Genomic DNA, 72,089 nt, shown 5'->3' with positions numbered 1-72,089 from the left:
TCACTTTTATTCAAAAACATTTTAATTAAACTATATTTTTATTTAAAAAAAAACATATTCAAATAGATTTTTTATCATCTTACAATCTTGACTTTTCTAGTCTTTTAAGTATCAGATATTATTATTCACCAAAAGTTGTTCTTTTAATTTTAAACTAAACTATAATAACCAAAACCTTTTAAATAAGTCACACAATAAGAACTACCTTTATACTACATTGAGTAATTAGGAGAGATATACGAGTTTGTTCTGTTTGTATTATCAATTTAAAATTTATGTTTTTTGTATAAGAAAAAAAATAAATGATTGCTAAAAACATATTTTTGAAGAACACTAAAATAATAATATCATATTTTTTAGGTTTTAAACAAGTATAAGACTTGTAACTGTGTATATATATATGTATATAATACTAAAACAAAGTTGTAGTTAGAACTCATTTCATCAGTTGCCTTAAATTTTTAAAAGTTAGTAAAACATAAATGTATTTTTAAGCAATGTAAGTCATTATTTTGCTTTCAAATAAATTGAAGTGTTTGAAATTTAAACAACAGAGATTTTAAAATACGTTTATAAGTTGTTTACATCATAAATAAAGTCCATTAGTTCTCATAAATATATGTTGTAGTATAAAACTTATACTTTAATACTCATTATCCTACTGTTGTCTCTCAAATAAACTGTTTTACATTAGTTACAAAAGTTATTAACTTTCAAAAGATATACCAAGTTGGCTTAAACTTGTTTTAATCTAAAAAATGGTATTTTGTTGCAGACAAAAATTAAAAACTAATTGGAAGTTTGCTAAAGTATAGAAACAATTTATTTAATTTAGACTATGCATAAAAATTCTCTGCTAACCTGTTTTATTTTTAAATCGCAATTTTTAAATTAAAAAGGATTTTTTTTTCGATTTAAAAATTAAGGGCATCATTTTATAATCATCATTTATAAATAAAAAGTATTTAGTTAAAAGTTGTTTGATATTTTTGTCATTATCCTTTCGTTATCTAGTTAGTGCGCTTATTTTTATGGGATGTGAGATGTTTTTGTCTTACTACAAAATATTTCTAGACAGAATATTAATCTTATTTAAGCATCATTTTTAACAGGCGAAAATCAAATGTTATTATTAAAAAAAATTTTAACTATTTATTACCTTACAATACAGATACTGTTCAATAAAACATTATATTTACAGCTAAATAGTAATATACATACTTTTCAACTGTTGTTTGAAACAAATGATTAACATTTACAGTTTATTTGACAAAAAAATCACTTCTACTTAGATCTAAATAAAACAGAAGAGTTACCGATAAACAAAACAAAAGCTGTTTACCTTTTCTAAACAAAGAAATAAACACTTATAAAAGTTTATTAGAATATATACAAATTAGGCATTAAGTTTTTCTTTTAAATTTAATGCTTTAGTTTTTACAAACATTAATTTAAACTCATTTTTAGTCTAATGACTTTTGTTGTAACAAATTTCTGTGCATATTTTGCAATTGCTGTTTTTCTCCTTGTCGACTAAAATATTACATCGTTATTAAATAGTTATAAAGAAGTAAAGGGGTTATATTATTTTTTTAATTTTTTATGAAATATATATTCTTAAACTTTTTTTATTCTTACGTTACAATTTATTTTTAGTTGACGAAAAGTTTTACACATTTTAGTTGACGAAAAGTTTTACACTTTTAATTTTTACTATAAAGTTTTATAACGTTTTGTTAACCAAACAATACTTTTCTTTCATTTTATATATTATTTTACTTCTCAAAGTAAAAATATGTTACATAAATAGATTTTAATTTATTTACAGCTCTATAAATTTGAGAAAAATGTGGTGTACGACTCAATAACCGAAAGGTTTTTTTCGTCAACAAGGTTCTTTAACCCAAGTTTTTTGAGTGCTATTTATCGTTTAATATACAATATATACAACTACTTTTTAAAAGTCTACAACCCTTAAAGTAAACATAATTTTTGAATAATTTTACATATAACAAAAAAATTACCAGTATCTCTTTTTCTGCGATAAGTTAATATATCTGTGTGACAGTATGATCCAATTTTTTTGCAAAATTTTAAAATTCTTCCCTTACAATTCATATTGCGTAATTGATCAACACTCATGTCTTTCAATTGTGTTCTGAAAGTAATTAAACTGTTTAGATGTCTTTAATTATTGAAAAATAGCTATAACACAGCTCTTTTAACTATTTTGATAGAGTTGTAATTGTTTTGTTAATATATAAAGACAATATTTTTCATACTTTTTACAACTTTTAACTTTATTCTTAAAAATATAAAAATAACAATGTACAATTTGTTTTAACTTCCGAACGGTTTATTGGTAAAGAGTTGATCAGACATTCAAACTTTGTCTTATATATATGTAATTTAAAATAAATGTATTTAAGTTATAAACTTAAGTTTTGTGTAAAATGATAATTTATGTAAATATTTTAGCAAACCTTCTAGCTTCAACTTCGTACTTCTGTACAACCAAAAGAATTACTAGAATTGAGCCAATAAAAAACAAAGTAGAAGATTTGCCAGTTTTAAGCATCATAGTATTATGTTAAAACTGCAACTATTTTTTAGATCGAAATTAAAATTTTGTCGATGTAAATTTTTTGATTTTAAATCTCTAAAACTAATAAATTACTTTCGAGGTTTTTTAATTTAAAAATGTTTGTAGCGTTAGATTTTGATTTTTTTGTTTTATTAAACTTATAAAAAAAATTGAACTTGATAACAATTTTTTTTTTCTAAATTCGTTTAATTAAACAAAATTCTTTTTAATTACAACTAGCTTGCAGTTTTAATAATCTTCGTCAAAATTATTGAGTATAATAACACCTCGTTGTCGAATAACTCAAAAACGTCGTTAAAATTTAACTTATAAATATAGTTTTTATTGAATGTGAACTATCTGACATTTGAACATTAAACACATTTAATGCTGTTTTATATACTGTTTTGACAAAGAAAAATAGACAAAAAGTTTTAAACAAAGACAAAGAAAACTTAGGAAAGACTTATTGTTTTTGTTTTACTCTGAAGATAATGATTATTAGATTAAACTTCGGAAAGACTCTTAAACAAAGAAAAATTACAAAACTATTATTTGTTGTGTTACGACCACAACTTTTCTTTGTTTCCTGATAAAATAAAAAAAATAAATAAACCTCTAGTTAATTACTTAATACAAAAAAGATATTAAAACATAGTTATACAATGTACCTTTTGAGTTTAATTTTGAAATTAAAACGGTTTATTGTCCATTTTTAAAATTTATTTACTAGTTTTTGAACTATAAAATTAAGTATTATGCTATATTATGTTATAAAGGGTCAGCAAAAATTTGGTTGTCGCCAACCAAACAATAAAAAAATTAATGTGGGTTGCAGCAGTAGTCTAGTTATTGCTCTATTACTAAACTTCACAACTTTAGAATATCTCGTGTGATTTTCAAATCTCCCTTACATATTATTATTTTTACTCATTGTTTTCTCCGAACCTCAGAATATGTTATGGAAGATATATTTGTTAGTATTTCCTTAAAAATATTAATATTTAGTTAAGTATGAAAATATAGTTAGAATTAATTAAAGTGAAGATATAATATTGTTTATCTTTAATAATAAAAACAAAGAACTATTGTACTGAGAATTGTTATAACGTTTAATGTTTTTGTCAAAACTCAAATAAATCTGCTAGCTAACAGTAGTAAAAAGCAATTAGTATAATTTTATAAACGAATTATGTATACTGAAAACGCGTTTATTAACAAGATTAAAAATAAATTAACATTTTAGTTAACAAATTCAAAACAAATTCCAATACTTTACTCTATAAAATCCTTTAAGGAATAAAATAATTTATAAATAACTTTTGAAGTTTCAAAAATCTGAAGTTAGAAGCTTAATAATGACAAAATTTTAGTTTTATTAAAAAATTATTGCAGTTTGAACATACTAAAAAGATATTATAAAATGTTTGTTTTATGTCTAAAATTAAAAAATCTACTCCTTTGTTTTTTTGTCTAAAATCTGCTTATTCTGTTGGTTGCAAAAAACTTAATGACAAACTGTTACCAAGGCAGATAAATGGTGGTATATTAATAAGCATTTACTTATTTGTTGTGTAATATATATAAAAAAAACTATCATAATCAATTAAACAATACGGTTAAATTATTATAAGTTAGTAAATTTACATTTTTTCAAATAAGTAAAATATATATAATCTATAAATACTATGTTTTTATGGCTTTTAAAACAATTGTTTTATAAAAATACGATTCTTAATAAAATTAGTTTTAGTTTTAAAAATACGTAAATAAAACAATCGAAAATTTTTAGGATTTAGCCTGAGTAAGTAGAAAAAACATGTCAAATTTAAACATTTTTTACCCAATCCTTTACTCTTTACACAAAACTACTTTCATGCAGCTGTAATAGTTTTCGAAGTTGTTAGAATTTCGTTGTAACATACTTATGCTAACTATCGATTTTGTTCTCAAACGTAATTTTTCTTAGAACTTAAAAGTAATTTTATTCTACGGTTTAAATTGTTAACTTCTCAATACAAAAAAGAAGAAAAAGTTCTTTAAAATTACACATTACATAGTTCAATACATAGTATACATGTAACATTGAAAAGTGATCACGATACATGTTAATAGTAGCGGAGGCTTGTCATTTAGAATACTAAAAACCGCTACAATGAAATAAAATATTGGTGTTAGTAGTGCAATTTTGACCAGAAAATGTTATTAAAACAATTCTAAATTGTTTGCATAATGCGTATACGCCTTATTTGTTACAACAATAACTAATTGAAGTTTTGTTTAAGTTTAGATCTAAAAAAGAGTGCAGCAATTGGAGACTATGTCGTTTATATGTAATTAAGTTTAAAGTTAAAAAATAAACTCAAAAGAGTAAACTCAAAATGTTAATGAAAAAACCTAGAGTTTTACTCTAAGCGCTGATCTTCTTTTATAATTACTGGTTTTGTTTACTTTTAATATGTTGAAGTTTTAAACTTTATAAGATAATGCGCTTTCATTTTACCATTTATTGAAAAAAGTAACATGGTTTTAAAGTAAAATATTAAATACGAAAAGTTGTCAAGGCCTTAGTAATAGATAATCGTTAAGTATTAAACAAAGTTGCCAACTGAACACAAAAACCTGAACATTAAAAAACAAAATATGAACGTATTAACGAAATATATTTCAAAAAAAACTTAAAGATATATATTGAAATGTCATTAATCTTACATCTTCAATTTTCGTACAATCTTTTTCCTCGGCACAAAACTAATCATTTTATTTCGTGCATCTTGAAGCATTTTGTCTGCAGGATCCTTTTTGTATTTTTTGCACGTGGTGAGAAGTGAAAACTCACTCAACCTTTTTCTAGCTGATGCCGTGACTTTGATACAAACTTTCCTGTTCAGCAAAGTTGATTTCACCTCATTAGAATCTTCGCTGACTTCCATTTGTTTGTCTTCAGTTATCCTCATCTGGCGAAAGATTTCCAGCATCTCTTCAAAATCTTCTTCGTTATGAGTAAAAAGAGGAAAAGTCTCCATTGGAGTGACTCCGAAACAAACTTCCATTGTATAAATATCAAGTCAAAAAGAAAGAAAACTGAAAAAACAAGGATTTTTAAATATTTTTGCACGTTGTATTTATCTAATTCAAAACAAGCTTTAAAGACGCTAGCAAGTCAAAAGAAAACAACCTTAAAATAAAATGTTTTGTTTAATTTAATTTGTTTAGAGTATTTTTTAAGCTTTTAAGTTATAACTAATGCCTGATTTGCTTTTTAGCAACCATTTTTTTTGAGAACTACTACTCAAAAACCTATCTAAGTATATATTTTAAAAGCATATAGAATTTAATGACCTTATTTACAAGTTTTACTTAAATATAAATTTAAAGCAAAATTTATTGTTGTATACCTAAAGCAATAAGTTTAACAAAAAAGTAGTTAAATCTAAGTTAGAAAATTTTTAATCAAAATACTACCTGTTAGTTTACTAAAATTAAATGAAATGCAATTCTTAGATTTTACTGTAAACAGTTTCATTCTACAAATTTAAAGCAGTCTTCTTTAAATAAACTCAATACCTCAAAATGTAAAGGTAGTAAGAAAATACTATAGAAATATACTGAACTAGTATAGCTTAATAAAACAGAGCTTTAAAAGTATTTTAACTTAAAACTATTTCGAACCTTTAAAAAAAAGTAAATAGTTTGAGCTAGAATTATAATATTAATTAAATATGTTACTATTCATTCAATTCTAAAAAAATACTTTTGAAAGTCTATATTAATAACAACTTTTTAAACAGAAACAAGCTTATATTTAAAAATAAAAATTTGAATCATTTATAAAATGACAGCAAGTTTAAGCATTTAAATAATTTATCTATTTTTATTTAAAGTAAGCTAATATTGAAATATTCATTTGTAAGCTTAGTTGTAATTTCAATAAAAATAAACATTTAACTATTTATCACTATAAGTAATTTTACGAAGGTTTTTTGTTACTTACACTCTGACGAGCAATTTAAAGTTTTTTTAATTACATTTTCTTATTTTACAACAAACCAAAATAAATCAAACTATAAATTAACTTAAAAACTTTTATAGTAAATAGCCTGTTTTACTTTTATAACTCAAAATTAATAATTGACTTGTTTCCCAAAAACATACTGTATAATTTAGTCTATCAAATAGACTTATTAAAAATTAAAATGTTTCAAAAAAGGGATGAAATAATTGTTTGTTAGCTTGTATAAAGTAAGTTTTTAATATATATTTTATATTGAACGATATAAAAAAGCGCTCAAAAAATTTGGTCTAAGGACCTGGTGTACAAAGAAACCTTTCGGTTTTCGAGTCGTACACCACATGCTTAGAAAATTACTTACGATCAAATACACACATTTTTTTTATCATTTAAACATTTTTATTCCTTAGCAATAAAACTATCAAATAACCGAAATAAAAGAAAAGAAAACTAAACGAAATTTAACTGAATTTTGTGCTTATAAAAGTACTATAAATCTTGTTTAGTTAAATAAGAACTCAGAAGTTTAGATTTAGTTACAACCTCTTTATAGAAAATAGTAATAAGCTGAAATATTTTTACGTCAAATGTTATCAGTATTTTGCGCTAAAATAGTAATTTTTGTTTTTTTTAATAATTTAACTTGAACAAAAACTTAATAATGAAAAAAAAAGTTTTACAATTCTTTATAACATATGATTAGTTATCATTGTCATAAAAATATTATTCTGCTTACAAAACAGATGGGTTTTTAATTAACATCTGAGTTTAAGCATTCGATATACAAATAATTTGTAATTTTCTCGTCATCAACAAAACACACTGCTTTTAAATGCTAGAAACGCTAGCAGCGATAAAGAGCTTGTATAGGAAAAAATATGAGATAATAATGTTGAAGAAATAGTAAATCTATAAAAGAAGAGAATCAGAATTAAAAGAAAGTCCAGTATATAAACATTGTCTTTTGTCGAAATTCTAAAAGTTTTATACATTCAGAAATATCGTTTACTCAACCTTTATCAACGTTGAACTTAGTATAAGATTCATGAGTAGAAAACCAAAGCATCGCGTTCCATTTTGATTTTTTTTTTGTCTGTAAAACTTATAAACTGTACATACTTTTCGTAACTAAAACAAGTTTTTATACTTGTTTTTATCATTTAATCAATAAATAAAAACAGCTTCAAAATACTAAATTCATTTTTCACTTATTTTAGTAAATAACTTGTATAAAACAATGTTTGGCGTAATAAATAAGTTTAATCAATTGATAAACACGAATTTATTTTCTTAAATATTTTCAAAGTACTTGGAATTATAATTGATCTTAAAAAGTTAGATAATTTAATTTTAAAATGATCGTCTTTTACCATAAATTGCTTAGTTACTATATGGCAGATTTTGTAAACTAACGTTAATTATAAAATAACGTGTTTTACCAAATATATACACTAATATCTTTATTATAGAAGCTTTATTATTCTATGCTTATGTAAAAAAATATGTACATTTTGACTGAGTATTATAGTTTTATGTAACGGTTTATACATTTTTGAACTTAATAGTTACTTAAAACTTTATTTATAACGTTCTAAAATTTTAACTTAAAGCATACTATTATTCTTTTTAAGGTCAGATTAAAATGAGAAATAAAACACAAGTTAAAAAACGCTTTTAAAAAAGATTTTTAAATGCTAAAAATATAAATTGACGTAAAATTTGGAATCATTTCTGTAAAGTACAAAGTTTTATACCGTAAACTATCAAGAAAATTAACAAAAATTACAATATAAAATACTTGTATATCTTATAAATACCTGTAGACATATCTTTGATTAATGCTTAAAAATTACAACAACCACAAATTTTTTTTTTTTTGAAAAAAAATTTCACTGCGGGTATAAGCCAAAAAACAATGTAACATTGTATTTAACGATTATGCTTCCTTCCAACTGGTAATAACTATTTAGTAATAAAAAATTTAGCTATTCAATTTTACTAGTTTGCATAGAAAACGGTCAATTAAGCAACTCGAAACCAAAGCGCGAACCTGTAAACGTATAAATGAGTTTAAACGGAATATCGAAAACTTTTTCGGTGAAAGTGCAATGAAGTAGCCAAATGCATTTGCAACCGGGGTTTCAATTGTTAGCAAAGTGTTTATATTGTTTGTTAGACGTTATTAAATAATTGATTCGAAAATAATATAACATTTTTCTACATTGAAACTTTGTAAACAGACTAAAATAGTTTTTTCTATATTATTTATCCACATATAAAAAAATTGATCATATTCAAACTCCATTATTGTTTTTAAAAGCAGCCTTCTACTACATAAATTTGTTGTGTTATTCTATAAAACCATTATTTAACAAAAAGGTCCGGAGACGGCTAAGTTTTGTGGAAAAGACAACTTTTTTAAAGTGCCTAAATGCCTTCTATTATTACACAAGTTTTTAAAAAGTTTTTATGTAAATATTTTTTAAATAAGATTTATTTTTTCAAAAGACCTTTACTTTGCCTTTATTTTTACTTTTATTGTACTTTTAATATTTTAATTCTTCATTATTCCAACTTTATACTTTAAGTCGATCGTTGATAAAATTATTAAAGTTTAGTGGTTTAGCAAGTAAGTAGTATTTCTAATTATGTAAAATTAAAACGAAAAAGTTTAATTATTTTTTTCTTAAGTCTTACAAAGTTTTCAAGTTATTAAGTCTTAAAATAGTAAATATTAATAAAGTTAGCATAATGAAGTATCAAATAAAAAAAATTAAAGTATTTTTTACTATAGTTTGCTAATTATTTCAATAGTTGCAAATAAAAATATTTTTAAACTCAGTTTTAAAGATTTAAATAATTTTTGTTGTGGTTTGGCTTTTACAATTATTTTTTTTTATATAAATATTTCACTTTAAAGTCAAAGATCGGTTGATTAACTAAAATATTCTCTTTTCAAATACAAAAGTTCAATCAAGTTTTAGTTGGAAGAAGTATATAACTTGTTAACACGAGTTTGCCTAATGTTTATTAACCTTGCTAAATTTCAAAACTAAAATAACAAAAATATGTTTTTTCTTTTTATTTTCTTCTAATTTCGAGCAATTTCCCATATTTTAATGTGTTGTTCAAATAAAAATCCAAAACACTAAAGTCAAATGAGCTAACAAATGATTTACGAATAAAAAAATATAAAGTAATATGTCATTAAGAAAAAATGTTTGAAAGAGATCATTTAAAATATTTTAATACGTTTAAAACCTTAAACATTTTTATGTAGTAATTAGCTTTTGCTTAACTTCCATTAAGTTTCGAAACAATTTAAGTTAATAAAAATAAGTTTGTTAGCAACCCAATTTTTATCGAGAAAAATTGATTTTTTTTATACATAATTGTTAATTTTTGACTACTTTTAAATAGTTTGTAGAATACTTTATTACACTTGTAATTTTATTTTATTTTCAAACTATGAATAATTAAATCTTAGAAGGGCTTCAAAAATCAATTTGTTTAATAAATTTATTAAGTAGTACTACTTCTGAAAATTTTATGTATTTTAAACTGCAAAAAAATCAGATTAAATTTTAAATAAATTGTTTATAACTAGTTTTACACAACACTTAGTCTTTTTTTTAAGTACAATAAATTCTCTAAGCTTTTACTAAAGGTTTTTGGTATTTTAAAAATGATAATCTTAAACACCTCAATAACCGTTTTTATCGTTCTTATAATAAAAATTTTATGCGGACACTAAATTTTTAAAATAATTGTTTTAGATTCCTATAAAGCAAATATTACTGTTATGCATAAAACTACTATAAACGCATTGTTATTAATAAATTAATACTTATCAGTTTTTTGAATATTTATTCATTACTTATTTGTAGCTAAATTTTATATGACAATAACTTTATCATTCGAGTTCTACGAACAAAACAAAAGCAAAATTAGTTAAATTTAAATCTAAATTAAGTTATGACTGTCTATAGTATTACAAAAAAAAAGTTTAATATCTTAACTTATTTTATATTTTAAGTAGACAACAAGTTATATTATACAAAAAATTTTTATCGATTTTAAACAACATGCTTGTCTCGTTTGAATATTTCGTTTTTTGTAAAACACTAAAATTGTGTTTAAAATATTTTCAATGTAATTAAGATATTGTTTACTTCTAAACTACTTAAGTTGTGAAATGCTAAGTACTTAATTACAATCAACTGACTTAAACCTTGTGACTTTTAACGCTAGATAAAGAAAATATTTTTATTCGGTTTAACTATTTAAGCTTAGTTTTGACATACCTAGCTTTGTACTAGATAAAACTTTAAAAACTGTATTTTTTAACTTTTTTTTGGGTTAAGTAAAGCAGATCAAAGTTTTAGTAATGTTTTACTTTTCTCATTTTTAAGTTGCCAGTTTAAAATAGAGGAAAGCTTCCTAAAGTTTGAGAATATCAACAGAAACTACTACAGCACAGACTTGTACGTAAAAAGTTTTCATATGTGTTTAGCATTGTTTAAAAATGTATAGCTATGTTTCATCATTTTAAATTATTAGTACTATATATTGAAGATATATTCAAAACCAAGTTATAAAAATATCGCAAAAAATATTAGCACAATGAACTTAACAAAAAATATTTATGTCATTAACAAACATATGGAAGTTAATATTAAATAATATCATTATAATTTGTTTATAAAATTATTTAATTGTTAATTTAACTTTGTAACTTCATATTTTCTAGTAAATAGTAATGATTATTTTTATGAAAAATCAATTGTTTATTTTCATAGCAATAAAGTACTTATTTATATGTTTACTTTGCAGTTTCAAAATAGTACTTACCTAAATATAGTGCTACAATATTACAAATGTTAAAAAAGATGAATACTCGAAGATTTGTTGCTTTAACTTTCTGTCTAGTCAGTTTAAAAGTTTCAAATAATTTTTTTCTAAATAAAGGTATAGGTATTTGACTGAAAAGCGTTATAAAATAAGTTTAAATTAAACTTTAAAAAGTGATTGTTTTGTAGTAGTTAGATAATAGTGTTTTGCCGATAAAAGTTTATAATTTTTAAACAAACAGCTATACGTATAATAGCACTTGATGTTTATCTTCAAGTGTTTATACATTATCCAGAAAAATTATTATACTTCAAACATGGCTTACACTTTAGTACATTTGTAAAGTTTAGATTAATAAACAAAGTTATCGTCCACAACTTATTCAGACTAATTTTTTAAATATTATGTTAAAACAGTTGTAATAATTACTTTTTCTATTCATCTAGATACTGATAACTTGAAATTTACTAATACCTTTCTTATTTATTAATCATGAAATAAATCTCGAAAAGTTACAAACTTACTAACTAGTTTTTTATCTAACTACGATTAATTTTTTTAAGTTGTCTCAAATAGAGTTTCAAAGCATATTTAATGACGTAGTGTAATATTTAGTTACCATAAGATTAATAACAGTTTGACTCAAATATACTAAAAAAATTCTTAAACCTTAACATATTTGTAATTTACATGTTGAAAACGTACACCAACTTAATATTTCCTTCAGTCTTATTGTTCAACTCAATATTTTTGTTACAGTTTGTGTTATTTTTTTCAGGTTCTCTGCATTAATGCATACGAAGGTAAGTAAATTTGTTAGTGGAAAATTGTATGTATTCATTTGAAAACTGTAAGACTATTTGATTTTATTAAATGAAAAAAATAATACTTTTTATGAAATTTATATTTATCCTAATATTATATAGTTTTTGTTTTAACAGCTATGATATCACAGAACATACTCATTTCTAAAAGTAAGTGATGTTTTTATTAATTTAACAAATTTTTTATTGATTATTTTAAACACTTAAACTAAATAAAGTTTTTTTTTTTTAGAAACGTTACCCAGTAACCCGAGTTACTTTTACTTTATAATAAAGTAATAGTATAAAACAAAGTTTAATTAGTTACTAAAACTGTTAACATTAATTTAAAGATAATTATTCTACTAAATAATTTTTAAAGAAAAATTATACATTTATAATTTTTTTTGTAACGGTTTTTTGTCAAACAATATAAATATTTGTTTATTAAAAGTTTAAAACATTAATTTGTTTATTTAGTTTTTTTTACTATCTGATTACTAAACAAAATATTACTGAATGATGAATAAAATCAAAAACTAAAAAGACTCTTGACTCAGTTCTTAAATACAAAGCATGTTTTTTAAAACTAAAAATACATATGTTGAACGGTTAACTACTTTATAAAAATGTAGTCTAAAATTTTTGTAAATATTATTTAATTTTTAAAATACAAATTTTGATTTGATTTTAGCTTGTTTTTGCTTGCTTAGCTTTTTTTGCACATCAACCGTTATTGTTTAAAAAACCGAAACAAATGCTAGGTAAATTGATTTCTCCATCATCAAAGCTTGTGATAAAAAGATGCGCAATTCCAGAGCTCATTTCAAATGGAAAAGTAAGGTACCTGACATCTCGCAGAGTTGGCAGTATTGCACTTTACATTTGCTGGAAGGGATATGAAATCAAAAGAGGTTTTAACGCTAATGGTAAGTGTTTTTTTTTTTATAACTTTTTGTAGCTAGCATTTTTAGGACTTTATAGTGATAAATAAAAATGTTTTAAAAGTGTTTCGTTATATACTATAAATTATAAAATAAAATAAAATTTTATAGTTAAGTTATTTGTACGAATATAAATATATTATGTGATAAATGCATAAAAGTTTAAAGACTATAAAATGTAAAGACATTATTATTTAAGAGCTAAGAGCTAGAAATAGAATGTAAATTGATTATATTTTAACCTAGAAACACGTGATCAAAATATTTTATGCTACTAACTAGAACAGGGGTCGGCAAACTGCGGCCCGCGGGCCAATTTTGGCCCGCGAAGGGTAAATCTGCGGCCCGCGAGCACGTTATTTTTTTGAATGGAATGCGGCCCGCGAAAGAAAATATTGTGGCCCGCGAGCATGTAAAAGTGGCCCGCTGAGCAAAAATATTTTTCAAGTAAAATTTTTTTCAGTAATTCGATTTAATTTGTTTAGTTTGGTTTTATGTCTCTGTATAACATTTGAAAATAATTAAAAGAAGTTACTACTTTAATTTAAAAATGTGAAAAAGACAGATTAGCATTCTAACAGAATATTTTCCTGAGTTTCATAATAACTTCTATTTTACAACAGCAAGTAATTATCTGAAAAAAGAGTGCTTGAATTTAATAAGTTATTTATATTATACCTAATTATCAAATAAACTAAATGCAAATGTTTTCCATTTTGTACAAAAGTAATGCAAAGTAATTAACTAAAGTGTCATTTCTTTATAGCTTAGATATTCTTTCCAATATTTTTTATACCTAAGTTTCTTTTATATAGTTTTTATTTGTAAATGTTATGTTTGTAGTGTAAAAACATTTAAAATAACATAGAAATAAAAAAAAAAGGTTTATTTAAGTTTTGTTTTGACACATTTTAATTTTTTTAAAGTTTTCTTTGCACTTGAACTAATTTATATGCACACCAACTTAAAAAAATGCTTATATTTTAAACAACTATTTATAAAATACTTTAGTTAGTTTAAGTTTAGTTTATGCATAATTTTCTAAGTTTAATTTTTCTACATAAAATATCTAAATCTCTACAGACACAATTAAGACAATATATATGACATAAACTAATATAGTTTTTCTTAGGTAAACATTTTCATTTTCAAACATTGATTTTGTCAAACTAAGTTAACTTTTATGCTTTGCATATCAATACACACATTTGCTGTTTTTTAGAGCTACCTATTTAATATAAACTAGACTTAGGGAAAGTTTATAAACATTGACACACACTCAGACTATAACTATTTGAAGACTTCAAATCTCAGGCCAACTAAGTCATTTTATAAGTTTTTGGCTAGAATAGTTTTTTGTATACAAAAATATCAGGAATGTTTTTATTATTTCAGGCTGGCTTTTTTGCTTAAAAGAGTGTCAAATAAAACTTATGATGTAAGTTTTGCTCAACCCGAAGTGTTAGTTTCAGTTATAATATATGTTTTAATATATCAAGTTTAAGTTTTGAACTTGAAAATTTATGCTTAAAAATTTTGGAAAAAAACTTGAATTTGAGAATTTTTGAAAAAGCCTGGAGTTTCAAACAATTTTTACATGTAAAGTAGTGAAATTTCGATTTGACACAAAAAATTTAGCAAATAAAGATTTCTTTATTAAAAAATATTCTAAAGTAGCTTAACAGTGTTTTTTGATATTGATATACTTTATAAGACACCTTTTAAACTTTAATTAAACTTTATAAGACACCTTTTAAACTTTAATTAAACTTTATACTAAAAATAAAAGAAGGAATTGTACTTCTTTTAACTTTTGGTGCATTGCACCTTTACTTGTAAAATTTCACCGATTGTTGTGCTTCGTGTTTGAACTAAACCAATAAATTATACTTAAGTGCCAAAATTAAAAAAACATCTCTAAAAAAATACTCAGATGAGCAATAGTTTTTCTATCAGTGCTCTCATCTTAACATATTGATTAAAGTCATAATTTGATTTATACGACTTTATAACCCTAATGCATTTCCTAAATAGGACTTTTTGTTGTCATTGAGAAATAAACAAAAGTTTTTCTTTACTGCCAATAAAAATTATTTAAAAAAGTTATTACAGTTTTACTTCTTTCGTCCAAAAAATACAAATACTAAAACTTAAGTCTGTTTACTTCGTTCTCAAATGTATTTATTTACCATTTTATTGAAAAATATCATTTGTATTGCGGTATCTCATTATTAATAATAAATTTTGCTATTTTATAACTTGCCTTAACAACTTTTTTCTGATAATTCTTTAGTTACTGAAGATAATCATGTGCTTTGTTGGAACTGAATTTGGTGATTAGTTTTTTTATCGTTTCTCGCAATTACTCCTAATTAACGTTTTTTTTGTTGCTCGTCTTTTATTTTACAACTAATATTTTTAAATTCTTATTGCAGATAAAGAATTGCTGTAATGCTTAATAAAAAAGAGGTTTTTCTCTTCGCTAATGACTCAATTAAGTTTCATAATTTTGTTAAAAATTTTTAAGAAATTTAATTTTCCATTCCAGCTGACCTATATTTTTTTGGCATGTAATTAGTTTACTGTTAATAAGTTTCGTTATTTCTTTATGTTGTGAACTTTGTTTTAACTGGGTTGCTACACAAACAGGGTATTTTAAAAGCTTGAAAACTCAGATGTGTGTGAAACTTTTATTTCAAACATTTTAAATAAATCTTAGAATTCCCAGAATAGTTTTTATGACTGTAGTGTAGTTTACTAATTGTATTTTTTTCTTGTTTTTTTACACTTTGTGTACTTTTTAATGATGATGATATTTTTACTAGGTACTTAAGCTTGATTTACAACGATTTACTAGCTTTTTAAACTTTTAATGAACTTAGGCTGGTTTGATACAACTCAGACATTTTTGCTTTTTAAGTGACAACCATGTAAAAGACTAGTTACTAATAAGATATTTTATTTAAGTATTCGAGAATAAATTATCTTAAAGAATTTGTTCTAGCTTTCTATAATACAAACAGGTATTAATTTTATTAAAATAACTAATTACTAAATTTTTTAATGAATGTAAACTATTTAAACACGCAAAAACTTTTTATTGAAGTTAATATTCTTAGAAATTTGAAAAAAGCTATTGATAATATAACAAATATTTTAAAGTAACTAGTAAATTGTCTTTCAAGTTCGGTTTTTATAGAGAGTTAAATTGTATGTAAAATTACAAAAGTATTAAATTTAACTTAGTAAGTGCTTATAAAAGTACATAGTTTATTAAGACTAAGTAAATTAGTCATTGTAAATTTTATTCTAATTTTATTTAATTTATTTAAATAGTCATTCTATGTATAGCTAAATGTTATTTAAAATGATAAGGTGAATAAAAGTAAAACTTTTCTTCAGTGTGACTAAAATTAAAACCAAAAGATTATTCAAATGTCACTAAAACTAAAACTGCGGCCCGCGAAGACTTTGAAAACTTGAAATTTGGCCCGCGACCACCAACTGCCTGCCGACCCCTGTAGTAACTAGAACATTGTTTTTAAAGTTTTGATTCTATTTTTTACTACGGTTATAAAATAAAATCTTTGCTTTAACAACTGTACGTCAATCTTAAGTGGTGATCACTACTAAATATAAAAATTTGTAACTTTCCACTGTTAATAGTTTGCATGAAGAATGGTCAGTGGAGCAACGCGGCACCAAATTGCGAAAGGAAAATATAGTATTCCGTCCAAGTTGTTGATTGGTAAGAAAAATTCAATAAAGTACTGACATTCGTTTTTAAGTTAAACAAAAATTAAATACTATTTTTCTGCTATATACTCTATTTAATTTCTATTTCAAAAATTGCAAAAACAGTTTCTGCTGAAGTTGTGCTAACAAACTAAACTATTTTATGAGTTTAATAGTTAATTAAATACAAAAATAAAAAGATGAGCGTTTTTAAACTCCATTGTAGTACTAAAACGTATAGTAGCCTAATACTAAAAAAGTTTGTTATGTTCGTCAACAAAACTATTTTAATAAACAGAAAAATGCCGAAGACGACTAAATATTGTGGAAACGATAAACATTTTTGAATCACCAAAATTCTTCATACATAGCACGACTTTTAACAAGTATTATTTGACAAAAGAAATTTTCAATAAATTTTTATTTTGCTTTTTTTTGTTGTACTTTAATTTTAATGTAGCATTTTAATATAGCATTTTAATTACTTATCATTGTAAATTAATACTTTAAGTTGATCGTTAAATAAAGTTATTTAAGTTCGGTGTTTTGGCAAGTAACAAGTATTTTTAGTTATGTAAAATTTAAGCAAAAAAGTTTAGGTTATTTTTATTGAATCTTAGAAAGTTATGAAGTCTTAAAAGTAGCCAAATTAACGAAGTTAGTATGATGAAGCATCAAATAAAACATACTTAAAATTTATTTCACTATAGTTTGATAATTTATTCAAAAGCCATAAATTAATAAACTTTTTAACATCAGTTAAAAATTAAATAATCTGTAGTACCGTTTAATTTTCACAATTTATCAAACTTTTTTAAACAAAATTTTTACTTTAAAATCAAAGTTGAAACTAGTTCAGTCGATTAATTAAAATACCTTTATTCCAAAACTACATGTTCAAATAAGTTTCAGTTGGAAGAAAATGTAAAACTTGTTAACAACAGACCGCCTAATATTTATTGATTTCACAAAGTTTCTAACCTTAAAACAACATGTTTATTTGTTTTATTTGTTCGGTTTAAGTTCGTTTCTCATTTGTTAATGTTTAAGTATTGTTTAAAAAAAATCAATTACCGAAGTTAAACAGGTTCAAAAAAGTTTTACAAGCCCATATAAAAATAAATTAAATATCATTAATATTAAATTTTGTTTAAAATGATTTACAATTTTCAAATCTTAAGTATGTTTATGAAACAGGTCACATTTAGAATATGATTAAGAATTAAAATATGATCTAGTTATGATGAATTTAGCAGTTTTATTGTTTGTTAAGCATTAACACGTGTATGGCTTATTTATATTTTTAAATCGCAAAACATTTGATGCATAAAACGAGCATTTATTCATTTTAGAAAGTTGCTTATTTTTATTATATTTGAATTTCAAAGCAGTGAAAGCTCATATCACATTTTAAAGGCAAACATATTGCTCATAAGTTTATAAATAATACTTAATTAAAAAAACTGATTCAAGTTTGTTAAACTTATAACACTTGATTTAGATTTAATCACTAAAGATTTTGTAAAAATCTAAGTATATGAACAAATTTGTTTAATTTTGAATTTAAAAAAATTTGTTACCAAAGGTAAGTTTTGAGTTTTTATTGAACTAAAAAAAACGTTTTAATAAAGTCCAGCAAACGAGTGAAACATATTTAATATATCAGTTGAACACTTATAACCACATTTATTGATTTGGTATTTTCCAAAACCGAACAATCGATAATTAAGAATCTCATTTCTATTCAAGTTCAAGATTTTGTAAAAGTTTTAGTTTTCTTATTTAAATTCTTAAATTGTTTTTTTTTTATGAAACTTATGTCTCCTACAAAGTAATATACTTTTTACTAATTTTTATACAATTTTTAGTAAGTTATGGTTTATGACAAAAATATACAAAACCTAAAAAAGATTTTTTTTTAATTGTACTTAAAAAGTTTTAAAGTTTTGTAGGTTAGCTTTTATACGAACTAATTTAAAAACAAAAACTTTATAATTAACTAAAAAAAATTAAATTATAAAGAAAATATTGAGTAAATTTTAAATGCTGTTTAAATTCTAAAAAGATGTTTCGTCTTATTTATAACTTTATATTAATTACTTTTTTATAAATTTACTGAAAGTGTTAGTGTATTAAAAACAAAACTTCTAAGAAAATTAAATATCTATTTTTAATCAGTACGAACGTAAACGTTTTCTTAACGAACTAACTCTTAAATCATTGTGTTGCTGAGCGTATACCCCGAATAGTTTATCACCGAAAATTAAGCCCTGTTTCTTGTAAAGGGGTTTCTTCCTAGAAAAATTACTGTTTTTCAACACAACAAATCAATAACAAAAAGTGGCAATTCGTATATTCAGATTTTTTACATTTTACCAGTATTAATGAAAAAGTATGTGTAATTAAAATGTACAATTAATTAACTTTATTTTTTTTTTAATTTATGTCTTGCTTAAAATAAAGATAATTCATAAGCATTTTTTGGTTATTATTGTATGTATATGCTTTTAAACTATAAACTTTTATAATATTTGCCACTAGTTTTCTTATTAACACAAGCATAGGTAAAACATATATAAACCCTGTTGTTTAAACATTAGTAAACTTATTTTTTGTTATATTGATTTATACGTTTTATCTAAAATATTTCTCATATAAAATATTTTTTATTTCAATTGATAAAAGTTTAACAAGCCTGTTATATACAAATGTTTAACAAAACAAAGGAAACCTGTTTATATATTGTATTTGTTTACAACTTGTGCTTAATTCAGTTGCTAAAAACTTGTTCTTTTAATTTTTAAGTTTATAAACCTAAGTGTAAAGCAAGGGTGAACCTTAATGACCGGTAATAAATTTCAGAGAAATATATGACTACAATATTATATGAACAAAAAAAAAACAGTCTAAGTTACATTAAAAACAAAAAAGTTGATAAAAAAGTTTAAAGCTTGCAGACTTGGCAAAAAGATTCGTCGCTAAATTATTTTCTCCCAACATAATTGCAATTTGTCAAAGCGTATTGTCACAACGCTGATTTAAGAGAAGAGAACTTTTTCGTTTGCAAGCTAAATATACATATGCGATTGAGTAACATTTTATGCAATTTCACTTGTGTTACTGTTAATGAAGTATGCAGTTGATCTTTTTTAAATTTTTAACCCTTTGTATTTTGTTGAATTTATAAATAAGTTTTACTTAATTAAAATTTAGTTCTAGTATTGATAAAAAAGTTAATAATACAGTATAAAAATTAAATTATCAGGAAGAGCAGTTGTAAACATTTTTAGTTTAATTTTATTTTTTAAAGCTTAATATGTTTATTTATGTTTGTGAAAAAAAAATTTTTGAAGAATTCGAAAAACACTCTAAGAATAACTGTGTTGCAACTAAATTAATCAACTAAACGACTATTTACATCGCTAAATGCAGTTTTTTTTTCTTAGTTAGGTTTAGTTGGTAACTTTTTAACGATTTTCTTTCTCCATAAGTGTTTTAATTAAAAACATAATACACTAAGTTTCAGAAGTTTATGTAATTTTCAAAGTTCTATTTAAAGTTATTGGTTTTATTTTAATCTTAAATTTGCACACACTATAGCGTGCAAAGAAATGTGTTGTATAACTTTAAAAGTAGAACTTTAAGCTATGTGAAATTTATTTTGGCCACTAATAAGTGTTTATCTTGTCAAATTAAATTTACCAGCGAATTTTGTGCATACATGTTTATTGACAATTTTTTGGCTTGATGCTTTTAATTTGGTCAGATATTGCATAAGCTATAAACTATATATTTTATTTTAATGTTGTACTGAAAGTTATGTTAACAATGTTTGTATTTAATCTCTATAAGTTTTAAACACTCAAGTTTTTTTCTTGTCTCTGCTACTATCTTTAAAAATTTATTAAAAAAAGAAATTTTATTTATATTGCACCCTTAAATTTTTTCCTTTTAAAAAATTTTCAACTACTTAGTAAAACATTAAACCTAACTTACTTGAATTTTTTTTTTTCAACGAAAGTAAAATTATAAACTTAGGGTTTAATTGTTTTTTTTTAAATTAAGTAATAAAACTTGTCTTAAAGGTAAGCAGTAAGTAAAATTGTAGATTGAAACTAATTAGATTAAACAATTCCAAATTTATTCAAATTAAAGCATGACACAAAGTTTTGTAAAACATTCACAAAAGACCTTTTAATCAGATTAAATTTGTTATCTTTTGTGTTGTCTTACACAACACAAGTAATTTCCTGTACAATGCCTTTTATTCTAAGTTTGCCAAGATTTTTGTTGTGCTACATATTTTTATTTCCTATACTATGTAATAAAAATTGAATTTATAGATAAGCATACTATTTTAAATCACTGGATTTTTTTATTATCTCTGAATTTGTGTACTAAAACTTATAAAAGTACTATTAAAGCAAAATTAATATTTTTGTACAAATTACCTGGCAAATTTTGTATAAAGCTGTAACAACTTATATTTTGTAGTATTTTTAGTTTTTAGTGTTTTTCTTCACTGTAATCTACTAGCCCGGTAAACCATGCGGACTTTAATTTACATTTGATGTTAACATAAAACACTAAAGTAGTCGAAGAAATAAAAACTCATTTGAAACTATTTTATTTTAGTTAAACTAAGAAACTAACTAAAACGTACCTAAATGTTAAAAACAGTCAAGAAAAATATTGAGGACAGTTATCCAATAAAAAGACCTAAAAGTTTCAGGAAAGGGCTGCTGAGTAGGGTTCCGTCTTTCGTAAGTAGAAGACAGTCCCTGCCCGATGGTTGCATTTTTGATAAGGTGTTTATTTGATATTTATATGTTGGTATAGGTTGTATATTTAAAGATCATATCAGCTGTGTATTGTAGTCTTAACTTAACTTCTTTATTCAATAAATTATTTTTTCTGTACTGTTTAGTTTATAAGTTTTCATTTTATACAATTTTAGTCACACATATAAAATTACATAGTATCATACATAAGTGTTTTGCTGTGTAATTTTTAAACTCTATGTACTTATTTTTTAGTTTTAATTATAAAAAAAAAAAAAAGCAAATAAAAAAAAATGACAAATATATTTATTTAAATAAATTTAAGTTTAAAAACGTCATAGATGTAGTGAGAGTTTGCAAAGTACCTAATATCAGGAAATAAATTATATTATTAGAGCTTTAACAAATTTTTATTAAATCAAACTTGAGTTATAACAACTTCTTAACGTTAACTTATGCTATTGATTTAAAAATTAAACTGAGTCAATAAAAAACATTACCATTTTTTTCTCTCAACAAAATCATAACGGTAAACAAAATTAAAATAAGTTCCTTTAACACAGTGCTTTATAACTTATTTTTCATACAGAAACTCAACAAAAGAAAACCATTATTAGACCAACCAAAAGAAAGGAGACTGTCAACTCACCAGATAGAAACTTCTGAGTACAGGGTCGTGTTGTTCGGGGACGGGAGAGTCGGAAAGAGCGCCCTCGCGTGGCGGTTCCTCAGAAATACTTTCAGGAATAGTTACGTCAAAACAATCGAAGACACGTACACACATGTTAGTTCTGACAGACACGTTCCTTATAGCAACTAAATTTAGATTTTGTAATTTTTTTTTTTAATTTAACTTAACGCTTACATATTGTTTTTGCCGTCAAATTTGACCAAAAAGTGTATTTTCTAAAAAATGAATTGCTATGCAATCTTTACTTTGTTTACTATGTTAATTTATTTCAAAATTACATTAAAACAATCGAAGATACGCGTGTTTTGAAAATATATTTGTTATAACGACTTAACTTAATTTTTTTTGTAGTTTCGTATTTTATTTATGGCTTGTAGATAAAGCTAAAGAGATTAAAATACTTAATTTAGGAAAATATCTATTTTCTGAAACAACTAATTGCCATAAACTCTTGAACTTGTTTACAAATTTAAGTGGCTATAAGTAAAATTTAACTTGTTTACTGACTCTAATGGTAGTTTTTAACTGTTCAGTGTGCAAATTAGGTTTGCATGAACTTTGAAAACAAGCATTAAGTTCTGTATGTAAAATATCAAATATCAAATACTGATGTTAAATGTTGTTTGAACTCAAAACTATTAACGCTTGCGCAAAACGTTCTTGTAGTTGTTTGTTTACAACATTAAGAAAAAATTAAAAGTTCATTTAGTTGTTTTATTATAGTGAACAGACTTTAGATATATATTCTAAACGGAAATTACTTTATAGTTTTACCTAACTAAATTTTAAGAATATTTTTTAGTTGAAAATTTTACATAGTTCATATAACATAACAAAACATAAAATTTAATATTTAGCTTATGTTTATTTATAATAATATATACTTGGTTTTGTCAAAACGTCTTAAAAATAACTATTTGTTAATAATAAGTACAAAAAGAATTGTACAGCCTATTATATAATTATGTTTAATAAATCGAAAAGAAATTGTAAAAACTACATTTTAAAATAAATGCCATACTGTAATTTTAAACCACAAAAAGGTTTGCTGATAAGCTTGAAGTCGACAAATTGAAATAATTAATTCCCTTTTGGGTAGAACTCAATGAATTTCGTCTGCTGAGTTCGATTTTCTGTCAGAAGTGAAAAAATAAATATAATTAATCAAGTTCAAACTCTTAAACGTTTTACTTTTTTTTTGAACTTAATTTAGCGTTGTCTATTTTAATATTTAATAAAAAGGTAAAAAGTTACGAGATTAAAAAAAAATATATTATTATTTAAGAATTTTTTTTGAATTTTCCTGAAATTATACAAGAAAGTAAGTTAGTATTCTTTTTTTATTAATTCTAGTTATTATATTCTTAAAATATATAAACATCTTTGTGTTAATTAAGTTCTAAGTAATAATTTAATGTTAAAAAAAAACTTTGTCATTTTTATGTTTATGTACTTTAAATTTATGTTGCTTAGCATTAAACAGATTAATGAAAAATTCTCATTTTATTTTGTTTAAAAGAACGTAAAACAATATTTATTTACAGATGTCAAAAAAATGTCATCAATCTTTTTAACAGTATATTTTTACCAAGGAGTGATAAACAATTTTATTATATAACGTAATATTATACTTGAAACGAAGTGTTTTTTAAAAAATATGTTATGTTTAAGACCAAATAGTTTTAATTATACTAAGTTTATTAGATAAATTTTTGTAGAAAAGTAGATCAAAAACATACACTGAAAAATAAAAAGATCAATTATTTTGACATTTATAATATATCTTAAATTAAAATCCATATTCTAAGTAAATAAATCAAGGTTGTCAATGTAATTAAACATTTTAATTAAATTACTTGAATATTATAAGGTAATTCATATATCTGCTCTAATTTCACTAAATTTTGTAATGAAAATAAATTAAATTTTATAATTTCTACCTAATAAGTTGATTTTTAAAACACAACTATAGATAAAATTATTTACGATAATTTCAAAACTTAATAATTATGGTGTTGTATAATTTTTTATTAATAAGCTTGCAGTTAAATTTGTGCGTTAAATTAAAAAATAAATGAAAGTTTAAATTTTAAAAACTATAAAATTATATACATGGTAGCAAGATGAACAAGTACGTAATATTAATAAATGACATAGTTAATAAATCAACAACATCACATCATATGATAGTCATAACATGATTAAAATAAATTACTTAAAGTAACTTTTGAGAACTAAGACGGTTACAGCAACATATACAACTTGGGTGTTAATTTACATACGTATTTTTTTATTATGACGTCATCACGTTTACCTAACAGGTGATCAGTTATGGCAGAAATGTTTGCACTCTTTTAATAACTGATACTAGCGGAACACACAATTTTCCTGCAATGAGAAGTCTTTCAATTACCAGAGGCAACGCATTTCTGCTCGTATATTCAGTTGCCAGCAGAAAATCGTTTGAAAAAATCAATTTCATATACAGTCAGGTTTTTAAATTTACAAGCTTTCTAAACAAGTTTTAGCACACATCATTAGTTGTTTACATTTTAAATATCAGTGTTAAGTTAAAATCTTTAAGTAAAGTTTATAGAAATGTTTTAAATATATAACATTAAGGATTAACAACTCAAGAATAATTTATATGGTAACAGTGTTTGTTCCGATATAACAGATGTTGAAAGAACGAGGCACACTGACCAACACACCAATCTACCTTGTGGGCAACAAAACAGACCTAGTAGGTGACGAACCAGGCCTAAATACCAGGGAAGTGACATCTGAAGAGGGACAGGAAACGTCCACAAGATGGGGTTGCGGCTTCATTGAGACGTCGGCCAGGGACAATTACAATGTGGACCAACTTTTCAGGAGGCTGCTTGCCATGGAAACCTCCCGGTCACTGTCACTAGAGGCGTCAGGAGCAGTAAAGGCTGTCAGGACTTGCGTGATTTCTTAGACTAGGGGATTTTTTCATTTTATTTTAAATACCTTTTTAATTTTAAATACTTTAATATTAAAATTTTTTTAGTTGCTTAGTACATGTTGAATGTTTAAAGAAGGACAATCGATCCTTACTTTATTTTTATTATAAAAGAATAAATTTAAAAAAAAAAAAGTAATATAGTTTAAGTTATGCATTTTAATATTCTAAACTCTATGGATTAATTGCAAACTTTTATCTAGTTTAACAAAATATTGTTTTTTTACAAATGGATAAAAATTATTAAAGTCTTATGTTTAGTATATACTTTGAAAAATGAACTTACGTCAATTTTTCATCCAGATCTATCTATATTCATTTGTTTCAAATATGAATAGAAAAAATATAAATAATGATAGTCATAACATGATTAAAATAAATTACTTAAAGTAACTTTTGAGAACTAAGACGGTTACAGCAACATATACAACTTGGGTGTTAATTTACATACGTATTTTTTTATTATGACGTCATCACGTTTACCTAACAGGTGATCAGTTATGGCAGAAATGTTTGCACTCTTTTAATAACTGATACTAGCGGAACACACAATTTTCCTGCAATGAGAAGTCTTTCAATTACCAGAGGCAACGCATTTCTGCTCGTATATTCAGTTGCCAGCAGAAAATCGTTTGAAAAAATCAATTTCATATACAGTCAGGTTTTTAAATTTACAAGCTTTCTAAACAAGTTTTAGCACACATCATTAGTTGTTTACATTTTAAATATCAGTGTTAAGTTAAAATCTTTAAGTAAAGTTTATAGAAATGTTTTAAATATATAACATTAAGGATTAACAACTCAAGAATAATTTATATGGTAACAGTGTTTGTTCCGATATAACAGATGTTGAAAGAACGAGGCACACTGACCAACACACCAATCTACCTTGTGGGCAACAAAACAGACCTAGTAGGTGACGAACCAGGCCTAAATACCAGGGAAGTGACATCTGAAGAGGGACAGGAAACGTCCACAAGATGGGGTTGCGGCTTCATTGAGACGTCGGCCAGGGACAATTACAATGTGGACCAACTTTTCAGGAGGCTGCTTGCCATGGAAACCTCCCGGTCACTGTCACTAGAGGCGTCAGGAGCAGTAAAGGCTGTCAGGACTTGCGTTATTTCTTAGACTAGGGGATTTTTTCATTTTATTTTAAATACCTTTTTAATTTTAAATACTTTAATATTAAAATTTTTTTAGTTGCTTAGTACATGTTGAATGTTTAAAGAAGGACAATCGATCCTTACTTTATTTTTATTATAAAAGAATAAATTTAAAAAAAAAAAAGTAATATAGTTTAAGTTATGCATTTTAATATTCTAAACTCTATGGATTAATTGCAAACTTTTATCTAGTTTAACAAAATATTGTTTTTTTACAAATGGATAAAAATTATTAAAGTCTTATGTTTAGTATATACTTTGAAAAATGAACTTACGTCAATTTTTCATCCAGATCTATCTATATTCATTTGTTTCAAATATGAATAGAAAAAATATAAATATATTATATAAAAATATCAAATATAAATTAAAAACTTAATTTATTGTTTAAACAAATTTTAATGATATTGAAGCTGGTTTTACCTCATTTTAACTTAACTGTTGCCTTTAAACAATGTTTTTAGATTTTGTTCAATTTAAAAAGTAATACTTTATAGAAGAATATTTTTTGAAAATAGATTTTTTTAAACTTTTGTTGTAAACCTTGCTAGATTTGAAAAATTCAATTTAAAAACATGTTACTTTTGTTGTAATTAGCAGCTCATAAAAATTTTAAAGTATGCATTTTTTATCTGAAAATATAAATTGTATCGAGCAGCATTGAGCGAAATGTTAAAATAATTAAACTAAAGTTTTACGTACTTGCCCTAATTCATGTTACAAAAGCAAAGCTGACATATGTCAGATCAGTAATTATAGTAAACTCTTAAGTAAGAAAGTATTCTAGATTAATGTTCAAGTTTGAACAAGTATAACACATTATGTGTTATTTATAGCATTTTAAGCATTTAAAACAAATGTAAAAAAAAAAAATTTTAACGCACTAATAATTTATAACTCACGTTATGATTAAAAATTCTAAAATATTTTTACTTTGTGTTGATTAGATTTATAGTAAAAGTTACAATACTTTTTGAAAACAAAGCTAAAAACGTACCTAGACCAACTAAAGTTTTGTATGATGTAATCGAAGTTAATATCACATTAAGCTGCCAAAACACTATTGAATAGGTTAAATAACAGTATAATTTAGTTAAATCTAGTTAAATATTTTTAAGTTATTTACTACACCAATGTCTTAATTACCTTGTTTTGTTGAATTCTTTTAAAGTTAATTATTTTCAAGTGTAAGCCTTAGTTCTAGTTCTAAATGTGTTTGAATAGTAAACTATTCGTAAAAACTTTTTAATGAAAACAAAAAAAAATTTTTAAGTAATATGATCTTTATTAATACATTTTAAGATTTTTCTGCGTCTTAAACAAAAGATTTGGAAACATCTTTTTTTAATTAAACTAATTTTAGTAATAATTTTTACTGTTACAAGTTTAATAATCCATAAAAAATCTTAACGAAATACAGAAAAAAGAAAAAAAAAAAACGGAAATTAACAAAACATAATAATACATAATCATATAAATAATAATTATAATACATAATCTATCAACTATGTAACATATTAGTAAGTCCACTACTTTGAATTTTTAGTGTATCGACTACTTAAATTTGTAATGACTTTAAACTATTACTTTAAGCTTAGCTTAACAGTTAAAAATAAAATCGATACTTGAACAAAATAGTTTATGAGCCATATGCTTTATAAAGCGTAGTTCTTTTGATTGGAAAATGACTGATGTTAAATTACTGATGTTTAAGAAAAACTACCTAAGTTAGGCAGTGCATACCTAAAAAATGCGTACTTAAGCAGCAAACTGAGAACAAAAAAAAATTTTGAACCCCCTTTCAAAAAAGTCTAAACACGCCCCTGTAGCTTATCCTATCAGTTAAAAATAAATCGATGTTTGTGCAAAATAATTTATTTGCCATATGCTTAATAAAGCGTATTTATTTTGATATTCATCAGAAAATATAATTTTACTCGTCTTTAGAAAAACTAATAATTTAATTTTATTTTCAAATTCTGTTTAAATTTCTAGGAACTTTTTTTTTCACCACAATATTAATCACTTCTATGCATTTTAAAAGCTCAAATAAAAGTTGAGAATTTTATGTATGTTCTTTAATTTTTATGCAAGTAATATAAAAGTTAAATAACTCTTGGCGTTTTTTTTGTAAGAAAGAAAAACATTTCAAGTTTTACTATGGAAAATTTATATTTATAGTTTTCCAATTTAATTTTTCGGGAATTATAGCGACTGTTAAAGCTAGTTCAATGTTGATTTCGAGAAACATAACAATTAGGGTTATCAGTAAAATCACAAAAAATATTCATAGTAATGCTTGGAAATTATAAAGTGCAGTTTTTTTCTTCTCTAATAACAGTATAATATATATTTTAAAACATTAATGCTTTATTTATAAATTATACAAAAAAAAAGTTTAAACTTTAGTTCAACTAACTACTAAGAATATGTTTCTATTATAGAGTTACTTTTTAACACTAAAGACAAATAAGCCTTTTCCGCTTTATGTTATGCAGTCATTGTTGTTTTCCAGAAAAGTAAATAACATAAGCATTATTAAGCAACAAGTTTTTAAGTAAACTTAGCATTAAATAGTTGTTTTTTTTTAATGTTTTATTAAAACAATTATAAATTCAATAGATATCTGTTCAAGTTAATCAACTATTAATTCAGGTTAAAAATATATGAAATTTAGGAGCTTTTACTTTACAACTTAATAAAACTTTAAAACTATGATATGAAGTATGACATGAATATTTTTTTTTAAAGTTTCTTAAATGTTTCTAGTATCTTTGTTACTATTTGTTCAAACTTAAATAAAACAAAATCACTAACTATCTTAAAACGCTCTTTTATTTATATGTGTACATAAAAATAACGAAACTATTTAAAAGTTCAAGGAACTTATCGTGTTAGTTTATAAATACATAACTCTTGAAATCGTCTGACATCAGCAACACGTTTTTCTCTTTACTATTTTGTAATAATGTTGTGAATATTGAACTTACAACTTTTAATTACGTTATTTCTACTAGTTTAAGTTGATGTAAGCAGATTGTGTAACGAAAATACGTTAAACAAAATTAAAGTATATGTTTTAAGAAGAATTTTTTTATATAATTTTTACTAACATAAATAAAATGTCATGTTTTGAAACTTTATTATGAAAAAATCCTCTAAAAGTAACTCAATAATTTGTAATCCAAATTAAATACTTATATTTTTATGTGAAAGTAGTTGGTATTCACATTTTTGAAAACTAACATAACTAACTAAGAATATAAGAAAATTTCTAATTTCAAGGTATTGATCGTGTAAATTAAAAAATACGTAACTCATGAACTCGTCTGACATTAGAAATAAGTTTCTCTTTACTACTTTCTAATAATGCTGTGAGTTACAAACCTACAACTTTCAATTACATTATTTCTACTAGTTAAAGTTGATGTGTACAAATTGTGCAAAGAAAATATTTTAATTAAGTTTAATGCTTATGTTTTCAGAAGTGTTTTGTTAAATAACTTGTACTTACACGAATAAATTTTCATGCTTCAAAACTTTATTATGAATAAATTCTCTAAAAGTAACTCAACAATTTGTAATCAAAATTAAATATTTATATTTTTATGTGATAGTAGTTGGTATTGACTTTTTTGAAAACTAATTTAAAAAGTTAACATATGTCAGTATTTGTGTTTATTTTGTAGTTGTAAACTTACACAAACAAGAAAAAGCTTTTTAAAGTAAAATGTTTATATAACTGCAGACTTCAATTATTATGTTAATTTTTAAAGCAGCATAGCTTTACAGTTGTCTATAATTTTTTTTAGGAATATATTTTACAAACTATTTTATGTATTATTTATTTATTTGTTTTTAACAAATTTTAATAAAAATAACATGTTTTAAATAAACTGCAACCTTAGTACTTAAATCCCAACATTTTAATATTATTAGTCAAATTAAGCTTACAAGTACTATACTCCATAGATATTTAGAACTGTTTATTAAGACTAAAACGCATCAATTTTATTTAAAATCATTTTAATTTAACTATATATTATTGTTAAAAATAAACAAGTTCAAATAGATTTTTTATCATCTTACAATCTTGACTTTTCTAGTCTTTTAAGTATCAAATTTTATTATTCACCAAAAGTTGTTCATTTAATTTTAAACTACATTATAACAACCAAAACCTTTTAAATAAGTCACACAAGAAGAACTATTTTTATACTACATTGAGTAATTTGGGGAGATATACTAGTTTGTTCTGTTTGTATTATCAATTTAAAATTTATGTTTTTTGTATGAGAAAAAAATTAACTGATTGTTAAAAACATATTTTTGAAGAACACTAAAATAATAATGTTATATTTTTTAGGTTTTAAACCAGTATAAGACTTGTAACTGTGTAAATATAGTTAGATTGTATATATATAGAGTTTATCATGTAGCTACTATGATTGTATGAAAAAAAGATAGTTATTGAATAAAATGTTAAATAATTGCATTAAATATACAAAAAAAAACTTTAAATTTCATTTAAGATATTTTTAATATTTAGTTTAGTAAAGTTATTAGAAAGTGTTAAGTTAAAGCTTTTATATATGTATATAATACTAAAACAAAGTTGTAGTTAGAACTCATTTCATCAGTTGCCTCAAATTTTTATAAATTAGTAAAACATAAATGTATTTTTAAGCAATGTAAGTCATTATTTTGCTTTCAAATAAATTGAAGTGTTTGAAATTTAAACAACAGATATTTAAAAATACATTTTTAAGTTAGTTACATCATAAATAAAGTCCATTAGTTCTCATAAATATATGTTATAGTATTATACCATGTACACATTTGAGTTCAACTTTGAAGTTAAAACGGTTTTTTGTCTTTTTTTTATTAATTTAATAATTTTAGCACTATAAAATTAAGTATTATGCTATACTATGTTATAAAGGGTCAGCAGAAATTTGGTGGTCGCCAACCAAAATAATAAAAAAGTTAGTTCGGGTTGCAGCGGTAGTTTAGTTATTGCTCTATTTATAAACCTCACGACTTTAGAATATCTCGTGTGATTTTTAAATCTCCCGTACATATTATTATTTTTTACTCAATCTGTTCTCCGAACCTCAATATATCTTATGGAAGATACATTTGTTAGTAATTCCTTTTAAAAAACAATATCTAGTTAAGCATAAAGTTAGTATCAATTAAACATTAAAATGAAAATATAATATTGCTTATTTTTAATGAGAAAAAAAAGCTCTTGTATAAGAATTGTTATAACGTTTAATATTTCTGCTAAGCTCAAATAAATCATTGTAAATAAAAAATAAAAACTAAGCTTAGTAATTAGTACAATTTTATAAACAAATTACGTATATTGAAACGGGTTTATTAACAAGATTAAAAATAAATTAAACATTTTAGTTAATAAGTTTAAAACTAATTCTAATACCTTACTCTATAAAAAATTTTAAAGGAATAAAAAAGTTTAGAAAGTACTTTGGAAATCTTAAAAATCTGAAGTTAGAAGCTTTATGATGGCAAAATTTTAATTTTTTATAAAAATTATTGCAGTTCTAACGTATTAAAAAAATATTATAAGATATTTGTTTTGTATCTAAACTAAAAAATCTACTACTTTGTTTTTTATTGTCTAAATTCTGGTTATTTTGTTGGTTGCAAAATTGACAAATTGTAACCAAGGCAGATAAATGTTTTGATGCAAATAATCTTTTACTTATTTGTTGTGCATTTTGTATAAAAATATTATCATAGTAAATTAAAAAATACGATTAAATTTTTGTAAAGTAGTAAATGTGCATTTTTTAAAATGAGTACACTATATATAATCAATAAATATTATGTTTTTATAGCTTTTAAAACAATTGTTTGATAAGAAATACAATTCATAATCAATTTTTATTTAGTTTTAAAACATATAAATAAAATATTCGAACATTGTTAGGATTTAGCCTAAGTAAGTATAAAAAAAATGTCAAATTCAAACTTATTTTACTCAATCCTCTATTTATATTAAGTGTTTTTGTTAACAAAACTACTTTCATGCAGATTTAATAGTTTTGGAAATTTTTAAAAATTTCGTTGTAACATACTTATGCTAACTATCGATTTTGTTCTCAAACGTAATTTTTCTTAGAACTTAAAAGTAATTTTATTCTACGGTTTAAATTGTTAACTTCTCAATACAAAAAAGAAGAAAAAGTTCTTTAATTTTACATAAAACATAGTTCAATTCGTAGTATATATGTAACATTGATAAGTGGTCACGATACATGTTAAGAATTGCTGAGGCTTGTTATTTAGAATACTACAAATCGTTACAATGAAATAAAATATTGGAGTTAGTAGTGCAAGTTTGACCAGGAAATGTTTTTAAAAAAACTCTAAATTGTTTGCAAAATGCTAATAAGCCTTATGTTGTAATAAGAAAAACAATTCTTATTACAACAAAACCTTAATTGAAGTTTTTTTTAAGTTTAGATTTAAAAAACAGTGCAGAAATTGTATACTATGTCGTTTAAATATAATTAAGCTCAAATTTATAAAAACATATTCAAGAGAGTTAACTCAAAATTTTATTTCGTGGTTGAAAAATCCTGAAGTTTTACTCTAAGCGCTGATCTTCTTTTATAGTTACTGGTTTTGTTTACCTTTTATACGTTGTAATTTAAAACTTTTATAAGATAATGTGCTTAAATTTTATCATTTATTGAAAAAAAAAATAGTAACATGGTTTTAAAGTAAAGTATTGAATACGAAAAGTTGTCAAGGCCTAAATAATAGCTAATAGTTAAGTATTAAACAAAGTTGCCAACTGAACACAAAAACCTAAAAATAAGAAAACTTAGTACGAAAGTTTAAACGAAACAAAATGCACAAAAAAACTTAAAGATATGTATTTAAATGGAATTAATCTTACATCTTCAATTTTCGCATCTTTTTTCTTGATGCAGTACTAACCACTTTATTTTGTGCATTTTGAAACTTGTCGTTTTGAGGATTCTTTTTGTATTTTTTGCACGTGGTAAGACGGGAAAACTCACTCAATCTTTTTCTAGCTGATGCAGTCACTTTGATACTAACTTTCCTGTTCAACAAAGTTGATTTCACTTCATTAGAAGATTCACAAGAAGCTCTGTTGACTTCCATTTGTTTGTCTTCAGTTATCCTCATCTGTCGAAAGATTTCCAGCATCTCTTCAAAATCTTCTTCGTTGGGAGTGAAAATAGGAAAAGTCTCCATTGGAGTGACTCCGAAACAAACTTCCATTGTATGAATATCAAGTCGAATTAAATGAGAACTGAAATAACAAGGATTTTTAAGTATTTTTGCACGTTGTATTTATCTAATTCAAAACAAGATTTAAGGACGCTAGCAAGTCAAAAGAAAACGAACATAAAATAAAATTTTTTGTTCAGTTTAATATGTTTAGAGTATTCTTTAAGCTTCTTACTGATAACTAGTGCCTGATTTGCTTTTTAGCAACCATTTTGTTTAGTAAACTACTACTGAAAAACCTATTTAACAATATATTTTATAAGCAAATAGAATATAATGACCTTGATTAAAAGTTTGACTAAAATATAAATCTAAAGCAAAATTTATTCTTGTATACTTAAAGCAATAAGTTTAACAAAAAAAAAGTAGTTAAATCAAAGTTAAAAAATTTTAAATCAAAATACTATCTGTTAGTTTACTAAAATTAAATGAAATACAATTCTTAGATTTTAAAGTAAATAGTTTTACTTAACAAATTTAAAGCATTATTTATTAAATAAACTCAATACATCAAAATTTAAAAGTAGTGAAAAAATACTCTAAAAATATACTGAACTAGTATAGCTTAATAAAACAGAGCTTTAAAAGTTTTTTAACTTGAAACTATTTCGAACCTTTAAAAAAAGTAGCTAGTCGGAGCTGGAATTAGAATATCAATTAAATATGTTACTATTCATTCAGTTGCAAAAAAAATACTTTTGAAAGTCTGTATTAATAACAAACTTTTAAACATACACAAGCTTATATATAAAAATAAAACTTTGAACCATTTATAAAATGACAGCAATTTAAGCATTAAAAATAATTTATCTATTTTTTTTAAAGTAAGCTGATATTGAAATATTCATTTGTAAGCTTAGTTGTAATATCAATAAAAAAACCATTTAACTATTTATCACTATAAGTAAGCTTTACCAAGGTTTTTTGTTACTTACATTTTGACGAGCAATTTAAAGAAGATCCTTATTTTACAACAAACTAAAATAAATTAAACTATAAATTATCTTAAAAACTATTATAGAATATAGCCTGTTTTACTTTTATAACTCGAAAATAATAATACTTGTTTCCCAAATGCATACTGTACAATTTAGTCTATCAAGTAGACGTATTAAAAACTAATTGTTTCGAAAAAGGGATGAAATAATTGTTTGTTAGCTTGTATAAAGTAAATTCTTAATACATATTTTATATCGAAGAATATAAAAGAAGCGCTCAAAAAATTTGGTCTATAGACCTGGTGTACAAAGAAACCTTTCGGTTTTCGAGTCGTACACCACATGCTTAGAAAATTACTTACGATCTTTTACACATATTTTTTTATCATATAAAAAATTTTATTTAATAGCAATAAAACTATCAAATAACCGAAATGAAAGAAAAGAAAACTAAACGAAAATTATCTGAATTTTGTGCTTAAAAAATTACTATAAATCTAGTTTAGTAAAATAAGAACTAAACAATATATAACTTTAAATTAATTTATAAAAGGAGATAAATAACACTAAAAGCAAACATGTGAATACTATAAGTATAGGTTACAACCTCTTTAAAGAAAGTAAAAATGTAAAAAGCTGAAATATTTTTAAGTCAAATGTTATCAGTATTTTGAGCTAAAATGGTAACTTTTGTTTTATTAATAGTTTAACTGGAAAAAAAAAATAACAATGAAAAAAAAAAGTTTTACAAAACTATATAACATATGATTAGTTATCATTGTCGTAAAAACCTTATTCTACTTTTAAAACAGATGGGTTTTAAATTAACATTTGAGTTAAGCATTCGATAGATAAATAACTTGTAGTTTTCACGTCATCAACAAAACACACTGCTTTTAAATGCTAAAAATGCTAGCAGCGATAAAGAGCTTGTATAAGAAAAAATAGGAGATAATAATGTTGAAGAAATAATAAATCTATAAAAGAAGAGAATCAGAAGTAAATAAAGTCCAGTATACAAACATTGTCTTTTGTCAAAATTCTACAAAGTGTTAAACATTCAGAAATATCGTCTACTCCATCTTTATCAACGTTGAACTTCGTATAAGATTCATGGGTTGAAAATTAAAGCATCGCGTTCCATTTTGATTTTTTTTTTTGTCTGTAAAACTTATAAACTGTACATGCTTTTCGTAACTAAAACAAGTTCTTTTACTTGTTTTTCTTATTAAATCAAAAAATTGAAAACAGTTTAAAAATATTAAAAGTAAGTTTTACTTATTTTAGTAAATAACTTTTAAAAAACAATGTTTGGCGTAATAATTAAGTGCAATCAAGTGTAACGCGAATTTATTTTCTTCAATATTTTTAAAGTACTTGGAACTACAATTGATCTTAGAAAGTTGGATATTTTTTTTTTAAATGATCGTCTTTTATTATAAAATGTTAAAAATTTTTAGTGGTTACTATATGGCAGATTTTGTTAAGTAACGTTAAAAATAAAAAAAATTGTTTTACCAAATATATACACTAATATCTTTATTATAGAAGCTTTATTGTTCTTTGCTTTTGTGTTAAAATATGTAAATTTTGACTGAGTATTAAAGTTTTATGTAACGCTTTATACATTTTTGAACTTAATAGTTACTTAAAACCTTATTTGTAACACTCTAAAATTTTAACTTGAAGCTTACTATTATTCTTTTTAAGGTCAGATTAAAATGAGAAATAAAACACAAGTTTAAAAACGCTATTAAAAAAAGTATTTTTAAGGCTAAAAGTATAAATTGACGAAAATTTAGAAACATTTTTGATAAATTAAAAAGGTTTATACCATAAACTATCAAGAAAATTAACAAAAATTACAATGTAAAATACCTGTATACCTTATAAAACCTGTAGACATATCTTTGATTATTGCTTAAAAAATCCAACGACTACAAACTTTTTTTTTGAAAAAAAATTCACTGCGGGTATAAACCAAAAAAACATTGTAAAATTGTATATAACAATTGTGCTTCTTTCCAACTGGTAATAACTTTTTAGTACTAAAAAAATATAGCTATTCAATTTTACTAGTTTGCACAAAAAACGGTCAATTGAGTAACTCGGCACCAAAGCGCGAACTTGTAATGTATAAAGGAGTTTAAACGGAATATTGAACACTTTTTTGGTGAAAATGCAATGAAGTAGCTACATGCATTTTTAACCAGGGGTTTCAATTGTTAGCATGGTGTTTATATTTTCTGTCAGACGTTATTAAATAATTGATCCGAAAATAACATAACATTTTTTTCTATATTGAAACTTTGCTAAACAGACTAAAATAGTTTTTTCTAGATTATTTATCCACACATAAAAAAACTGATCATACTCAAACTCCATAATAGTTTTTAAAAGCAACCTGCTACTACATAAATTTGTTGTGTTATTTTATAAAACCATTATTTAACAAAAAAGTCGGGAGACTGCTAAGTTTTGTGGAAAAGACAATTTTTTTTAAGTGCCTAAATGCCTTATATTATTACACAAGTTTTTTAAGAATTTTTGAAGTAAATATTTTTTAAATAAGATTTATTATTTCAAAAGACCTTTACTTTACCTTTATTTTTACTTTCATTGTACTTTTATTATTTTAATTCTTTATTATTGCAACTTTATACTTTAAGTCGATCGTTAATAAAATTATTAAAGTTTGGTGGTTTAGCAGGTAAATAGTATTTCTAATTATGTAAAATTAAAACAAAAAAAAGTTTAATTATTTCTTTCTTAAGTCTTACAAAGTTTTCAAGTTTTTAAGTCTTAAAATAGTCAATATTAATGAAGTTAGCATAATGAAGTATCAAATAAAAAATCTTAAAGTTTGTTTTATTATAGTTTGATATTTCTTTCAATAGTTGCAAATAAACACATTTTAAACTCAGTTTTAAAGATTTAAATAATTTGTGTTGTGGTTAGGCTTTTACAATAAAAAAAATATTCTTTTTATAAATACTTCACCTTAAAGTCAAAGATCGCTTGATAATTAAAATATTCTTTTCAAATACAAAAGTTGATTCAAATTTTAGTTGGAAGAAGTATATAACTTGTTAACACGAGTATGTCAATGTTTATTGATTTTGCTAAACTTCAAAACTTAAATGATAAAAATATGTTTTTTCTTTTTATTTTTTCAATTTCGAGTCATTTCTCATATTTCAATGTGTTGTTCAAAAAAAATCCAAAACACTAAAGTCAAATGAGTAAACAAATGTTTTACGAACAAAAAATATAAAGTAATATGTCATTAACAAAAAGTTGTTAGGAAACAATCATTTAAAATATTTTAATACATTTAAAACTTTAAATATTTTTATGTAAGTAATTAGACTTTACTTAATTTTCATTAAGTATCGAAACAATTTAAGTTGCTAAAAATAAGTTTGGTAGCAATCCAATTTTTATCAAGAAAAATTAAAAAATTTTTTTTACATAATTGTTAATTTTTGATTACTTTTAAATAGTTTGTAGATTACTGTATTACACTTCTAATTTTATTTTACTTTCTAACGATAAATAGTTAAATTTAAAAAGGGCTTAAAAAAATCAAATTGTTTAATTAATTTATGGAGTAGTACTACTTGTGATAACTTTATGTCTTTTAAACTGCACAAATTTTAGATTAAGTTTTGAATAAATAATTTATAACTATTTTTACATAACACTTAATCTGTTTTTTAAGTACAATAAACTCTTTAAGCTTTTACTAAAGGTTTTTGGTATTTAAAAAATTATAAATCTAAAACACCTCAATAACCTTTTTTATCGTTCTTATAATAAAAATTTTATGTGGACTCTAATTTTGTAAAATAGTTGTTTTAGAATCCTATAAAGCAAATATTACTGTTATGCATAAAACTCCTACAAACGCATTGTTATTAATAAATTAAACATATTAATTTTTTTATAATTTATTAATTATTTATTTCTAGCTAATTTTTTCTATGATAATAACTTTCTCATTCAAGTTCTACGAATAAAAAAAAGCATAATTAGTTAAATTTAAATCTAAATTACGTTATGAATGTCTATAATTTTACAGAAAAAAATGTTTAATATTTAAATTTTTTTTATATTTTAGGTAGACAACAAGTTATATAATACATAACAATTTTATCGATTTAAACAACATGCTTGTCTTGTTTGAATATTTTGTTTTTTGTAAAACACTAAAATAATTATTAAAATATTTTTAATGTAATTAAGATATAGTTTACTTCTAAACTACTTAAGTTGTGAAATGCTAACTATTTAATTACAATCAACTGACTTAAACCTTGTGACTTTTAACGCTATAAAAACAAAACTTTTATTCATTTTAACTAATTAAGCATAGTTTTGAAAACCTAGCTTTGTACTAGTCAAAACCTTAAAACTCTACATTTTGACTCTTTTTTCGTCAATTAAAGTAGAATAAAATTTTAGTAATGTTTTACTTTTCTCATTTTTAAGTTACCAGTTTGAAATATAGAAAGCTTCTTAAAATTTGAGATTATCAACAGAAATTACTACAGCACAGACTTGTACACAAAAAGTTTTCATATGTGTTTAGCATTGTTTAAAAATGTATAGCTATGTTTCATCATTTTAAACTGCTAGTACTATATATTTAAGATAAATTTAAAACCAAGTAATAAAAAGAAACCATTGTACTTGCATAATGAAGTTTAGAATAAGTATTTGTATCATTAACAATTATATGCAAATAAATACTTAATGTTATTCTTTATTTCATTTTATAAAATTATTTAATTATCAGTTTAACTCTGTAGCAAAATTTTTACTAGTAATGATTGTTTTTTAGTGAAAAACCAATTGCTCGTAATTTTTGCAATAAAGTACTTATCTATATGTGTAGTTTGCAGTTTTATATACCTAAAAAATAGTCCTACAATATTTCAAACGGCAAAAAAGATGAATACTGGAAGATTTGTTGCTTTAACTTTCTGTCTAGTAAGTTTAAAAGTTTCAAATAAACATTTTCAAAATAAAAATATAAGTATTTGACTGAAAAGCTTTATAAAATAAGTTTATATTAAACTTTGAAATATGATTGTTTTGTAGTAGTAAGATAATAGTGTTTTGCCGGTAAAAGTTTATAAATTTTAAACAAACAGCTATACGTATAATAGCACTTGAGGTTTATCTTTAAGTATTTATACTTTATCTAGAAAAGATATTATACTTAAAACATGGCTTACACTTTAGTACATTTGTAAAGTTTAGATTAATAAACAAAGTTATCGTCCACAACTTATTCAGGCTAATTTTTTTAAATATTATGTTGAAACAGTTGTGAAAACTACTTTTTCTATTCACTTAGATACTGATAACTTGAAATTTACTAATACCTTTCTTATTTACTAATCAAAAAATAAATCTCGAAAACTTACAAACTTACTAACTAGTTTGTTATCTAACTACTTTTAATTTTTTAAAGTTGTCTCTAATAGAGTTTCAAAAAATTATATTTAGTGACGTAGTGTAATATTTAATTAGCATAAGTTTAATCTTTAACATTAATATATTTGTAATTTTTATATTGAAAACGTACCCAAACTTAAAATTTCCTTGAGTCTAATTGTTCAACTCAATATTTTTGTTACATTTTGTTTTATTTTTTCAGGTTCTCTGTATTAATGCATACGAAGGTAAGTAAATTTGTTAAAGGAAAACTGTATGTATTCATTTGAAAACTGTTAGACTATTTGATAGTATTAAATAACAAAAATACTGCTTTTAATGAGTATTTTACTTATCCTAATAATATATGGTTTTTGTCTTAACTGCTATGATATCAAAGAACATACTCATTTCTAAAGTATTAATTGATTATTTCAAATACTCAAATTAATATTTTTTTGTTAGAAATGTTACCCAGTAACTCGGGTTACTTTTACTTTACAAAAAAGTAATAGTATAAAAAAGATATCAACTAGTTACTAAAACTGTTAACACTAATTTAAAAATAATTATTTACGAATTAATTTATACAGGAAAATTTTAAGTTTTTTGTAACGGTTTTTAGTCCGACATTATAGATATTTATTTATTAAAACTTTAAAACATTATTTTGTTTATTTAATATTTTAACTAGGTGATCACTAAAAAAAATAACTAAATAATAAATAAAAACAAAAACTCATAATTGTTACTCAGTTCTTAAATGCAAAGCATGATATTTTAAGACTAAAAATACATATGTTGAACGGTTAATTACTTAATTGAAATGTAGTCTAAAATTTTTGTAAAAATTATGTCATTTAAAAAATAAAAATTTCGATTTGATTTTAGCTTGTTTTTGATTTCTTAGCTTTTTTTGCACATCAACTGTTATTGTTTAAAAAACCGAAATACATGCTAGGTAAATTGCTTTCTCCGTCATCAAAGCGTGTGATAAAAAGATGCGCAATTCCAGAGCTCATTTCAAATGGAAAAGTAAGGTACCTGACATCTCGCAGAGTTGGCAGTATTGCACTTTACATTTGCTGGAAGGGATATGAAATCAAAAAAGGTTTTAACGCTAATGGTAAGTGTTTTTTTGTTTAACTTATCGTAGTTAGCTTTTTTAGGACTTCATAAAGACAGATAAAAATGTTTTAAAAGTGTGTCGTTAATATTTATAAAGTCTTATTATTTTTATACTACTGTAAATTAAGAAATAAAAATAAATTTTTTTAGTTAAGTTATTTGTACGAATACAAACATACTATGTGATAAATTCATAAAAATTTAAAGACTATAAAATGTGAAGTCATTAGTATTTAAAAGCTTATAGCTAGAAGTATAATGTAAATTGATTATATTTTAACCTAAAAACACGTGATCAAAATATTTTATGCTACTAACTAGAACATTGTTATTAAAGCTATGATTGTAATTTTTACTACGGATATAAAATAAAAACATTGCTTCAACAACTGTGCGTCAATCTTAAGTGGTGATCACTACTAAGTACAAAAAATTCTAACTTTCTACTGTTAATAGTTTGTATGAAAAATGGTGAGTGGAGCAACTCGACCCCAAAGTGCGAAAGGAAAATAAAGTATTTCATCCAAGTTGTTGATTGGTAAGAAAAATTCAATGAAATACTTACATTCGTTTTTAACTTAAACAAAATTTAAATATTCGTTTAATATTTTTGTTCTGCGTTATGCTCTATTTAATTTATATTTCAAAAATTGCAAAAACTGTTTTTGCTGAAGTTGTGCTAACAAACTAAACTAATTTATGACGTTAATATAAAAACAAAAAAATGAGCATTTTTTAACTCCATTGTAGTACTGAAACTTATAATAGCCTACAACTAAAACAGTCTGTTTGGTTCGTCAACAAAACTATTTTATAAACAGAAAAAAGCTGAAGACAACTAAATATTGTGGAAATGATAAACTTTTTTGAAATACCAAAATTCTTCACTCATAGCATGACTTTTAACAATTATTTTTAGGCAAAAAAAATTTCAATAGATTTTTATTTTTATTTTTATTTTTTTGTTTACTTTAACTTTAATGTAGCATTTTAATGTAGAAGTTTAATTAGTTATCATTGTAGATTAATACTTAATGTTGATCGTTAAATAAAGTTATTTAAGTTCGCTGTTTAGGCAAGTAACAAGTATTTAAAGTTATGTAAAATTAAAACAAAAAAAATTTGGCCTTTTTTATTGAATTTTACAAAGTTATGAAGTCTTAAAAGTAGCCAAATTAATGAAAGTAGTATGTTGAAACATCAAATAAAACATATTTAAAACTTATTTCACTATGGTTTGATAATTCATTCAATAGCCACAAATTAATGAACTTTTTAACACCAGTTAAAATTAAATAATCTGTAAAACCGTTATAATTTCACAATTTATCAAATTTTTCAAAACAATATTTTTACTTTAAAATCAAAGTGGAAACTAGTTCAGTTAATAATTAAAATACTATTATTCCAAAACTACATGTTCAAATAAGTTTCAGTTGGAAAAAAAATGTAAAACTTGTTAACACCAGACCGCCTAATATTTATTGATTTCACAAAGTTTCTAACCTTCAAAACTACAACATATTAATTTGTTTTATTTGTTCAGTTTCAATTCGTTTCGCATTTGTTAATGTTCAAGTATTGTTTGAAAAAAATCAATTAGCGAAGTTAAACGTGTTCAAAAAAGTTTTACAAGCCCATATAAAAATGAATTAAATATAATTAATATAAAATTTTGTTTAAAATGATTGTCAAAAATGATTTATTCTTTTCAAGTCTTAAGTATGATAATAAAACAGGTCTACATTTAGAATATGATTAAAAATTAAATTATCATCCAGTTATGATGAATTTAGCAGTTTTATTGTTTGTTAAGCATTAACACGTTAGAGCTTATTTATATTTTTATCGCAAAACATTTGATGCATAATACGAGCATTTTCTCGTTTTAGAAAGTTACTTATTTTTATTATATTTTGAAGTTTAAAGCAGTGAAAGTTTACATCACATTTTAAAGGTAAACAAATCGATCATAAGTATAGAAAAAAAATTAATTAAAAAAATTGATTATACTTAATTTTATCACTATAGATTTTGTAAAAATATCTGTAGATGTAAAAATTTATTTAATTTTAAATTAAAAAAAAAATTGTTACAAAAGCTAAATTTTGAGTTTTTATTGAGCTAAAAAAACGTTTTAATAAAGTTCAGCAAAAACTAAAAAATGTTTAATATATCAGTTGATCACTTATAACCACAAATATTGATTTGATATATTCAAACCCGAACAATCGATAATAAAGAAGCTCATTTCTATTCAAGTTCAAGATCTTGTAAAAGTTTTAGTTTTTTTATTTAAATACTTAAAGTGCTTTTTTTTTATAAAACTTATATCTCTTTATAAGTAATATACTTTTCACTAATTTTTATATAACTTTTAGTAAGTTATGGTTTACGACACAAATATACAAAACTTAAAATTTTTCTTTAAAATTTTTTAAATTGTACTTAACAAGTTTTGAAATTTTGTAAATTAGTATTTATACGAAATTACTTAAAAACAAAAACTTGATAATTAACAAAAAAAATAAAATTATAACCGGAAAATATTTAGTGAACTTTAAATGCTGTTTAAACTTTAAAAATATGATTTGTCTAATTTATAATTTCATAATAATTACTTTAATATAAACTTACTCAAAATGTTAGTGTACTAAAAACAGAACTCCTGAGAAAACTAAATTAGTATTTTAAATTATTACAAAAGTAATCTTTTTCGTAAAGAACAAACTCTTAAATCATTGTGTTGCTGAGCGTATACCCCGAATTATTTATTACCGCACAATTAAGCCCTATTTTTTGTAAAGGGGTTGCTTCCTAGAAAAATTACTGTTGTTCAACACAACAAATCAATAATAAAAAGTGGCAATTTATATATTCATATTTTTTACATTTTACCGGTATTAATGACAAAATATATTTTATTTAAAACATGCAATTAATTAATTATAATGATTTTTTAAGTTATGTCTTGCTTAAAATAAAGATAACTCATAAGCGTTTTTTTGGTTATTATTGTATGTATATGCTTTTAAACTTTAAACTTTAAAAATATTTGCGACTAGTTTTCTTATTAACACAAGCATAGGTAAAACATATGTACAAATAAAAACATTAGTAAACTTATTTGTTATTATATTATTTCAAACGTTCTATCTAAAATATTTCTCATATTGAATATTTTTTACTTCAATTGATCGAAGTTTAACAAGTCTGTTTTTAAAAGCATATAAGATATAATTTTTTTTATGTGTTAATTAGCTATTTAAATCAAATTTTTCTAAAAAAAAAATAACTAAATATGTTTATCACTAAAAACTTTATTTAAAACTAAAGTTTTATAGTTCAACAAGTTTTATTGAACTAATGTAAATAATATAAAAAGTATATTAAACAAAGGAAACCTATTTATAAATTTTATTTGTTTAAATTTTGTGCTTAATTCAGTTTCTAAAAACCGTGTGCTTTTAATTTTAAAGTTTATAAACCTAAGTGTAAAGCAAGGGTTAACCTTAACGACCGGTAATAAATTTCAGAGAAATATATGACTAAAACATTATATGAAAAAAAAAAGAAAAACAATCTATGCTACATTAAAAACAAAGCAGTTGATAAAAAAGTTCAAAGTTTGCAGACTTGGCATAAAGATTCGTCGCTAAAATATTTTCTCCCAACATTATTGCATTTTGTCAAAGCGTTTTGTCACAACGCTTATTTGAGAGAAGATAACTTTTTCGTTTGCTAGCTAAATATACATATTCGATTGAGTAACATATTTATGCAATTTCACTTGTGTTACTCTTATTGAAGTATGCAGTTGATTTTTATTTTTTTAATTGTAACCCTTTGTATTTTGTTGAATTCATAAGTAAGTTTTACTTAAATCATATTTAGTTCTAGTATTGATAAAAAAGTTAATAAGACAGTATAAAAATTAAATTATCAGGAAGAGTAGTTGTAAAATTTTTAGCTTAATTTTATCTTTTAAAGCTTAATATTACTTTTTTAGGTTTGTAAAAAAAAAATGTTGAAGAATTCGAAAAACACTCTAAGAATTTTTAGTTGTTATGTTACAACTAGATTAAGCAACTAAATAACTGTATACATCGCTAAATTCAGTTTTTTTTTCTTAGTTAGGTTTAATTTATAACTTTTTAACTGTTTTCTTATGCATAATTGTTTAAAAAAAAAAGTTTGAAAAATTCAAGTAAATTGCAAATTTCTATCTAAAATTATTGATTTTATTTAATCTTAAATTTGCATACACTATAGCGTGCAGAGAAATACGTTGTATAACTTTAAAAGTAATCTATTAATCCCTGTGAAATTTATATCGGCTACTAATAAGTCTTTATCTTGTCATATTAAATTTAATAGCGAATTTGTACCTACTTGTTTATTGACAATTTTTTGGCTTGTTGCTTTTATTTTAGATAGATATTACATAAGCTATAAACTATATACTATTTTTAATTTTTTACTAAAAGTTGTGTTAACAACGTTTGCATTTATTCTCTATTATTTAAAAAGTCAAGGTTTTTTTTCGTCTTCGCTAGTATCTTTATACATTTTTCACAAAAAAAAATCTAAATTATATTGTACCTCACATTTTTTCATTTCAAAAATTATTTACTACGTAGAAAAACATTATACTTAACTTACTTAAAAATTATCTTATTTGAATGAAAATTTTAAAAATTTAAGGTTTGATTGAGTATTTTTTAACATAAAGTAATAAAACTTAACTAAAACATAAGCAACAAGTAAAGTTGTAGATTGAGACTAATTAGATTAAACCTTACAAAATATATTTTCAATGTAAAGCACGATACAAAGTCTAGTAAAAAAAAATCCTAAAAGACCTTGTAATCAGATTAAATATGTTATCTTTGTGTTTTCCTACACAACACAAGTAATTTCCTGTAAAATGCCTTTTTTTATACATGCAAAGATTTTTGTTGTGTTGCAAGATTTATTTAATATATGTACGTAAAGATGAACTTCTAGTTAAGCATACTAGTTTTCATACTAGATCACTGTTTTTTTTTTTTATTATATTAAAATCTGTTTACTTACTTAAAAAAAAGTACTATTAAAACAAAGTTAATACTTTCGTAAAATTGTTTGACATTTTATAATTTTTGTATACAGGTGTAACAATTTATATATTGAAGTATTTTTAGTCTTAGTGTTTTTTTTGTACTGTGTTTGCTCAATAAACTATGCAAATTTTAAGTTATAGTTCTGTTACGTGAATCATAAAAATTAGTCTCAAAAATTAAACAATTATTTGGAACTTTTTTATTTCAGTTGAAGTAAAAAACTAATTTAAACGTACATAAATGTTGAAAACATTTAAGATAAATGTTGAGGAAAGTTATGAGATAAAAAGACCAAAAAGTTTTAGAAAAGAACTACTGAGCAGAATTCCATCTTTTGTAAATAGAAGACAATCCCTACCCGATGGCTGCATTTTTGATAAGGTAGATATTTAAAGATTATATCGTAGACTTATTTTAACTTATTAGTCTTTTAAGTTTTTTTTATGAATTATTAAACTTATAAGTTTATATTTTATAAAACTTTCGTTGAATATATAAAAGTGCATATTAAGATACTAAATGTTGAACTTTAATATCTAATAATATATTTAAATTATCTATTTTTTTATTTCTTTTTTATAAGTGTTTAAGACCATTGTTTTACACAATGTAAAAAACTTTCACGAACTAAGTTATAAAAACTTGAAGAGAAAGTTATATAAATAAATTTTAAAAAAGTATAATTATTTGTTGAAAGTCTTTTAAACCAGCGTACATAATTACTTTTAATAAAATTTTAAATGCAAAAAACTGTTAAAAAGCAAATAAAACACATTAAAAATATATTTATGTAAACACATTTAATTTTTTAATAATATACCTAGATGTAGTAAATATTTGCCAAGTACCTAATATTAGAAAGTATTTGTATTCTTGAAACCTTAACAGGTGAATTAGTAAATTAAACTTGAGTAATAATAACCTCTTTAAGTTAACTTATGCTATTTATTATAAAATTAAACAATTTTAGATCACTGTTGTAGAGTCAAATTAGATAACTTAATATTATGTTTTTTACTTGGAAAAACCTTTATAGAAAGTAACGTTAAAATAAGTTCTTAAAACAAAGTGCTTTATAAGTTATTTTTCATACAGAAACTCAACAAGAAGACACCACCGTTAGAACAATCAAAATAAAGGAAATTATCGACACACCAGGTAGAAACTTCAGAGTACAGGGTCGTGTTGTTCGGGGACGGGGGAGTCGGAAAGAGCGCTCTCGCGTGGCGGTTCCTCAGAAATATTTTCAGGGAAAGTTACGTCAAAACAATTGAAGATACGTACACACATGTGAGTTTTGAATATCTTGAAACAGTAACACTTCAAGTTTTTTTTTTTTTTCAAAATAAACAAACGGTTCACGAATAAATTTTAATCTAAAGTTGACTAAAAAGTGTGTTTTCTAAAACAATTAGCAGCTATAAACAGTTGGTTTCGTTTACTAAGTTAAGTAGTTTAAAATTACATTAGAATAGTTGGAGACACGTACACACATGAGAATTTTGAATATAAGCTTGTTATAACAACTGAACTTAAACTTTATTTCGTATTTTTGTATTTTATTTATGGCTTGTAGGTAAAGTTAAAGAAATTAAAACATTTAATTTTAACAAAAAGTATATTTTCTAAAACAACTAATTGCCATTAACTTTTGACTTTGTTTGCGAATTTAAATGACTATGAGTAAAGTCTAACTTTTTTACTAACTCACTGAATAGTTTTTGAATTGTTCAGTTTGCATGAACTTTAAGAACAAGCATTAAGTTCTGTATGTAAAATTTCAAATATCGAACAATGTTGTAAAACTTGTTTGAACTTAAAACTAATAAGATTTGCGCAACAATTTATTTTAGTTGTTTGTTTACAACATTTATAAAATATTCAATGTTCATTCAGTTATTTTGTACAAACTTTAGATACATACTCTAAACGGAATTACTATTTACTTTTATTAAAACTAAATTAAAAAAATATTAAGTAGCTGGAAATTTCAAATAATGCGAATAACATTACAAAACATAAACATAACTATTAAGCTTATGTTTATTTAAAATAATAAAAACTATTTTTGATAAAATGTTTTAAACTATCAATGTTTATTTTATTTAAAAAATAATTATTTCTACAAAAAATTGAAAATGAAATCATTTTTGTTTTGCCAATTATGTTACTATGATAATTTAATCCAAAAGAAATTTTAAATAAATGCATTACAGTAATTTTAATCCACAAAAAGGTTTGCTAATAAGCTTGCGGTCGACAAATTGAAATAATTAATTCCCTTATGGGTAGAACTCAATGAATTTCGTCTGCTGAGTTCGATTTGCTGTCACAAGAGAAAAAATAAATAACATTTATCAAGTTCAAACTCTTTAAAGTTTTACTTTTTTTTTTGAACTTAATTTAGCGTTGTCTATTTTAATTTTCAATAAAAAGGTAAAAATTTACGAGATTTCAAAAAATTAAATTATTATTTAAAAAATTTCTTTGAATTTTCCTAAAATTATACAAGAAAGTAAGTTAGTATTCTTTTTTTATTAATTTTAGTTATTATATTCTTAAAATATATAAACAACTTTGTGTTAATTAAGTTGAAGTAATAATTAAACATAAAAAAAAACTATATCATTTTTATGTTTATGTCCTTTAAATTTATGTTGCTTAGCATTAAACAGATTAATGAAAAATGTTCATTTTATTTTGTTTAAATGAACGTAAAACAATATTTACTTACAAATCTCAATAAAATGTCATCAATCTTTTTAACAGTATAACTTTTACCAAGGAGTGATGAACAGTTTTTTATGTACCGTAATGTTATACTTGAAACAAAGTGTTTTTAAAAAATAATTTATATTTAAGACCAAATAGTTTTAATTAAACTAAATTTATTCGATAATTTTTTGTAGATAAAGTAGATCAAAAATATACATAGAAAAATTAAAAGATCAATTATTTTGACATTTATAACATATCTTATATTAAAATCCATATTTTAAGTAAAACGTCAAGGTTGTCAAGTAATTAAACATTTTAATTCAATTATTTGAATATTCTAATGTAATTTATATATATGTTCTAAGTTCATTAAATTTTGTAATGAAAATATATGTAATTTTATAATTTCTACTTTTAGTTGATTTTTAAAACACAACTACAGATAAAATTATTTACGTTAATTTCAAAGTTTAATAATTATGGTGTTGTATTATTTTTTTATCGAAATACTTGCAGTTAAATTTTTGCGTTAAATTAAAAAATAAATGAAAGTTTTAATTATAACTATTTTAAAATTATATACATGGTAGCAAGGTGAACAAGTACGTAATATTCATAAATTACTTAGTTAATAAATTAACAACATCACATCATATGATAGTCATAATATTATAAAAATTACTTACTTAAAATAAATTTTGTAGAACAAAGACGGTTACAGCAACATATACAATTTGATTGTTTATTTACATACGTAGTTTTTTATTATGACGTCATCACGTTTACCTAACAGGTGATCAGTTGTGGCAGAAATGTTTGCACTCTTTTAATAACTGATACAAGCGGAACACAGAAATTTTCCTGCAATGAGAAGTCTTTCAATTACCAGAGGCAACGCATTTCTGCTTGTATATTCAGTTGCCAGCAGAAAATCCTTTGAAACAATTAATTTCATATACAGTCAGGTTTTTAAATTTACAAGCTTTCTAAACAAGTTTTAGCACACATCATTAGTTGTTTACATTTTAAATATCAGTGTTAAGTTAAAATCTTTAAGTAAAGTTTATAGAAATGTTTTAAATATATAACATTAAGGATTAACAACTCAAGAATAATTTATATGGTAACAGTGTTTGTTCCGATATAACAGATGTTGAAAGAACGAGGCACACTGACCAACACACCAATCTACCTTGTGGGCAACAAAACAGACCTAGTAGGTGACGAACCAGGCCTAAATACCAGGGAAGTGACATCTGAAGAGGGACAGGAAACGTCCACAAGATGGGGTTGCGGCTTCATTGAGACGTCTGCCAGGGAGAATTACAATGTGGACTAACTTTTCAGGAGGCTGCTTGCCATGGAAACCTCCCGGTCACTGTCACTAGAGGCGTCAGAAGCAGTAAAGGCTGTCAGGACTTGCGTAATTTCTTAAATTATAGATTGTTTCATTTAGTTTCAAATACTTTTTTCATTTTGAATACTTTAAAACTAAAAACTTTTTAGTTGTTAAGTACATGTTGATTGTTTAAAAAAAATCAATCCTTATTTTATTTTATTGTAAAAATATGAATTTTAAGAATCTAAAGTAAACTAGTTTAAGTTATGCATTTCAATATTCTAAACTCTATAGTTTAACTGAAAACTTTTATCTAGTTTAACGAAATGTTTTGTTTTACAAATGGAAAGTAATTATTTAAGTTGTATGTTTAGTATATTCTTTGAAAAATTAATTTATGTCAAACTTAATTCAGGTCTATATATATTCACTTGTTTCTAATATAAATAGGTCAAACAGAGTTTAATTAATTATTTAATTTATTTATTAAACAATTTTAAATGATACTGAAGCTGGTATTACCTCATACTAAATTAACTGTTGCCTTTAAACAATGTTTTTAGATTTCGTTCATTTTCAAAAGTAAATATTTATATAAGTATATTTTTTGAAAATGAATTTTTTTAAACTTTTGTTGTAAACCTTGCTAGATTTGAAAAGTTTAATTTAAAAATTTGTTACTTTTTTTAATAAATAACAGCTCATAAAAATTTTGAAGTAAGCTTAGTTTATCTGAAAATTTAAATTGTATCGAGCAGCATTGAGCGAAATGTTAAAATAATTAAATTAAAGTTTTACGTACTTGCCCTAACTCATGTTACAAAAGCAAAGCTGACACATGTAAGATCAGTATTTACAGTAAACTCTTAAGTAAGAAAGTCTTCTAGATTAATGTTAAATTTTGAACAAGTATAACACATTATGTGTTGTTTACAGCAGTTTAAGTATTTAAAACAAATGTTAAAAAAAAAATCTTTTTTTTTAACGTACTAATAATTTATAACTCACGTTATGATTAAAATTCTTTAATTATTTTTACTTTTTGTTGAATAGATTTATAGTAAAACTTACAAAACTTTTTTAAAAAATAGCTAAAAACGTACCTAGACCAACTAATTTTTTCTATGAAATAATCGAAGTTAATATCACATTAAGCTGCCAAAACACTATTGAATAGGTTAAATAACAGTATAATTTAGTTAAGTCTAATTAGAAATTTTTACGTTATTTACTACACCAATGTCTTAATTACCTTGTTTTGTTGAATTCTTTCAAAGTTAATAATTTTCAAGTGTAAGCCTTAGTTCTAGTTCTAATTGTGTTTGAATAGTAAACTATTCGTAAAAACTTTTTAATGGAAGCAAAAAAAAAAATTTAAAGTAATATGATCTTTATTAATACATTTTAAGATTTTTTGTGTCTTAAACAAAAGAATTAGAAAAAATCTTTTTTAATTAAACTAATTTTATTAATAATTTTTACTGTTACAATTTTAATAATCCTTAAAAAATCTTAACGAAATATATAAAAAAGAAAAAAAAAAACGAAAATTAATAAAACATAATAATATATAATCATATAAATAATATTTATAATACATAATCTATCAAGTATGTAACATATTAGTAAGTCTACTACTTTGAATTTTTAGTGTATCGACTACTTAAATTTGTAATGACTTTAAACTATTACTTTAAGCTTAGCCTATCCGTTAAAAATAAAATAGATACTTGAACAAGATAGTTTATGAGCCATATGCTTAATAAAGCGTAGTTCCTTTGATTGGAAAATAAAAATTTACTGATGTTTAAGAAAAACTACCTAAGTTAGGCAGTGCATTCCTAAAAAATGCGTACTTAAGCAGCAAACTGAGAACAAAAAAAAAATTGAACCCCCGTTGAAAAAAATCTAGACACGCCCCTGTAGCTTAGCCTATCAGTTAAAAATAAATCGATGTTTGTGCAAAATAATTTATTTGCCATATGCTTAATAAAGCGTATTCATTTTGATATTCATCAGAAAATATAATTTTACTTGTGTTTAGAAAAACTAATATTTTAATTTTATATTCAAATTTTGTTTAAATTTCTAGGAACTTTTTTTTCACCACAATATTATTCACTTCTATGCATTTTAAAAGCTCAAATAAAAGTTAAGTATTTTATGCATGTTCTTTAATTTTTATTCAAGTAAATTAAAAATTAAATAGTTTTTGGCGTATTTGTTTGTTAGAAAAAAAAACATTATAAGCTTTACTATGGGAAATTTAAAGCGACTGTAAAGCTAGTTCAATGTTTATTTCGAGAAACAAAAACAATTTGGGTTATCAGTAAACTCAAAAAAAAATATTTATAGTAACCGCTTTGAAATTATGAAGTGCAATTTTTTTTTTCTAATAGAGTATAATATATAGTTTAAAACATTAGTGCTTTATTTATTAATTATATAAAAAAAATTTAAAACTTTAGTTCAACTAACTAATAGAAATATGTTTCTGTTATAGAGTTATTTTTAAACACTGAAGACAAATAAGCCTTTTCCGCTTCTTGTTATGCAGTCATTGTTATTTTCCAGAAAAGTAAATAACATAAGCATTATTAAGCAACAAATTTTTAAGTAAACTTAGCATTAAATAACTGTTTTTTTTTTGAAAAATGTTTTATTTAACCAATTATAAATTCAATAGATATCTGTTCAAGTTAATTAACTATTAATTCAGGTTTAAAATATATAAAATTTAAAAGTTTTTACTCAATATTTTAATAAAACTTTAAAACTATGATATGAAGTATGACATAAATATTTTTTTTTTATGTTTCTAAAACGTTTTTAGTACCTTTCTTACTATTTGTTCAAACTTAAGTAAAACAAATAACACTAAATATCATAAAACGCCCTTTTATTTATATGTACATGAAAATATGGAAACTATTAAAAAGTTCAAGGAATTGATCGTGTAAATTTATTAATACATAACTTTTGAACTCGTCTGACATCAGCAACACGCTTTTCTCTTTACTATTTCGTAATAATGTTGTGAATAATAAACTTACAACTTTCAATTACATTATTTTTAATAGTTTAAGTTGATGTATGCAGATTGTGTAACGAAAATACGTTAAACAAAATAAAAGTATATGTTTTAAGAAGTATTTTTTCTATATAATTTTTACTAACATAAATAAATTGTTATGTTTTGAAACTTTATTATGAATAAATCCTCTTAAAGTAACTCAATAATTTGTAATCCAAATTAAATAATTATATTTTTGTGTGAAAGTAGTTGGTATTCACATTTTGAAAACTAACTTAAGAAAATAAAAGAAAATTTCTAATTGCACGGTATTGATCGTGTAAAATAAAAAATACATAACTCATAAACTCGTCTGACATTAAAAGTAATTTTTTTTATTCGACTTTGTAATAATGTTAAGAGTGACAAAACTTAAAACTTTCAATTACATTATTTCTACTACTTAAAGTTGATGTGTACAAATTGTGCAAAGAAAATATGTTGATTAAGTTTAATGCTTATGTTTTCAGAAGTGTTTTGTTATATAACTTGTTTTTACACGAATAAATTGTCATGCTTCAAAACTTTATTATGAACAAATTCTCTTAAAGTAACTCAATAATTTGTAATCCAAACTAAATACTTATATTTTTATGTGATAGTAGTTGGTATAGACTTTTTTTAAAACTAATTTAAACAGTAAACATATGTCAATATTTGTGTTTATTTTGTAGTTGTAAACTTACACAAACAAGAAAAAGATTTTTAAAGTAAAATATTTATATAACTGCAGACTTCAATTATTATGTTAACTTTTAAAACAGCATAGCTTTACAGTTGTCTATGAATTTTTTAGGAATATATTTTGCAAACTATTATATGTATTATTTATTTATTTGTTTTTAACAAATTTTGATAAAAATAACATGTTTTAATTAAAATGCAACCTTAGTACTTAAGTCCCAACGTTTTAATATTATTAGTTATGTTAAGCTTACAAGTACTATACTCCAAAGATATTTAGAACAGTTTATTAAGACTAAAACGCATCACTTTTATTCAATAACATTTTAATTAAACTATATTTTTATTGTTAAAAAAACATGTTCAAATGGATTTTTTATCATCTAACAATCTTGACTTTTCTAGTCTTTTAAGTATCAAATTTTATTATTCACCAAAAATTGTTCATTTAATTTTAAATTACATTATAATAACTAAAACCTTTTAAATAAGTCACACAATAAGAACTACCTTTATACTACATTGAGTAATTTGGAAAGATATACTAGTTTGTTCTGTTTGTATTATCAATTTAAAGTTAATATTTTTTGTATAAGAAAAAATTACCTGATTGTTAAAAACATATTTTTGAAGAACACTAAAATAATAATATTATATTTTTCAGGTTCTAAACCAGTATAAGACTTGTAACTGTGTAAATATAATTAGTTTTGTATATATATAGAGTTTATCATCTAGCTACTATGATTGTATGAAAAAAAAAAAGTTATTGAATAAAATGTTGAATAATTGCATTAAGTATGTTAAAAAAAAAATAAACTTTCATTTAAAATGTTTTTAATATTTATTTTAGTAAAGTTATTAGCAAGTGTTAATTTAAAGCTTTTATATATGTATATAATACTAAATCAAAGTTATAGTTAGAACTCATTTCATCAGTTGCCTTAAATTTTTAAAAGTTAGTAAAACGTAAATTTATTTTTAAGCAAAGTAAGTCATTATTTTGCTTTCAAATAAATTGAAGTGTTTGAAATTTAAACAACAAATATTTAAAAATAAATTTATAAGTTAGTTACATCATAAATAAAGTCCATTAGTTCTCATAAATATATGTAATAGTATAAAACTTATACTTAAATACTCATTATCCTACTGTTGTCTCTCAAATAAACTGTTTTACATTAGTTACAAAAGTTATCAAATTTGAAAAAAGATACCAAATTGGCTTAAACTTGTTTTTATCTAAAAAATGGTATTTTATTACAGACAAAAATTAAAAACTAATTGGTAGTTAGCTAAAGTATAGAAACAATTTATTTAATTTTCACTATGCATAAAAATTCTTTGCTAACCTGTTTTATTTTTAAATCGCAATTTTTATATTAAAAATGATTGTTTTTTTCGATTTGAAAAGAAGAATTATATTATAGAGCATCATTTTATAATCATAATTTATAAATAAAAAGTATTTAGTTAAAATTTGTTTGATATTTCTGTCATTATCCTTTCGTTATCTTGTTAGTGCGCTTATTTTTATGGGATGTGAGATGTTTTTGTCTTACTACAAAATATTTTTAGACAGAATACTAATCTTATTTAAGCATCATTTTTAACAGGCGAAAATCTAATGTCATAATAAAAAAACATTTTAACTATTTATTACTCTACAATAAAGACATTGTTTAATAAAACATTATATTTACAGTTAAACAGTAAATTACATACTTTTCAAGAAACTTAAAAAACTGAAAAGTATTTTAATATAACTGCAAATTATTTGACGTTTAAGCACAACATGAACATGAAGAAACAACTGTTGTTTGAAACAAATGATTAACATTTACAGTTTATTTGACAAAAAATCACTTCCACTTAGATCTGAATAAAACAGAAGAGTTACCAATAAACAAAACAAAAGCTGTTTACCTTTTTTAAACAAAAAAAATAAACATTTATAAAAGTATATTAAAAATATACAAATTTGACATTAAGTTTTTTTAATAGTTGATGCTTTAGTTTTTACAAACATTATTTTAAACTTACTTTTAGTCTAATGACTTTTGTTGTAACAAATTTCTGTGCATATTTTGCAATTGCTGTTTTTCTCTTCGTCAACTGAAAAATAACATAGTTATTAAATTAAAATAATTAAAGGTGTTATATTATTTTTTTAATTTGTCATAAAAAATAATTTTTTTAACCTTTTTTATTGTTATGTTGCAATTTATTTTTTCTAGTTGACCAAAAGATTTACACTTTTTATTTTTACTATAAAGTTTTAAAACGTTTTGTTAAACAAACAACATTTTTCTTTTCTTTTTATTTTATAGATTATTTTACTTCTCAGAGTAAAAAACTACATTATCAAATTTTAACTTTTTTGTGGCTAGTAAAAATTTTAGAAAAATGTGGTGTACGAATTAATAATCGAAAGGTTTTTTTATCCACCAGGTTCTTTAGAAACAAATTTTTTGAGTGCTTTTATTGTTCAATATACAATATATACAACTACTTTTTAAAGTCTAGAACCCTTAAAAAACATAATATTTTAATTGTTTTTACATATAACAAAAGAAAAATTACCAGTATCTCTTTTTCTGCGATAAGTTAATATATCTGTGTGACAGTATGATCCAATTTTTTTGCAAAATTTTAAAATCCTTCCCTTACAATTCATATTGCGTAGTTGATCAACACTCATGTCTCTCAATGTTATTCTGAAAGTAATTGAACTGTTTTAATGTCTTTAATAACTAAAAGTCTTTATAACACAGAGCTCTCTTAACTATTTTGATAGAGTTGTAATTTTTTCGTTAATATATAAAGATAATATTTATCAAACTTTTTACAACTTTCAACTTAATTTTTGAAAAAATATAAATAACATTACACAATTCATTTTAACTTCCGAACGGTTTATTGGTAAAGAGTTGACCAGACATTCAAACTTGCCTAATATTAAAATGTAAAATAAATGTATTTAAATTAGAAACTTAAGTATTGTGAAAAATTATAATTTTTGTAAATATTTTAGCAAACCTTCTAGCTTCAACTTCGTACTTCTGTACAGCCAAAAAAACTACCAAAATTGAGCCAATAAAAAACAAAGCAGAATATTTGCCGGTTTTAAGCATCATAGTATTATGGAAAAACTGCAACTGTTTTTTAGATCGAAATTTAACTTTTGTCGATGTAAATTTTTGAATTTTAGATCTCTTAAATTTTTAAATTGCTTTTAAGGTTTTTTAAATTTAAAGATGTTTATAGTGTTACATTATGATTTTTTTGTTTTATTAAACTTATAAAAAAGATTTGAACTTGATAACAAATTTTTTTTCTAAATTTTTTAAATTAAACAAAATTCTTTTTAATTAAAACTAGCTCGCAGTTTTAATAATCTTCGTCAAAATTATTGAGTATAATAACACCTCGGTGTCGAATAACTCAAAAACGTCGTTAAAATTTAACTTATAAATATAGTTTTTATTGAATGTGAACTATCTGGCATTTAAACATTAATGAACATTGAATACATTTAATGCTGTTTCATATACTGTTTTGTCAAAGAAAAATAGACAAAAAGTTTTAAACAAAGACAAAGAAAACTTAGAAAAGGCTTATTGTTTTTGTTTTTCTCGGAAGCTAATAATTATTAGATTAAACTTCGGAAAGACTCTTAAACAAAGAAAAATTACAAAACTATTATTTTTTGTCTTACGACCATAACTTTTCTTTGTTTCCTGATAAGATAAAAATTACATAAATCTCTCGTTAATTACATAATACAACAAAGAAGTTACAACATAATTATATAATGTACACTTTTGAGTTTAACTTTAAAACTAAAACGGTTTGTTGTCTTTTTTTTTATTAATTTACTAGTTTTAGAACTATAAAATTAAGTAATATGCTTTATTATGTTATAAAGGGTCAGCAGAAATTTGGTGGTCGCAAACCAAAATTATAAAAAAGTTGTGCGGGTTGCAGCGGTAGTTTAATTATTGCTCTATTTATAAACCTCACAACTTTAGAATATCTCGTGTGATTTTCAAATCTTCCGTACATATTATTATTTTACTCAATGTTTTCTCCGAACCTAAATATATCTTATGGAAGATACATTTGTTAGTACTTCCTTGAAAAAAAAAAAAATCTAGTTAAGCATGAAAATATAGTTATTATCAATTAAACATTAAAGTGAAAATATAATATTGTTTATTTTTAATAAGAAAAAAAAAAGCTCTTGTTTTGAGAATTGTTATAACGTTTGATATTTCTGCTAAGCTAAAGTAAATCATTGTAAATAAATAAATAAAAATTAGGCTCAGTAATTAGTACAATTTTATAAACGAATTTCGTATATTGAAACGGGTTTATTAACAAGGTTAAAAATAAATTAAACATTTTAGTTAATGAATTTAAAACTAATTATAATGCGTTACTCTATAAAAAGTTTTAAAGGAATAAAAAAAATTAGAAAGTACTTAGGAAACCTTGAAAATCTGAAGTTAGAAGCTTTATGATGGCAGAATTTTAGTTTTAATAAAAATTATTGCAGTTTTAACATACTAAAAAGATGTTATAAAATGTTTGTTTTATGTCTAAAACCAAAAAATCTACTACTTTGTTTTGTTTTATCTAAATTTTGCTTATTCTGTTGGTTGCAAAAAATTTAATGACAAATTGTTACCAAGGCAGATAAATGGTGGTATGTTAATAAGCTTTTACTTATTTGTTGTGCAATATGTATAAAAAGAATATCATAATCAATTAAACAATACGATTAAAGTCTTATAATGGAGTAAATGTATAATATATATAATCTATAAATACTACGTTTTTTTAGCTTCTAAAACAATTGTTTTATAAAAATACGATTCATAATAAAATTAGTTTTAGTTTCAAAACACATAAATAAAACATTCAAACATTTTCAGGATTTAGTCAAAGTAAGTAGAATAAACATGTCAAATTCAAACATTTTTACTCAATCCTCTACTTATATTAACTGTTTTTTTTACACAAAACTACTTTCATACAACTGTAATAGTTTTGGAAGTTGTTAAAATTTCATTGTAACATAATTATGATAACTATCGATTTTGTTCTCAAACGTAAGGTTTCTTTGAATTTAAAAATAATTTTATTCTACGGTTTAAATTGTTAAACTTCTCAATACAAAAAAAAAGAAAAAGTTCTTTAAATTTGCATATTACATAGTTCAATACATAGTATACATGTAACATTGAAAAGTAATCACGATGCATCTTAATTATTGCGGAGGCTTGTTATTTAGAATACAACAAATTGCTACAATGAAATAAAATATTGGTACAAGTTTGACCAGTACGTGTTTTTTAAACAATTCTTTGCATAATGTAATGCATAATAAATAATGCATTATGCTTATAAGCCTTATTTGTTACAACAATACCTTTACTGAAGTTTTGTTTAATTTAGATCTTAAAAATTAGTGCAAAATTGTAGACTAAGTCGTTCAAATGTAATTAAACTTAAAGTTATAAAAATATATTCAAGAGTATAAACTCAAAATGTTTTTTCGTAGTTGAGAAATCCTAGAGTTTTACTCTAAGCGCTGATCTTGTTTTGTTTACCTTTTATATGTTGAAGTTTAAAACTTAATAAGATAATGCGCTTACATTTTATTATTTATTGAAAAAAAGTAACATGGTTTTTAAAGTAAAATGTTGAATACGAAAAGTTGTCAATACCTTAGTATTAGCTGGTAGTTAAGTATTAAACAAAGTTGCCAACTGAACACAAAAACCTGAAAATGACAAAACAAAGTACGAACATAAAAACGAAACATAATTTACAAAAAACTTAAAGAAATGTAAATAAATGTCATTTGTCTTACATCTTCAATTTTCGTACCACCTTTTTCCTCGGCGCAAAACTAATCATTTCGTTCCGTGCATCTTGAAGCATTTTGTCTGCAGGATCCTTTTTGTGTTTTTTGCACGTGGTGAGACGTGAAAACTCACTCAACCTTTTTCTAGCTGATGCCGTCACTTTGATACAAACTTTCTTGTTCAGCAAAGTACCGGTTGATTTCCCCTCATTAGAAGCTTCGCTGACTTCCATTTGTTTGTCTTCAGTTATCTTCATTTGTCGAAAGATTTCCAGCATCTCTTCAAAATTTTCTTCGTTGGGAGTAAAAATAGGAAAAGTCTCCATTGGAGTGACACCGAAACAAACTTCCTTTGTATAAATATCAAGTCTAATAAAAATAAAACTGATAATAAAACATTTATTTAAGTATTTTAGTAGGATATAATTATCTAATTCAAAACAAGCTTTAAAGACGCTAGCTAGTCAAAAAAAATATCTAAAAGAAAAAAAATTGTTTATTTAATTTTTTGGATTATTATAAAAAATTGTCATTTATAACTGGTGCCTGTTTTGCTTTTAGTAAACACTTTGTCTATTAAGCTACTATTGACAAAACCTAATTAAGTTTTGTGTGTAAATATAACATAATGATTTTAGTTACAAGTTTGATTTATACATAAACTGAAGACAACTTCATAATGATATACTTAAAGCAGTAAGTCAAGCATGAAGAAAAAAAGGCAAAATGAAAGTTTTAATTTTAAAAAATCAAAGTATTACTTTTTAGTTTACTCAATTTAAATGTAGTTTAAATATTAGATTTTATATTAAACATTTTCAAATTTTTTTAACTTTTATTAAGATTTCTTTAAATAGACTCAACATCTGTAAAAGAAAAAGTAGTACAAAAATGCTGGAGTAATACTGAACTATACAGTAGAATAAGAATACCTAATTTGAACAGAGTTTGATAAGTCATTAAACTCAAAAATACTTCCAAACGATCAAAAAGTAATAAATGTAACCTAGAATTAGAATGTCAATTTAAATATGTTACTCATCATCAGATTATTAAACAAAATACATTTGGAAATCTTTGTTAAAAACAACTTTTATGATCATACATAAGCTTATTACTAATTATAGAAGCTATAATTTTTTTTTTTTAATTACAGAAATTTTTATGTTTAATAGAATGAAAAAATAAGCAACTAAAAAGAATTACTTTTGAAATTTATAAATATAGTATACAAGCATGTTAACTATTTTATTTAAATAAACTCTGTCAAAAACTGTTTAAAAAATAGCATCACTAATATTCCTTTTGGATATTTCATATTTCATGTGTAGTAACTCAAGTGGTACTGTATTTTATTGGTTAATAAATATAGTTTTAGACAGTGGTTATTCAAATTTAAATATGTTAGTAATTATATAAGGTAAGTTAAGCCATATTTTAAGTGGGTCGGCTGCAGTTGTAAGGCTTTGTATACGTTTTTATTCATAACATTATGAGGTGCAGTGAAAATGCAGCATAAAATTAAGAACAATTACCAAAATACATAAAAATAAAATTAAAAACAAGTTTAATTACTCCAAACTTAAAATTGATAAAAATTGTAATATATTAGCCAATCAGAAGCGACGTTATAACTGCAGCCGGACCTTAAAACTACTTAAGATAAAAGTAGTCACATATTTTGAACAAAAAATGATTTGTTATTCGCATGAAGTAGTATGGTTTAGTTTGTAACAATGTATTAACGTTATTTCTATAAGGTACGCGATCTGAGAAGTACGCACCCGCATAAGGTACGCACTAAATTATAAAGACCCGCTAAACAATTTTTTTTACAATAGGGGATTTCCCTAAAGTAAAAAAATGTTGGGAAATTTTTGAAATTAATGAAAAAAAAAAACATTTTTAAGGACTTTTGCACAAATAACGAAAGCCGTCCTTTAGGCCACGTTCTTATGCTGGTCGGCACCTAATTTTTTTTTGATGTACGAGTAGCTACGCACATTCTTTTAGTATGTTATTTTTTCTCTTAGCATCTAATACTATATACTCGTAACGTAAGTATCCAGATGTATGATTGATATTAAAAATAACTGAATTACAGTAAAGTTTTATGTTTTATAGTATGTATCCATGGTGTCATACTACAAATTACATAGTTTTGTGTAGACAGTCTGGTATTATTCTAAATTAAACACTCCACTTACTGTTATTTAATAATATAATTTGATTGTCCCCTTACGAGGTAATCGCACTGCAAACTTTTGCACAAATATTGAAAGCCGTCTTCCAGCGCCAGTTACTATATAAATTATTTAAAGCTCTCAAATAATACAGGATAATTTCCTATAAATTTGAGGTACTTAAGTAGATTACTTACTGAGGTATAAGTTTTATTAGGCTTGTCTCTACTCTAAAGTATTCCGTTTACATAAGTAATATAATTACGTCTTAATTTATATCAAAAAGTTTGGGCATCTTTTAAATTAGACTCTAATAAATCAGACTGTTTTTGTCCACAATTATTCAAGTAATTTTTAAATTTTTTTATTTATACCTATTTACTATTATTACGTCATGACCCTACAGTCTCATTCAGTATAAACTTAATAATTTTTACTTCAGTTGTATATGCATACTATGTTTTGGATTACAGATAATTAAATTTGTTTTGAATTCCTATATATTTTTAAATTAGATAAAACAACTTATATATTAATAAATAACACTAATTATTAGTTATCATATTGTTGCGCTGGTTTATATGAATGTTTTAGTTTTATATCACAAACAACATATGTATTTAACTATAAATTTAAAACATTAAACTTTCAAGTAGTAATTACAGCTTAAATAAAAAAACCATTTATAGCCTTTATGAGTTTAGAGGTCTCATTCAATTTCAACCATTATATATAACTTTATTTAACAATGTGTGTGTTAAAATAAATAAGTAATGGCAGGTACAAGCTCTGTATTTTTGATAAATTAAATCAAATAACGTTACAACAACTAACATACCGTTCTAATTTGAGGTTATATTTGAGTTGTTTTAAATAACAATTTTTGTAGTGCCATTTAAGCCAAGGTTTAAGTCTACATGATTGATAATGTATATTATATATAGTGTTTTCTAATATCTTATATCCAAACATAAATCTGCTGTCAATTAATTTGAAGGACACTAGTATCTTTAGTTACGTATGTATGATTTTCATACTCTCTCTTGTAACATATTACTGTTAGCTTCAGCAAATTTAAGCACAGTAGAAAGACGAAAACTAGTTTTCGATAGCAATCGATAGCTGCTTCTGTTTTCTAGTTTAAACTTCGGGCTCGACAAAGACTTGTCGGCTTTACGAATGAGTTTGCTTAGGTCACGTGTCTTGTTATGCATCTCTCGAATCGTTGATCAGTTAGCACGCAATAGTCTTCTTTTACTTCTTCTTATTTCAAGAATCAAAGTTAATTTATAACTGATATATGCTCTCATTTCTTTCAGATGAATTGCTCGAGTTGTCCATGTTTAATTTATAATAACTTCTAAAAAAAATATAGTAACTCATATTGAGAATTAATATGCTTAACAGTTCTTTTATAGTAACTCTCATTTTGAAAATCGTTGATTACTCAGTCAACGCTTAAACATTGTTCATTTGAAATCTCTTGTTATTTCTACAAATTTGCGTTGAAAATCTCTGAAAAGAAACAAAATCACATAACTTGGGAATTCCCCATTGTTGATACAATAAGCTTCTAGTTGAAGTTGACAATTGTGTTGAAATGTGACATTTTATGGCAAGTAGAAGACTTTAAAGTTGGTCAAACATATGCTCATCGGCTTTCAAGTGTAAAAACATACAAGTTTGAAAGGTATTAGAAAATCCAAATAGTTCAAATTCAAAGCTCTGAAGTTTTAAAGCTCAATTTTGCTTATTTTTCATCGTTTTAATAAAATTTTTGGGTTTTTTTAGCATAAAACTTTCCGCGAAGAACGATGGAAATGCTTATTTTTAATTATTGGCAAGTTTAAAATGAAAAAAATTCCAAAAAAATGTTTTACTCGTTCATTATCATTCCTTTTTCTTCCATAAAATTTCCATAAATTTAAATGACTACAGTCTACTTAAAAAAGACAACTTTTTTATAAAGTACATTAATTTATTTAGTTCTTTAACAGTTAATTAAACATTACTTACTTTGAATAACAGTTTCATTAGTACTTTTGTACGTGTTAATATATTTTGTAAAGTTAAGCTAAACCTTGGTGTCCGTATAAACTTTTATTCACATGTTTATTGCAGCTAAGGGTTCTCTTTAATACTAGTTTGAAGTATTGTTTAACTACTAAACAAATCAATAAGATTTATAAACTAGATTTAAGTAATTTTTGAAAGAAATTTTTATTTTGAAATTCACGTTTATTAGATATAAAAAACCGTAAATTTATAAGAGTTTGTTTAGTTTTTGAAAAGACCCAAAAACACTAATATATAAACTAAAAATACAATTTATAAACATTAATTCACATAACTAAGATAAAAAAAAATTATTCCATTAAACAAGGGGTAAATTTACTCCAGGTTAAAAATCGCTGCCAAAGACTGAAAAAATTTAATTTAGACAAGTGTTCTTTAGTTCTTGATTTTTAAATGTCTGCAACATACTTGCTTGTACAAACAAGTTGCTTAATTTAAACTTAGTGAAGTAAAGACTAAATTCCTACTGGATTGCAATGAATACAAGTTGAAATAAAATTATACTGCAGTTTAAAGTTTTAAGATATAAAATGACGTAATAATCAAATGGGTAAGCGATAAAAGAAGCGATAAAATTTTAAATTAAAACTATGCTTAAAAATAAAGTTTAACAAGAAACTAATTACTTTAAAGTAATTAGTTTCTTGTTAAACTTTATTTTTAAGCATAGTTTTAATTTAAAATGTTATCGCTTCTTTATTTAGATTGTTTTAATTCTACCGAGTTTTATTAGTATACCAAATTTGTTTAGCATTAGAACTTATTTAATTTTAAACATTTGATTATTACGTAATTTTATATCTTAAAACTTTAAACTGCAGTATAATTTTATTTCAATTTGTATTCATTGCAATACAGTAGGAAAAAATTTCTGACGAGTCCTATTTGAAAGTACTTAAATAAATTTAAACAAAATGAAATGCATTCTGTTATATATTTTTAGTAAGTTATGCACCGGAAAAAAGCTGTTCAAAGTGGTTTTTGGACTACAAGTTAAGGTATTGTGTTGTTTCAAAAAAAAATTAAGTTATAGTATGGATTTAAATAAAACTTGTATTGAAGTATTTTTTTAATTTTGTTTTGTCTGCTTTTCGACGCTTTAAAATTATCTAATTAAAATCTATCGAAAACATTGAACCTTTATATTTTTGAACTTTGTATTTGAAATATTTTTTTTAAATTAAGTTAGTCAATTGTATGAAATAAATTTAAAGATGAACAACACAATTTATTTCTTTACTTTATTTTAAAACTACATATAGAGAGTTAAATAGACTTATAACTACAAATACTACAATTTATTTTTTGAAGTTATCTTTTATTGATACAATCAAAAAATTTACAATGTTTAAAGCAATAACTAATAGTATTTATTACTAAATCATTTGAAAAACTGAAAAGTTTATAAGAAGAAATGTTTAAACTGAAAAACAAATTGCAATCTATTTACAAGTTGTAAACATTTATTTTTAACAAGCTAATTAAAAACAGTACATAATTTACAATTGTAGTAAAACTATTTTATGTAAAACAAGTATCTATTCAATTACACATATACAAAACAGTTGTTATAAAAATTTGCAAAAAATACTGTACATAAAGTAAAATGATTTAAACTGTTAAAAAGGCACACAAATATTAGTTTTTTCTCTTCACCATCATAACTGAAGTTTTGAGGGAATGGTGTTCATTAAAATGGTACCAATACAAACCTCTGTAGTTATTCTTACTCGGGTCTTGGTATTCCCCGTTCAAGTTTGAATACTTGCAAGTTTTAAACCACCAACCTCCTCTGCCTCCAGAAACGGTGGCGCAATTACCTTTAAGAATATTTTAAATAAAGGAATGAGTTTGATTGAAAGGTTATTAGTTATTATTAATATTTAAAATATTTAAAATAGTAAATAGTATATAAGTTGTTTTTTGAAGTGTTTTCTTTGTTTAATCTAAAAGTTTTAAACCGTAAACGGTGGCACAATTCGATTTAAAAAGTAGAGTGTTTGATTATATAAAAAAATTGTTTAGCATGTTATATTAGAGTACAAATTAGTAAATAGTTTATTAGTTAAATTATTTTTTTTATTGTTTAATCTAAAACTCTAATGAATTTATAAGATTCATACAAAAGAATTTGAGTATATTGAATTATTATTTTATAACTACGCAATATAATACTTACCTGAATACTGGTCATTGTCCTGATCTTTGGTTGTAAATCTCATTCCATTGTGGTAAGCTAGCGAATCGCCTGTTGTAAAAAAAAATAAAATAATTTGCTAAATGTCTATTCTTAGTATCAGAATTTACCAATTCGACTTTATATTGAGAACAAACACTAAAACTTTACAAAGGAATGATTATTGATAGGTCATTCTTTCAACTATAGAACAAAACTTAGTGAAACGAATTTAAGTTGTCAGTAAAAATTAAAAAATATAAGAAAAATGTTTACCGGCAGTTCCTGAGTACTGGCCAACATGTAAAGCAAACTTCTCAGATTCACTTTCTAGGTAAAACTCACTAAAATGATAAAACTGTTAAAACGGAATGTTAAACAATTTTGTTCTAACTTTTCTAACGTTCTTTTCCTCGATTAATGTTATAAGTTACTAAGTTAGAAATAATCAAACGAGAAAGCTAGTATAAATTGTAAGTTTCAATATTGGCATAATACTGTGTACGATTTTGTTTATGCATTATTAAGTCTTCGACACAAAAATAAAAATTTTGAAGTGTGTTGAAGTTGTAAAAAAAACTTTTAGTTTTATCAATCAATTTTAAAAATACTATTTTCAACCTTTATATTTGTAAAATTTGTTTTGTGTAAATTTTCTGTAAAATTACATTTTGTAGTATTATCGAAAATTTTAAATAATTCTTAATTATATTTTAAAAGTTTAACAGGCTAGTTTGTTTTAATTTATATTTTCTGTTTTTTTTTTTAAATTCATAAAAATTCTTACTCATATTCGGCGTATGCAGTTTCTCCATTGAGTTTTTCAAGCTCTATTCTAAGCACGAAATCTCTTTCTTTCAGAAGCGCGTACATGTTCTCCAACCCTTTTAATTAAACTTTAAATGTCTTGTACAATATTAATATTGTCTTAAAATAATTATTTGTATACGTTGAAACTTCAACAACTTAATAAAGTTTAATTTTAATCAACTACATGTTCATCATCAAACACAGTTTTGTTGCAACAATTTACAAACGAAATATATTTGTGTTAAAGTAAACCAATAAACAAACTGCTTAACTTTATTTTATGTTACAAACAGCTATATTGTAGTAATGTACAAACGAAATACACTAATGTTAACCGAGCCAGTAATTTCCTGTTTTCTCACCGAAACCCGTGACGTAAACCGACCATCTTCTTTTGAAGCTCGTTGACGAGTCTGTCCTTTTTTGTAAGACCTGGACACAAGGTTATATAACGAACGTTTTAAAAATAGTGTACAAAGTTATGTCATGAGTCGCTACTGATTGTAAACTGATATAAAATTATTAAAACGAATTACTATTGATTGTATACAAGTGTACAACACTGTACAAAGAATTAGCATTAATTTTATAATCTTCTCAAAGATAATAATTTTCTACGCTATAAAAAAACTATGCAGTTACGCATTTTTAAAATTGTGTATATAAAGTGTAAGTTTCAGTAAATAAAACTATATTGCGATTTTCAATTGCTCGGTTTTAATATTGGGAAAAAAAGGGTGAAGCATAAAAATAGTACACTTTAAATGAGATTTTCTTGTTAGTTTAGAAAACATCAAAAAAACTGACTATCCACCCATTATTACCAGAGTCAAACTGACAAAAAGCTTCTAAGTTTTGTGTAACATCTTCATAGGGTTTTATAGTATAAACACCATTTAAGCGCCAGGGTAGAATTTCTTTACATTATTACAATCACGTAATCTAGCTAAAAATTAAATTAAAAAATTAATAGATTTTTTATAAATTTTTTCTTATTAAGTGCAGTTAATGTATAAAAGTGTTGTGAGTTATATGTTGTTGTTTTTGAAAGTGATAAAAATATTTTAAGTGTTTACATGCTTCTATATTAAAATTAAATGATAGGTTTAAAAAAATTAAATAAAATTAGTTGGTAATTAATTACAGCCCTTTAACTAGAAATGACTTTTGTATACTCAAATGCTGAGAATGAGTAAAATGTATTTGAACGTAAGTGACCAGTAGTTATACAATAAGATATACAAGACACAAAGTTTAAATAAAACTAGATAAATTGCTGTTTATATAAAAATAGAAATACTTATGTTTTGGAGAAACGAAAAATGATATACCGGTCAAGGTTATAATTGCATCTAAAGGTCCACTCATTGCAGAACATTTGGTTAATAGTTCAACATGTTCAAGTAGTTTTAATCTAAACAGATTTAAAAATTTTAAAACTTGTAGTAATGTTTTCGATTTGATTAAATTGTAAGCTATTTGTATTTTGTTAAGGAAACCTGTTTTATGTAAGCAAAAAGATTTTGACTATACTGTTTCTTTATTTTCGTAATATTTTATAAGTGCTGTTTAAATTCTATCGATATTTAGTTTTACTGTAGATTAATTATAACGTAAGTTAACTTAAGTGATTTTAGTTGTTACTAATTGCCTTTGTCTTTTTTAAACTCTTGATTACTTTATGATTATTTGATTAGTTAGTTACTATATAAGTTTGTAAAATCTTATATCTTGTGTGCTTAGTACCTTACTGATTAGAATTGCTCGAAATATATCTAGTTTTATTTAAGTTGTTTGTCTTGTAAATCTTATTGCATAAATGCTTTTTACAAAACAATTGTTTTTATCATGAGTTTATAAATTTGAAACTCATGATTCTTGAAACTCATGATTCTCTAAAAAATATTTAAAAGTTTTGAAAAGTATGTCTATCTTTAAAACTGTAAGTAAATTCCAACTTAAAGTAAACATATTTTACAAAACCTAGCTTATGTAGCCAAGTTAATTACTATTTAGTTTTTTTTATTTTTTGGTTTATACTTTCAATTTGTACATTTGTCTTAATAGTAAATTTATCAAAATTCTTATAGTTATTTAAACTTAAAACAATAAAGTTACGAACGTTCGCAAATATCTATAACTTTGCTTGTTTTTGAAAAAGTTCCGTCTTGGCAAACTGGATTTTCTTCTACAAGGTGGTAACCAGGGTCGCAAACGACAGATATCTTTGTACCGGTTGGGATAAGATTGCCTATAATGTTACCTATACTTCCATTCTTGATTTCAATGTCATTTACAGCACATGGCTTTCCTAGAGATGAGAATGTTTTAATATTGTTTATTTACAACTTAAAATTTTGATTAATGTATATACATATATATATTTATTTAATTATATAAAAACTATAATTTATACAGCTGTTTCACACATGAAATGTAAAATTTCATGAGATGGTCAGTAAGTTACAGTTTATTATAATAATACCAGGCTCACCTAAAACAAAAAATTTGCTAAAATTATCAACAATTTATTTGTCTTTGTATTTATGATCAGTTTTCTAAGCTAAATGGTATCATAACAAAGTAGAGTATAGTGTAAAGTTTTACAAATAAAGAAAGACCTAACTAATAATAACTCTTCTTAGAGATTTGAAAATATATTTAAATAATAGATTTTTGTACTTAACTAAATATTTTTTATTCCTGATTTAGTATGATATATTATTTAAAAACGTATATATTGTGTATATACCTTTTAAATCAAAGCGTATTAAAAACAAAATAGGCTTAAAAGCTATTTAGAATACAACACATTAGTTTAAAACACAAGAATATCAAGTATACATTGATGTAAAAAACAATATTAGAGAACAAACATTAAACTATATTGTATTATCAAAACTTAAAAAAGATCAAAAAACATTTTAAATATTTAGAATTTAAAAGTATATTGAAAACATATTTAGAAAACTATCAAATACACATGTGTGTAAAAAAAAGTTTTAAACTGGCTAAAACTAAAACTAATTTTCAACCGACCTTTCACGCCCTGCTTGCCGGTTTTTCCGGTGAATCCCCTCAGCCCGTCTGCTCCGCTCTTTCCCTTCTGGCCGCGCAGACCGCGGGCTGAGAGACCGCCGCTTTTTAGGATTTCGTCCCCGTCGCATTGGAGGTTGGCGAGAAGTGAGAACAGTAAAAAGACTAATTTCATTTTAAATGACTGTGAAATTAAATCAATATAAATACTCTATGATATATTGATGGTCATTTTAAACACCTAATTTCATTTTAAATGACTGTGAAATTGAACCAACAAAAATGTTTTATTACAAGTTTAAAATACTTCATTATAAATAGATAGTCATTTTGAACAAATTATTACAATTTAGATGGCTGTGAAATTAAACTAGTAAAAGTGTTTTCTTACAAATAGATAGTATTTTAAATGACTGACTTTATTTTAACTAGCTGTGTAACTATAAATAGTAAAAGTGTTTTATTACTAGTGGGTTGTAATTTTAAACCACTAATTTAACTTTAAAAGGCTTCGATATTGAATTAGGGAAGATATTTCCTACATCCTGTGGAAGTTGGGTCTGGTGGTAACACATACTGCCATTCTTTGTTTACAATTCAAAAAAAAATACATCATCTCTTTAACAAAAACAACATGTATTGATATTTGGCGAGCAAGTGAAAGATAACTTTCATAATAAATTTTAGTGTATAACTTTAGTATGGAACAAATTACACAAACATGTTATTTTAGGCTATTTCAATGAACTTTTTGTATCTGATCTCGTATTTTTGGCTCCCTGTCCAAAACATTTTCGTAGTATCAAAACTAAACTCTTGCGGTTTACAGCTTTTTGAGTTTTGCCATAAGCAAAGTTTTTGTACCCCAATTTGCTTTCTATAAGCTAAACAGCATATAAAACGCTTTTAACTACCAACAGCACCCCAGTAACACAAAAGTTAAAAGGCTACGTGAAACTAAAAATAATTTTTAAAGAACTTCAATAAAACACACTACATAATTTTTGTTATAAGGTAGTCTTTAAATTACTGTTTACAGAGGTTAAGCAAAGTCTATTTATGGTGTATTAAGAAAAACAGATCATCAAAAAAAAAGCAAAAACCTTTGTAATTTTAAACCGTTAAAATCTTACACCATGATAATGAATAGCTAGGTTTATGGGTTCAACACTATTTTATCTTTTATTTAATGAAGAGAACATTTTTAATTTTGATGCACTTAATACACGAATAGTCTGCCAACGACTGATTAACGATAAACAAAACTAACTACTAACTAACTACTAAAAAACATTAAACTATAAAACTACTGAAGAACTATTAATGAAACGGCTCCTTGAAAATCAAGAGGCAGTGTCGTAATACCAGCCGACCTGATACTCCTTTGCAAGTTTTGCTTATCACCTCATCTGCATGATATTAAATCAGATTATCGATGTAGTTAAGCCTTTTCATGGTATGCTTTATTTGTTGGAGAAACTATCTGAAAGAGTGTGTGTCGAAATGCAATGTAAATTCAGGTCTGAACGCTATACTGCTGATGTTGATTTCTCTGCACGACAACTACAAGACAAATGCAATAAACGTTCTTTTGTACAGTACTTTGTTTAACTTGCTAATATAGTTCTTATGTATGTTGTTAAAAAGGATTGCTAGCGTCATTTTTAAA

General features: G+C 23.7%; 2 protein-coding genes and 1 pseudogene across 2 annotated transcripts; all 3 read left to right on the top strand.

The window, feature by feature from the left end:
• Window positions 1–21,596: 21,596 nt before the first annotated feature.
• On the top strand, window positions 21,597–25,363 carry LOC145841190 (GTP-binding protein Di-Ras1-like). The gene is made up of 4 exons (XM_082948560.1): window positions 21,597–21,737; window positions 22,300–22,512; window positions 24,723–24,893; window positions 25,079–25,363. Exons 1-4 carry the CDS (start codon window positions 21,597–21,599, stop codon window positions 25,361–25,363), a joined length of 810 nt encoding a protein of 269 aa, XP_082804686.1.
• An 83-nt stretch (window positions 25,364–25,446) lies between these two features.
• On the top strand, window positions 25,447–26,518 carry LOC145841189 (GTP-binding protein drn-1-like). The gene is given in 3 exon segments (XM_082948559.1): window positions 25,447–25,455; window positions 25,878–26,043; window positions 26,214–26,518. Coding segments are annotated over 3 exon segments (480 nt in total).
• A 14,659-nt stretch (window positions 26,519–41,177) lies between these two features.
• Window positions 41,178–50,510, top strand: LOC145841188 (GTP-binding protein Di-Ras2-like; annotated as a pseudogene).
• Window positions 50,511–72,089: the final 21,579 nt, after the last annotated feature.

This window comes from Thalia democratica, chromosome 7 (assembly GCF_965202585.1).
Source record: "Thalia democratica chromosome 7, ktThaDemo2.hap1.1, whole genome shotgun sequence".
NCBI classification, from domain to species: Eukaryota; Metazoa; Chordata; class Thaliacea; order Salpida; family Salpidae; genus Thalia; species Thalia democratica.
Note: the sequence above shows the minus strand (reverse complement) of the source record. Positions and strands in the feature narration are given on the sequence as shown.

Bases quoted from the DNA above. Each gene is read 5' to 3' on its own strand.
- LOC145841190 (XM_082948560.1), top strand. From the start codon at position 21,597: ATGTTAAAAACAGTCAAGAAAAATATTGAGGACAGTTATCCAATAAAA. The intron at 21,738-22,299 runs GTGTTTATTTGA...TTTTTCATACAG, and splicing joins ATGGTTGCATTTTTGATAAG to AAACTCAACAAAAGAAAACC. The intron at 24,894-25,078 runs GTTTTTAAATTT...CCGATATAACAG, and splicing joins TCAATTTCATATACAGTCAG to ATGTTGAAAGAACGAGGCAC.